Genomic DNA, 72,089 nt, shown 5'->3' with positions numbered 1-72,089 from the left:
CCAAGTCATTCGAGATTAGTTAGCCTCGACCACTCTAACAGATCTTCATATATTTTTGGTCCTTGCAAATTTTTATTGAAGGTTGTTGTTGGGATTCTCCCATATCACTTGGTCTTTGATTCAGATTACTAAGGGCAGGGAAAAGAATGTTTTCCTGTTCCGAGACTCAACAGAAGGTGTTCGTTGAGTTGAATTTTCGCCTTTACTCTGCACTAGTACTCACACTACCAGACCAACAACAACCATTTGAAATCGAGATAGACACCTCAAACTATGTTATTGGTGTAGTACTCACCCAACACGAGTATCTAGTGGTCTATCATAGTGAGACACTTTCCGATAAAATTTGGAAGTACCCCACCTATGATAAAGAAATGTATTCCATCATGCAAGCTTACTGATAGTGGAAGCACTACATTATGGGGAAGGAGATAGTCATCCACACTGATCACTGACCTCTTCATTTTATAAAGACATAGGGGAAGTTGCAAAATGATCACCATCAGAAGTGGTATACATATCTACAAAAATTCCACTTGAACATTAAATACAAAAAGGGTAGCACCAATCATGTTGCAGACTACCTTAGCTAGCCCCCAATTGCAATATTTACTATTGTTCTCAACTCTTGTGGTCACAAGACCTCTGGATGGATGCAACTATACAAAAATGATCCATATTTCACCTCCACATACTAGATTCTAGTAGATGGGAAGAAAGTTCTTGATTTCCACCTCCAAGGCGCATTATTATGCTACGTGGGAAAATTTTTTGTTCCTTCAAGCGAGCATGCCAAAATGATTTGGGAGGCACAATATAGTTAGATCACATGACACTTTGGTATGGATAAAAATATGGATGTACAAAAAAAGTACTTCTATTGGCCCAAACTCTGAATGGATGTTGGGAAATATATCAGATCTTCCACTGCCTATGCCATCAACAAACCATCCATCAAGAAGTAAGGCCTATACACTCCTCTACCTACTCCCATCCAACTATGGAATCCATCTACATGGACTATATGTCTGGCCTCCCTTCTATCAAACATGGTAATGACTGTGTATTTGTGGTTGGGGATAAATTTTCTAAGATGGCTATATTGGTAGCCTGTAAGAAGAGTATCACAATAGAGGAAACTACCAAACTCTTCTCTGAATGAGTATGGGTACATTTTTGGATCCCACGAATCATTATATCAGTTTGAGAGAGAAGGTTTCTAAGCACATGCTCATCAAGCCTTTGGACACTATTGGACACCAAGCTCACCAAATTGACTACCTTCCATCTCTAGACTGATGGCGAGACAAAGGTCATCAATAGGATGATAGTGCACATACTCCGCATGTACAACTCCAAGCATCCTCGAACGTGGGATGAGAGTCTTCCATATGTGAAACACAGTAACAACAGAGATATCCATAGCTCTTCTGGTCACAGTTTGTTTCAAGTGGGTCTAGTATTTCAACCATTGTGTCTGATTGATTTTTCCACACCTCAGACGACTACACAAACATAATAAAAACATGTATCTTCCGAGGTGGATAAAGAAACCAGATTTACTAAACGCATCCAACACATCTGCCAGCAGGTTCATAACATAATGGAGAAGTCAAATGGAAAGTACAAGCAACGACATGATCAACATCGGGTGCCACATAAGTTTTAGGTGGGTGACAAAGTCTGGTTGCATTTTAAGAAAGAATGCCTTACCAGAGCCCATTGGAAGCTCAAACCACTCTAATATGGTTCTTACACCATTACCAAGGTTTTGGGAGACAATTCTTTTGAGCTCAACATTCCACCTTTCCTTGGCCTGCACCAATCTTCAATGTGGACTGCCTTCAACCATACTTCCCACCATTATTGGATGCATCAGCCATTGTAGAACAACTCAAACCAATATAGTTAAATCCAGATTGCATCAAAAAGGCCACAACTAATTGGATTATGGAGACACAGGTCAAGAACACTCACCAGGAGAAGATCCAACTATATCGGGTTGTTAAAGTTGGGCAACCCCTGCACCAAGGCAAGTGGCTCACCAAGGCCCAGGTTTAAAAAAAATTTCCTCACCTCATGGAGGCTCTACATGCAATGGGGACCATTGATTTCTAATGGGGGAGGAATGACCCAGGTGGATATTGGTGGCCACCCACCTATTCCACCTAGACCTCTAGTCAGTTTCAATTGTTTCCTTGTTTATTTTAGCATTTACTGTTTTTAGCAGTTTTTTGGGTCCTGAACTTCTGGATCAGTTTTGACCCCCTAAACAGTGTTTTTTTGAGTTTCGTGTAGTACTTAGAGAGACCTTCCCAACAAGGTATCATGCGCACCAAATGGAGATAATATGAACAAACTACGGCCCTGGGAAATTGGTTGCCCAACTAACCCCAACGAGGCCCATAAACACTTGGTGTTTCATCTCCTGGGGTTAGGGTTTTGGTTTTTTTATGTTTTCATCATGTTTTTCAATAATAAATAGGCCCTTGAGCCTCATTGTAACATAGTTCAGAGGCATGTAGCCGCAACAGCTCTTCTTAGAGATAAGCTACCATCGCCCGAGCTAGCCTTATTTCCATTCTATTTGTAAGCATATTTCAGTATTTGATATTAATGAAATGAAGTGTTATTTCTACTGCATCTTTGCATTTATGTTATATCATAATTTTTTGCATTCCTATTTAAATTCATATCACTTAAGTAATGAACTTATATATGAAAGAAATTGCACTTACTAAGCTTGGCATACAACTAGCGCTCTCTTAACAATTTTTACATTGTTACTAGATGTTCAACATGCTCTTCCTCATTCTTAGAATATATCAATATGTCATCAGTGAATAATATTACAAACTTGTCTAGATAAGGACACAAAGACTATTCATCAAAGGCATGAAATCGGATGGAGAATTAGTGAGACCAAAAGGAACTACTTCAAACTCATAATGCCCATACCTAGTACAAAATGTGGTTCTGTATATGTCGTCTTATTTGATGTGTACCTAATGATATCTTGATCTCAAAGCAATCTTCGAGAACATTGTTGTTCCCTTCAACTAATCAAACAAATCTTCATTCTGCAAAAAAGGAAGTTGTTCTTGATAGTCACCTTGTTCAAATGCTTATAAGCAATACACAACCTTAGAGTACCATCTTTCTTCTTTACAAACAACACTGGTGCACCCTAAGGTGACAAACTTGGACTAATGTATCCCTTATCGAGCATTTTCTTAAGCTGCAACTTCAATTCCACTAACTATGGAGTGCTCATCCTGTACGGTTCCTTTGATGCTGGTGCTACTCCCGACATAAACTTAATTAAAAGCCCACTTCCCTATGAGGCGACAACTTTGAAATATCTACTAGAAATACATCCTAAAACTGCTACAATACTATATACCTCTTCAAGACTTCAACAACCTCAACATCCTTCCCTTTGTCACTGGAAAATATGGACTACAAACAACATACACCCTTGAATCCTACAATTGTGCTTTTTTTGCATAGCTATAACCATACATCCTAAAACTATTGCAATACTATATACCTCTTCAAGACTTCAAAAACCTCAACATCCTTCCCTTTGTCATTGGAAATATGGACTGTAAACAAGACACGTCCTTTGAATCCTACAACTACGCTTTTTTTGCATAGATATATTGTATACCTCTTCAAGACTTCAACGACCTCAACGTCATCAAGCACATCGTGGATCCTGATATGACTAATTTATTTGGTATTTTCCTTACTTTTACTTTCTTTTCATTCGATGGGGAATTCTATGAGAAAACTTACGGTGTCGCCATGAGTTCCCCCCTATCCTGTGTGGTAGCTAATCTATTCATGAAGGATTTTCAATCAAAGGCCTTAGCTTCTTCTCGTCTTCTATCTAAGATGTGGAAGAGGTTTGCGGATGACACTTGTGTCATCTGGTCCCATGGTAAAGAAGAGTTGGAATTCTTTTTCCTCCATCTTAAGAATCAATCTAGTTCCATAAAGTTCAACATGGAATTTGAATGTAATGGTAGTCTGCCCTTCCTTGACGTCCTCCTCTAAAGGAATGATGATGGCTCTTTTTCTCATCAGGTGTTTCATAAGTAAACTCATACGGAACAATATCTTCATGCTAATTCTCATCATTTTCTAGCTCAAAAGCTTGTTGTTCTCAACACCTTAGCAACTAGAGCTTTAAGAGTTTCTGATGAAAATCATCTCAATGAAGAGAAAGCACATCTCCTAACTATTTTCTTTAATAATGAGTATAGTAGACACCAATGCACTAAGGCTTTCCTCAGAGCTTAAAAAGGTCCTAGTGCTAATAAAGATACCAAGGATCGATTTTCTGGTGTTAATATTCCTTTTATCCAAGGGACCATTGACAAGATTGCGAGGATCCTAAGGAAGCATAAGGTGGTTTCAACCTTCAGGCCTTTAAATACCATATGGAGCTCCCTTAGATCTATAAAAGACCTAGTGGACCCCAATAATATGAAGGGTGTTTATGTTATCGCATGTTCTTGTGGGACTCCCTATATTGATGAGATTGGTTGCTCAATTAATCAAAGGATTCGTGAGTATGTCGTTGACATCAAGCATGGAAGGACCTGCTCCTCTGCTTTGGCAAAGCATGAAGATAAATCTAAGCATCACACCTGCATTGAGGAGGCCTAAGTCATTGCTAGGGTTAGTCATCTCCATCATCGTAAATTGCGGGATACCCTAGAAATTGAAAAAAGACCCAATAATTTGAATAGAGACGATGGTTGGAATCTTAGTAGAAGTTGGTTCCTTGTCCTGTCCTCCTAGTTTTTTAGGATTTTTTGGGGGATTTATTTTATATATTTGTTTATCTATGTAGGTATTGGCATCCTTTTTATAGTATTTGTTATTTATTCTTCACTAGAGTTTATTTTCTTGGTCCTTCGTGTTTTCTTTAGTATTTTATCATCCTATTTGTTCTTTACTCCTTTTATTATCTTTGTTATTTGTTTAATGGGCCTCCGCCCCATATTTTATTATTGACCCTATTTTATTTATTGATTACTTTTCTTTGACTATATATATATATATATATATATATATATATATATATATATATATATATATATATATATATATATATATATATATATATATATAGATATATATATATATATATATATTTCTTTTGACTTGTGTATATTTTTGTTTTAATTTATTTTATTTTATTTCCATTACTTATTTTTATTTATTAAATGATCTTCTCTTGATTAGGGTCTTGACTCATTTTTATAATTTTTGACTTCCCTCCTTGTTTAGAGTTTGATTTTGATATTTTTATTCTTGTTAGTTTTTTTTTTTTAATATTTGATTTTAATAAATTAAGTTTACTATTATTTTTCAAAAACTAGCCGAATATAGTCATTACTTATTAATATTGTTTTTGATAAATTAATAAACTAATATCATAATTTAAATATTATTTTTCAAAAAATAGCCATTTAATATAGTTGTTACTTATTAATATTTGTTTTTAATAAATTAATAAACTAATATCATTATTTAAATGTTATTTTTCAAAAACTAGTCATTCAATATAGCCGTTACTTAATAATATTTGTTTTAATATATTAATAAATTAATATCATAATTTAAATATTATTGTAAAATATAGTTGTTACTTGAAATTATGTCCCTACATTGCTCTCTATTTAAGCCTTTGCCATGGTCTGCCTCTTCATCTGGTCCTGATGATGAACCACACTTGTTAGTTCGAAACGTGGCAGGCAAAAATTTCTTTTGTGTGATTTCTAACGAAAGACTTTGCCTAATTCATTATTGATCACAGAAGCCTAAATACAAAAAAAAAATCCTTCCCTTTGTCATTGGAAATATGGACTAAAAACAATACACACCCTTTGAATCCTACAACTGTGCTTCTGGGTCCACTGCTATACCTTCTTTGGAAAAAATATGCCTTAAGTAATGAACTTCTATCTGAAATAAAATGCACTTACTAAGCTTGGCATACAATTGACGCTCTCTTAACAATTTTAACACTGCTTTTAGATGTTCAACATGCTCTTCCTCATTCTTAGAATATATCAATATGTCATCAATGAATACTATTACAAACTTGTCCATATAAGGACGCAAAACTCTATTCATCAAACACATGAAAGAAAATAGAGCATTAGTAAGACCAAAAGGAACTACTACGAACTCATAATACCCATACCTAGTATGAAATGCAGTTTTGTAAATGTCCTCTTATTTGATGTGTGCCTGATGATATCGCGATCTCAAAACAATCTTCGAGAACATTGTTTCTCCCTTTAACTGATCATACGAATCTTCAATCCATGAAAAAGGAAGTTGTTCTTGATAGTCACCTTGTTCAATTTACTGTAAGCAATACACAACTTGAGAGTACCATATTTCTTCTTTACAAATAGCACTCATGCACCCGAAGGCAACACACTTGGCCTAATGTATCACTTATCGAGCATTTCCTTAAGTTGCAACTTCAATTCCACCAAATATGGAGTGTTCATCCTGTATGGTGCCTTTGATGTTGGTGCTACTCCTGACATCAACTGAATAGAAAGTGCCCTTCCCTATGAGGTGACAAATCTCAAAATATTTGCTGGAAATACATCCTAAAACTGCTACAATATTGTATACCTCTTCAAGACTTCAACAACCTTAACATCCTTCCCTTTTTCATTGGAAATACTGACTACAAACAACACACACCCTTTGAATCCTACAAATTTTCTTTTGTTGCATAGCTATAACCATTCTCACTAATGTGGGCTTCTTATTACCCTGCAAGATTCTCCTATCTCCATTGTCATCTAGGCTTTCAATAGCCTTATCATAGAAATTTACCTTATTCCTATGAATTTAAAACCAATCCATTCCCAACAACATACTATATGATCCCAATGGAAGCAAATTTAGATGCACTAATGTAGACATACCATTCAGTTCAAATGCACAAGATCTCACCCAATGATGAACTCTTTTCTTGGTACCTGTAACTAACTACACCAACCAAGACTCTACATGTTCTTATTTATTCAAGCAAAACTTATCCACCAAGTCAGGACTGATATAACTATAGTTAGATCCAAGGTCAATCAAAATAGAAACAACTTCATCATAAATCTTACCTTTCATCTTGATAATAGATGCCTTATGGGGAAAACAAAGACAAAGTGAAATACACAGAGAAGCAATAGTGAAAGTGAATATATTGAGATAAATTTTTATAATTGAGCCATTTTTGTTGGAGTTATGGGAACGGGGGCCAGAAGACCTCAAATATGAACTCTTCTAGATCTGGGAACCAAATAGGTTGATCCCAGATAGGCTGTGAGGAAAAGGGTTGGTTTGGTAGCAAGAGCAGGAGCAACAAAAAACCATAAGAACCTTAAAAAAGATAACCAGGTATTCTTCTGCATCCAAATTATTAAATTCATGTTTAATTGAATGTATGAGTAAATTTAAAGTTTGGGTATACTTTCTGGAATGGTTTGATTTACTTTCTAAATTTAGGGCACAAATTGTACATTTCTGGTTAATTTGTAAAATTGGGTGTCACACATTGGTTGATTTGTAAAATTGGGTATCACGCTAACACTGCAAAGGCTTCCTTCCATTACCCCTGTTTTATTCCTCAAACTGAAATCCCTATCCCTTGTCCAGTACATTGAATTCCTTGCATGACACTACATTCTCTTTGTTACCTACATCATGAGGTCTTACTCGCTTCTTATCCCACTTTCTCTTAGTCTTGTCATCACCTTTCCAACATTACTTAGGTTCATACATACACTTATATTGCTCATAACAATGTTTCAACTTCCCAATTACTTCCTCCAATGTCCGAGACTCATCATACTCAATCCAATACTTAAATTCTAATAGAAATCCACTAACAAATATTTGAACCTTCATTTTCTCATCCTTAAGATATGGTACATACTTTGGCAACTTCAAGAACTTAGTTGTATACTCTTCATCTATTGTATATCCCATCTTCAACTCATATAACTCCTTAGCATTACCATCATAGTATCTATCTGATAAGTACTTCTTTTTGAAGAGTCTTTTGAATTCATGCCAACTCAACTCGTATGTCTTGATGCCTTTGACACGCTTCACATCTTCCCACAAAATTTCCACTTTCACTTTGAGACTAAAAATGGCTATTCTCTAAATAATCACACATCTCGAAGAACTTCTTCATCTCAAGAAACCATGCTTCTACATATTCTGATTTCTTCAGCTCTCCATCAAACGAAGGAAGTTTGGCTATCCTGATCTCATTCAACAAGTACTGCTTCTCACTCTTCTTGTAAGGATGATAGTGATGATGACCATTTTTTCTCTCTGATCCTGACCTAGAATAAACCCCATAACCACTACCTCTCCTGTCAGGTGTTTCCATCCATCTACCATGTCTGAGTATGTCATCCCTATCCGAATTGTGTCCTCCATGAGACTTGCTACCATATGCCCCATTAGTCCTTTCCTCTTGTACATAATTGATCCATGGTTTTCCCTATCTCTGCGAATTTTATAAGCTATGAAGGATCACTGCATTGACCTTTTCTTTCTTTTACCGTGCCTTGAAAATCATTTCTTGTGACTAAATTATCCTATCATTATATTCTTTGCAACTCCTTATTTATGCCTTCAAACTTCTCAAGGTATTTGCTATGCCAGGGGAGTACTAATCTATATGTTTCTCATATGATTTATAAGGATAGTCACATGAACTGTAATAAACTATGTTTCTTGTCATCTATGATTTTCTACTTCCTACATACATACCATTTGAAATAAACCAAATATAAACATGATCAAACATAACCTCAGTGAAGTTCATGGGAGACTATCTCATCTGCACAAATCAATCTAAATTAGTGTGATATATATAACATCAACATATCAATCACCTCAACATAAAAATATCATTAAAGTCAACATGATGACATGATCACGACAATGACCATCACGAGAAATCACCAACATGCATGCGTAACAAGCACAACCCACCCATAAAGTATAAGTGGTTGAACCTAAAAACTCTGATACCACCCTGTAGTATCAGATATCACCCAAAGAGAATGGAACCCGCTTTGATACAAACTTGTGATTCATCTTCCCACATTTACCACATTTCACGAGCCTGCCAGGGTAAACATGAGATGAGTGTCACTATGGCTTGACTTGACCTCCTAGTTCAAGTTAAGGAAGTGGGTCCTATAAACTGACTACATACTGACTTCCTATAGGGCCTATAGGTCACTCAGAGGCTAAACAACCACCCCAAGTGACCCAGCCCTAAGTTGGAACCCTTTTTCTCCATCATAGGTCCACAACCACATGCATGACAAGGCCTAGGTGTGGTTATAGGCCTCCAACCACATTCACAACACTGCCTCCATGCAGTTATAGCCCAAAATCTTGAGTTTAGAGGGTGTGGTCTCGTGATATGAGCTACCTTTCTAGGCCAACCTCTAGACCATTGCCAAGAACTGCTTGTAGCTTCTCAGAATGACAAATCATAATGAAAAATATTTTCATACAAAACTTGAACAAGAACTGACTCAGGGCATGCTTAGTCTATAGCAAACATTTTGTCAAACACATCGAAACATGTAAGCTATAGGTCATGAATTCATATTTGATCATAACAGTTTGAGATTCATCTGAGAATCACCAAGAAGGATTTATGCCCTCTCCACATAGCTGCAACAATGCTTATCATTTCATACATTCATCAACCAATCAATAGCTAAATAATTCATGACAAGAGCCATATATGGTACATATCATATAACTAACATATAAACAACATAGAAATGAAAGAAACTCAACCATAATATCACCAACATAATCACTACAAATATACATGAATCGCAATAGAAGAATATCTCTTATTAATACATGAAAATACAAACCAAGTTAGGGACTTCTATGTACCACCTAACCATATATTGGGTTGAACCAAATCTCTCTTCCAGCCAATCACCCCCACTCCATATTCCAAGCATGAATGTGGGATATCATGGAATAAACCAAGACTAAACCAAACTAGGCCTTCTAGAGGCCAAACCACCTCAATCCTCAACCACAGTGATTCCACATCTACGGTCAAACATCACTAACATAAACCAACAGTCTCTACCCAAGTTGTCTAGGGCTCCAAGAAATAGTACCTACACTTACAATCTTCCAATGATCTAGAATGTTTGTCTAACCGAACTCCAGGGACTAGTAACTCAACCCACCAAGGGCTCCAGAGCATTTATCCCAACCTAGGCTCCAATTCTAGTAACTCAAGCCAAGTTATTTTGTGGCTCCAAAGTATTTGTTCCAACCCACATAAAAAAGGAACATGAGCACTAATAAGAAAACAATCAAGTAGGAAAACCCACAACAACATGGCTATCTAGGAAATGGAAAGGCAAGGCTAAAACCACTATCAATCAAGGCAAATATCTATGTTGATGACAACAAATAACCAAAAAATCACATGCATATACCATGCATGCATAAATCAACTATGAAATCACACATGTAACTTGTTACCTACAAAGAAATCCAGTTGTAGTTGCTGATCCAATTGTTCCCTTGTGCTTTCTTTCTTTTCCTTTTCCTTCTTTCTCCAAATCCAATGTAATATTCTAAAGTGATCTAAGAATGTGGAAAGAATACTATAAGTGTGAAAGAGTATGAGAGAGTGAATGAGATCCCTATAGCTAAACTGACAAAAGATCATGAACTCATCTCTAAAGCCTTTTCATCATTGAGGCATCTATTTTCTTCATTTTCCCTTCAATTTCCCTCTCATACAAATCTGTGTTTCTTTATGTTCCGTTTCTCCTATTTTCCTTTATTTTCATAAATAAATGGAAATTGTTGCCACTTTTTTCCTTTACCAATTCCTTTTTCAATTTCCATAGACATTAATTAATCACTAGTGATACCCGTCACTATGTTTTTCCCAACATTCAACTTGGAATACACGTCCCATAACCTTGGTCATATTTTATTTAGATAGAAAATCAACCAGGGGTTGTTACAGTTTATCCATTAACTGATATCTAGTTCTATGATAGAAACAAAGTTGATTTTTTTATTTTAGTTGAGTAGTCTTAGTCTTGTTAAATCAATTGACTCTCCATTAACTGGTTGCAGCTATAAATTTAGGCCCAATAGGTTATGAAATTTGAATTTCCTATTGAGGCTAGATGAAGGCACATATCTATTTAGTCATTGTACACAAGTTTTTGTGTGAGGATATTGAGAAGCAAGCAGAGCAAGAGAGGCTTGATGATTAATCATAGCAATTTCTGTTAGGAATTGTGCAAGGAAATAAGAGGAAATTCCTCTTTTTTAGGGGCAAAATTGTGCTAGGAAATAGGAGGTCCTAGTAAGCCTTATTTGCCTAAGTGTTTCAAAAGTTTTGTAGAGAGTTGATCAATATTGTAGGAAGCTTTAGGCTTGAAGCAAATTCTTTGTAATAGATCAAATTGCTCCGTTGATAATACAAGCAAGCATGGGATTTTCCTAGTATGATTCCCCAGATATATTGTTTGATCTATGTGTGATTTTGTTTCTATTCATTGTTTTATTTTCCTAGAATTTTTGTAGAGAAATATTATATATTTTCTTTTATCAATTTGAGCTCATTAGCAGTTGCAAGGTTTCAAGGAGTTTCTACACAAACAACTCATTATTTTTTGTAATCAAAGTAAGCAGTGATGAGATTCTACCTTGTAATATTGACTAAAATGAATATATAACATCTAATCGATGTGTTAATATATCATAAAAGGGTTGTTATTGTCATTTGGTGTAGAATCAACTATATTTTTTCCAGTGCATTTTTCAATGGACTCCAAAGATGCTCAATACTGGGGAATGTGACAAAAAATGTTGGTGGACGAAGTTGACGTATCATTGCAAAAATGTCTTTTCGTATGGTTTCAAAGTAGTTAGGATATGTGCAAATGTTTTTAAAATAATGATATGCAATTGGCGATTTCTATATTTTTTGAAGAGTATTTTTATTTTTGACATCTTTAGCAAGTAGTTTTTTTCCTTTTAGCTCTCCTTTGTGAATAGAAATCACGACTGAATTGGAAACCTGATTTATCAAGATACAGATTGCTTTAAAAAAATAATATGTATTGAGAAGTCCTCAAACATATGAAATAGTTACCCAATGTGCAATTTGTTGATAGGAGAAGCGATTATTGACATTGACAAGTCGAATTAAGCCATAAAACAATTTTGGGAAGTTAAGCTCTTCATTAAACTTGTCTTGGAAAATGGCCAATGGACGGAATCCTTTAGAAGGCACAACTTGAACTACTCTTGTAGGAAGGTCATGGATTAAATGGGCCTCTAAGTAGCCATTTACAAGTGTTTCATATTATGGTGAATCTAGTTGGTCTATTGTTCGAATATTGTTGTCATGGTTTTGTTTATTTTGATCAAAGTGTTTTTTCCATTCATTATTGATTACTATTTGTTCATTTTTGTACAGAGTGGTATTGCACAAGTCATGAAAGTAAATCATCACCTTTTTTGGCCAAATGTTTGTAGACAAATAAGCATTCTTGTACTCCATTTTTCTCTTCAGCATAATTGCAACTATCATGCACTCATTGATATTTCTAGATAAGGTTGTTTGGACTTTGTCCAAATTGGCACAGAGATTTATAATTGTCTTTTAATTCAATTTGTGATCTTTTGTAGCCAAGTTTCCTCAGTTTTGAAAAGATCATTCTTGGTGCCACCAATTTTTCCTTTAAGGGTGTTAATTGTGCAACATAAAGTAGTCTATGGTTTCGACGAATATGCAGATGCGACACAAATGCATGAAATTTTTCATTGAGTATTGCTGTATTACAAGATTTACAAATTTGTTTATTCATTTTTATGGGTTTGAATTATATTTTAGGAGTGATATTGACAAAAGGGTGAAACCATGAAGATGGGTTACACTTTTGGGCCAAATATGGCTATGAAATTTCAAGTTTTTCCTCTTTTATCGAATTGAAGTCGTCAAAATTCATATAAGCACTGTGAATTTTTATTTAGAGTGAAAAGACAAATTGTGGAGAATTAAGTTGTTTTCCTAATGAACACGGAGACCCTAGCTTCTGAGCCCTGAGCTCTGCACCCTACTGCCAATGTGCAGTCCTGCGCCCCTGCGCCATCAGACCTTCTCAGAACGTCATCATACTCAGAATAGCTTGCAGTAACGGTTCTGGAATATATAGGACATCGCGTCATGTCCTCTCGGAAGGGAGGGGCGGGATCTCAAGCCCCCCCTCCTTCAAATGAACAACAACGGAATGGCGGCGCACCCGTGTTCTCCTCGCCTCCACCTGGTTCATTTCCAGAACAAGGCCAAAGTTCCGAACAGCCTGACATTTCAGTACAACACCCAGACACGGAAGGGGAAGAGACAAATACTCCAAGAGCATCACAGCGAAAGGCAACATCGGCCACTTGCATACCCAAGGCAACAGAACGAATCAAAGTTGAGCTTCCCAGCCATAGAATCAATGGCGAAATCCAATACATGCAAGATCATGCACTCATTGGAAAATTTCTCGGGTTCTGGCCAACAGAAAAAGCTTTATATGGATGGATCGCCTCCAAATGGAAACCCAAAAGGCATGTATCGCTGCTACTAGGCCCTAAAGGCTTCTTCACTGCAATATTCACCTGCTTGGAGGACAAAATAAGAGTATTTGAAGGAGGCCCTTACTTCTTCAACTCCGCAGGTCTCTTCCTGCGAGATTGGAAACCGAGGTTCAATCCAGACACAGAAGATCTAAGTCACGCTCCAGTGTTGATTCGCATGTATGGTCTCCCCACGGAGTACTGGAGAGAAGGAACGCTGAAGGACATCGGCAATCGCATTGGCACCTTTATAAAAGTTGCTGAGGAAACCAAGAACAGAAGATTCACCTCATATGCCAGGCTCTGCGTCCAAATGCATCTCAAGAAGACCCTTGTAGACTCGGTAAGTCTTTTTCACGATGACTATGAATGGACTCAACCTCTTGATTATGAACATATTCCATTCCGCTGTCGTAAATGTCATGAACATGGTCATCTGTTCCGAGACTGCCCTCTGACCTCCCAGCTCAAATCTTCTGTTAATGAACCCAGCAAAGACTCTGAGGGTTTCATTAAAGTGCCTTCTCAACGCAAACATACTAAAAAACAGGCTGCTACTCCCTCAAGCCCCAAAAAGCTAGCCTCCCAAAACAGATTTCAAGCCCTCGCTCCTCAAGATCCCTCAGTCTCTCAGCCAAATGTATCCCCTGCCTCGCCTCTGCAGCCATCATCATCCAAGGATCTAAAAAACCCCTCGGATCCTTCCTCCTCTATAATGGCCAATGCTCCTCTTGAATCGAATGCCAAAATGCCAACCATAGAAGCTGATATACACCCCTCATCCATGGATCTTGATGCCGCACTAGCCCTCAGTTTGCATGAGGAGGCTACAGAAGACCCTCAGAACATCCCCATTATTATGGAGGAAGATCAAGAAACGGTAAGTATAGATGGTCTGGATATACTTAAACTTGAAGAGGCCTGCAAGCAAAAAGAATATAATTCAATCCCCCCATGGGAAATAGACAGACTTGCAGGAGTCCTTGCCAAAGCTCAGCACAGCAAATGTCTTGGAGTACAAGCAGGCAGTCCATGGGACGGCAAGAAAATCCAAAAAGAAACCAAGAAAAGGGGACGCAAAACCGATTTGCAAAGAACCATCATTCTAGGAGAAATACTTATGGAATCTGGGAGATTTCCGAAGTTGACCACGTTTTACAAGCCCCACCCCCAAAGTTCCCCATGAAGCTTATCTCCTGGAACATGCGTGGGCTCAACAGTCCTTCGAAACATAGAATGTTGAAGAATATGATACAGTTGGAAAAACCAGCAGTGGTATTCCTTCAAGAAACAAAAAGTATTAGTACAGCGCTTGAAAAGATCCTTCGCAAAGCCTGGAGCGGAAGTAGATCAGTTTCCGTGGACGCAGTAGGGGCGTCGGGCGGGCTCTCCATTGCATGGAATCCGCAGATCCTGAAGCTACAAGACTTTCATGCAACCCACCATTTCATTCAAGCTAATTTTCATCTTATTGGAACGGACATTCATGGACTCCTCACCAATACACACTTCCCGCAAGATATGCACCACAAGCTAGATGTGCTAGAAGCATTAACAGATCTAAACTCAACCAGACAATTCCCATTGTGGATAAGTGGAGGCGACTTCAATCTTATCACTCATCTGGGAGAAAAAAAAGGCGGGCGCATGAAGCTAGAAGATGACAGCGCCAGTTTCAAAGACTTCATTCGAAGTAATCAGCTTATAGACATACAAACTTCCAATGGCACCTTCACATGGACGAACAAGTGCAGGGGAGTACACAATATTGCCTCGCGACTTGACCGCTTTCTCATCTCAGACAACGCTATCCACCTGGGTGGAGACTTTAACGCTTCCATCCTACCTCAGGGGGGATCGGACCATTGGCCAATCATGCTGCAATGGACGAGACCTGGTAAACACAGCAATCGACCATTTAAATATGAAGCCTTTTGGGCCAGTCATCCCAAATTCAAAGAGGTGGTCCAAGAGGCGTGGAAATCATTCTCTCCTCCAAAAGGCGCAAAGATGTTCATATTTCAACAGAAACTCCGACATCTCAAGCAAGTATTGAAGGTGTGGAATAAAACTCAATTCGGGAACGTCACAGAATCCTGGCAAAAACTGGAACAGGAAATGAGCACAATACAACAAACAATCATCCTAGAAGGCAGAACAGAGGAATTGGCAGACAAGGAGCAAGCCACATGGACAGCGTTAGAAGCTCGGAGATCTCAAGAGGAAATCCTCTGGCGCCAAAAATCCAGAATAAAATGGTTAAAAGAAGGTGAGAAAAATACAAAATTCTTTCATCGATCTACCATTCAACGGCGAATGCACAATAACATTACCTTCATCAACAATAACCAAGGGGAGAAATTAGAAACACATGAAGATATGGAAAAAGAGCTAAGGGATTACTTTCAGGAAGCACTCAAGGAACAAACCAGAAGCAGAACAACAGCAATACAAGAGGTCACTAGGCACATCCCCAAGCTCATCACAGAAGAACACAACAAAAATTTGCTGCAACCAGTCACAAAGCAAGAGGTAGAGGAAGCAATGGTGCAGTTAAAAGATGGTAAGGCTCCTGGACCTGATGGCTTTACTGCAAATTTTTTTCATGATTTCTGGGAACTAATACACGCAGAGGTCTGGGAACTAGTGGAAGAATCTCGCTCCATGCACTGGCTCCTCCCCTCTCTCAACTCCACGTTCATTGCTCTGGTTCCCAAGGGGGAAGAAGCCAATACGCCTGACAAATTCAGGCCCATAGCCCTTTGTAATGTTATTTATAAACTCATCTCCAAGGTAGTGGCCAATCGTCTCAAACCCCTCCTGCCGCTTCTTGTCCTTTCGGAACAAACGGGTTATGTCGAAGGTCGCCAAATCATGGATTGCATCATCCTTTCTAATGAGGTGCTCCACTCCCTAAAAATCCTAAAGAAACCTGGTATGATTATGAAGCTTGATCTATCTAAAGCCTTTGACAAGCTTAGTTGGGAATATATTCAGAAGATGCTGCTAGCCTTTCGCTTTAATGCAACATGGACTAGATGGATCATGAGCCTTATCTCATCTCCTTGTTTCTCGGTTCTTCTCAATGGCTCCCCATCTTTTCCTTTCCGCTCCTCACGAGGCATCCGGCAAGGGGACCCCCTCTCGCCTTTCATTTTCGTTCTGATGGCGGAAGGGCTCAGCCGCCTTATACACCATGCTATCTCCTCTCAAGCAATCAGAGGCATAACGCTTCATGGCCTCTCCCCCTTATCTCATCAACAGTTTTTCGACGATACCATGCTCTTTGGCCATCCTTCTTCTTCTCAAGCTAAATCCTTCAAAGCCTTGCTCGAGCTGTTCTCTAAAGCCTCAGGGACCTCCATCAATGCTTCTAAATCTCAGCTCTTCTTTTTCAATACCCCTGTCTCCATTCAAAGGAATATAGCGCGCATCCTTGGCTTCACCATTGCAGTGCTCCCGTCCAAATACTTGGGTGCTCCTCTTATGGTCTCTGCTCTCAAGCATGCATCCTGGTGCACGCTCCTGGACAAGCTGGAAGCCAGACTCTCATCCTGGACATACCGATCACTAAACACAGCCAGTCGACTTGTAATGATCAAGTTCGTGCTCCAGGCTATGCCTCTTTACCTCTTTTCCATATTAGCTGCTCCCAAGTGGGTACTCAAAGCCATTCGAAATCTTCAGCGGAACTTTCTATGGGGATCCACAGGTCTCAACAGGAAACGGGCCCTTGTTAAATGGTCAGAAGTATGCCAACTTAAATCAAAAGGAGGATTAGGCCTGCGGGATCCAATGCAAAGTAATCATACCATGGGTGCGAAAGTTTGGTGGAACTGGCTGGTCAAACCTCTAATTCCATGGGCAAAACTCTGGCAAGCCAAGTATGCACCTGGCAGTCAATGGGAGGATCTCATCAGAATAAGTCCAAGCATCTCTGGCTCCATGATCTGGAATGCGGCTAAGCTACACAGTGCATTCATACAGGAGTACAGTTTCTGGGAAGTTCATTCCGGTAACTCAGCACGTTTCTGGGAAGATTCGTGGCAACAACTTCCAAAGCTTGCCACGATTTTCCACAAACCACTTTGGCAGACTTACATGCAAAGCCACAGTTTGGTTCGCATCTCCCAATTCTGGCAACAACAGGCAAACAGCGATTACCAACAATGGAAGCCAGCTTGCTCATGGCAACCGGGATGGCAAGAAGAGACCCACGCAGATATTGAGGAAGAATTAAACCATAGGAAAATCAAGCAGTCAAATAAGCAGGATAAGCTGAGATGGGGGAACACAACAAAGGGAACCTTCACCACGAAAGAGGCTTATATACTGCGATATGCTCCAAGTCAAAACAGCAGAGATCCGCTATGGAACAATATATGGCAGCCCAAACTTTGGCCCAAAGTTTCAACCTTCCTATGGTTGTTGAGCAAAAAACGCATCCTTACTTGGGACAACTTGCAGAGAAGAGGATTCATTGGGCCATCAATATGCCCAAATTGCGCTCTCCAGTTGGAAACCATACTGCACCTCATGGAGACATGCCCCCTCGCAGCCCATCTCTGGAATCAAATAGAACGATGCAATCAACGAAGAGTACACCGTCAGGGAGATATCGCAAACCTGCTGAGAACCTGGCACAAATCGCCGTATCAAAGTCCGCTGTTAAACTCTTTGTGGGCTCTCATCCCAGGATTCCTCTATTAGTCCCTATGGAAGGAACAGAATAACAGAGTATTCAACAATAAAAAGCGCCCTCCTGACATCCTTTGGCTACTATTCAAACAAAGTATCCAAGAAACTCTGGCGATAAGAACATGGCAAGAAACAGACTGGCCCTCTTCTCCACAAGAGCTACAGGTCTGGAAATTATGGGATCTCCACATTGCTTGCCCACCTTCTACCCCCTCTTCATCCCCTCCCAAGATTGGCTCCCCTGTTCATTGGACACCCCCAGTATCATCAGTCTTCAAACTTAATTTCGACGGTGCAGCAAAAGGAAATCCAGGACCAGCTGGATACGGAAGTGTCATTCGAAACGATCAAGGTATCATTCAGCACATTATCTTTGGCTCCATAGGCAATGACACCAACAATGTTGCAGAACTGGAAGGCCTATGGAAAGGCATATGTATAGCTGATCAACAAGGATACTATCCGCTGGTAGCTGAAGGCGACTCATTGATCCTCATCAACGCAGCCATTCGAATTCAGGCATGATCACCTGCTGCCAAAGTAGCTTCCAGTTGGAGATTGCTCAGCAGACTTGAAGCACTGGAGGACAGGCTCAGGAGCCCCAATAGCATTATCTTCCAACATGTTAAGAGATCCGCCAACAAGGTAGCAGATCGCCTGGCCAACCAAGGAGTTAATCTGAATAGCTCACCCTTCTCAGGTCATCTCAATGAATCAAAGGACACTCAACTTCAACAGGATTGCCTTTCTCTGGCAAATCAGGACCTTCTACCCCCGGCTGCGGAGGCCTCGGGTGCGGCTGCGGGAGCAACGGCTGGAACAAGCGAGCCTGCACGCAATGAACCTCCCCACACGGATTTGAGCGCCTCTAATCCCTACGCCTGCCGAGTGGTGGAGGAACAACCGTCCACCTCCATGGATGAGTAAGTCCTCTGCTTGGCTGCGCTTTCAGTTCCAGAATGGCGGCTTCATGGTTTTTGCACGATACTTATCATCGTATGTAATGTCGGTCAAGTGTCTTGGGACAGGTATGAATGGTAGCTCTGAGTCTGTAATGGGAGCGGGTAGCATAGCTCAATGTCTGTTACGTGTCTTGTCTTTGGATCGTTGGGAAGTTCTGTGTCGTTTTGGCAGGGACAGAAAGCAATCTGTGTGTAACTAGTTTGTTATCTGCGTGTAACTAGTTTGTCATGTGTCCGGGTCTAGAGTCAGTGGACAGCTCCTTAGCTCCACAGTTTTCAGGTTTATGTTCAGTCATAGCGCGCTCAAATGTTCAGTGGCGGCCATCTTAGCATGGCGGATGTACTCTTTTGTAACAATTTTTGTATAATATAATAACAGTAGTCAAATTTACACAAAAAAAAAAGTTGTTTTCCTAATGATATTTTTTGCAAAAATATTTGGTCTCGTATAATATGTCAGTTAATAAAACTAAAGCTTCTATGATCCATATTTTGATTATTTGAAGACACTTTCGGAAGAAATCACATTGGTATAATGAGGCCGACGTGTTTCGAACCAACCCGTGTGGTTCATCATTAGGACAAGATGAAAAATCATATCATAGATTTAATTTAAATAAGGAGTCAGGACCATGTAACAGCTATAGGGGAAACAACTAAAAACTGGCTATTTTTTTAACGACTATAGGGGAAACAGTTAAAAAATGGCTATTTTTGACTCAATAGGAAAAATGGGACAAATTATTATTATTTGTTAATAATTAATAATAAAATAATAACAAATATAGTGTATAATTATAAACCTATAAACACGAACTTGATGCTTATAAGTCAGTTTTTTCTTCTTTTTTTTTGGTTTATGGTTTCCTTATATACTAATATTCCCATCAAAGAAGCCTTAGATGTCATATTTCGTCTTACCAATCCCAACACTGCTAAACTAGTCGAGATCTACCTCACTTCCACTTTCTTCTATTTCAAAGGTGAGTTATATGAACAAACTTGTGGTGTAGCCATGGGCTCACCCCTATCCCCTATTGTTGCTAACCTATTTATGGAGGATTTTGAATCTAGAGCTTTGGCCTTAGCTATTTTTAAACCGAAGATTTATAAAAGATTTGTAGACGACACCTGCTCTATTTGGCAGTATGGTCCGGATAAGTTAGATCTCTTCTTTCAACATCTTAATAATCAATATAGCTCCATTAAGTTTACCATGGAGAAAGAAATCAATGGTTGCCTCCCCTTCCTTGATTTCCTCATTTCTTAGAAAGAGGATGGCTCATTTTCCCATGAGGTATTTCGGAAGAAGACTCATACAGAGCAATATCTTCATGTGAGGTCCCATCATTTCCCTGCTCAGAAATTGGGTGTTCTCTGCACTCTAGCTACCTATGCCATGAGGGTTTCTGATGTCGACCATTTTTCCAAAGAGAAATACCATCTCTTGAATGTCTTTTCTAATAATGGTTACGATAAGAAATAAGGCCTTAAAGCCTTCCTCAAAGCCAGTAAAAGTCCTGAGGTTAAGACAAACCCTAAGGATTGTAGTTCTAGGGTTAACCTCCATTTCATCCAAGGGACGACTGACATGATTGCGAGAATCTTGAGAAAGCACAACATTCCCTCTACCTTTCGACCCCTTAACACCATCAAAAGTTCCTTGAAATCAGCAAAAGACCCTATGGACCCCAAGGATATGAAGGGTGTTTATGTCATCCCATGCTCCTATGGAACTTCATACATTGGTGAAACTGGTCGTTCTATTAATCAAAGGATTAAGGAACACACTGCCGATATTAAGCATGGAAGGACCCGCTCTTCGGCCTTAGCAGAGCATGCTGAGAAAACCAAGCATCAGATATGCATTGAAGAGGCTAAGGTCATTGCTAAGATTTCTCAATTTCATCACCGTAAATTTAGGGAAGCCATTGAAATTGAGAGGAGGCCCAGTAATCTTAATAGAGACGATGGTTGGAAAATCAGCAGTTGCTGGATTCCAACCCTTTCCTCTTAGTTCCTTCCCTTTCTTGTCTCTTTTTTTGGTTTCTCTTCCCCTGGGTATTTTTTTTTCCAAGAGCAAAGGAAATGAAAATTAATTAAGAATAAATATCATTAAGTTATTTATTTATTTATCATTTCATTTTTATATTTTTAATTACTTTATAAAAGTACATTTATATCTACTATCTATGAAACAATAAATAGACAACTACAATCTAGGAACAAAAAATAATTAGAATAGATTCAAATTTAATTCATAATTATTCAAAAAAAGTATATATATATATATATATATATATATATATATATATATATATATATATATATATATATTATTTATTTATATTTTAATACAAATTTCATTTATAACTAAATAATTAGACCAAGATAATTAATTTTCAATAGAATATCTATTTGACTTAAATAATTTAATATTATTCATTTAGCTTAATTAGTGTTTCATTTAAAAAAAATTGACTTATAAGGGTCATATTGGTTATTCTTATAATTATAAACATATAATCGAAAATAAGCTTAGGACATAAACATGTTTCATTTATACCAATATAATTAATTTATAACTAAATAATATATCTATTTAATATTATCTGACTTGATTATCTCAATATTATTATTTTTTACATTTAATTCATTAATTCATTTGACTTTAAAAAAAAATGACTTATAAGCGTCAAGTTGGTGTTTATAGGTTTATAATTATACACTATATTTGATTTATTATTTTATTATTAATTATTAACAAATAATAATAATTTGTCCCATTTTTCCTATCCAGTCAAAAATAGTCGTTTTTTAGTTGTTTCCCCTATAGCCGTTAAAAAAATAGCTGTTTTTTAGTTGTTTCCCCTATAGTTGTTACAAGGTCCTAACTCCTTATTTAACTTGAAGCTATGATCTGATTGTTCATCTTGTCCTGATGATGAACCACACTGGTTGGTTCGAAACGCGTCGGCCTCATTTCTACCAATGTGATTTCTTTCGAAAATGTCTTCAAATAATCAAAATATGTTAGTTTTCCATCAAATGGAATGCTTGTCCTTGCAATTTTTCACACATCTTTAGAGGTATGCATGTGTTAATGTAACATAACATGGTATAAAATGTGTAATTTAATATATGTGTGTGTGTGTGTGTGTGTGTGTGTGTGTGTGTGTGTGTGTGTGCATGATATACAAGGAGAGAGATAAGTTTATCATATTAAAAAAAAAAATTATGCAAAAGTATACTTTTTATTATTTTTCAAAGTTGGTGAAGTAATATTTCAATTGAATTTTGTAGACACATGTATTCACAAAAGTTATGTATTCATGTAAGTATTTTTTCAATTGTTTAAATAAATTGGAAAACCAAAAGTACCCTTTTGAAGAGGACTTGTAAACAAAGATAGTGGTATTTTTTTAATTTTTTGTTGTTGTTGATATTTTATGATATTAATTTTTTATTCAACCTCTTTAAAAGAGTTCAAACAAATTTCAATCATTGTGTTTAAAATAAATTAGATGAAAAATATCATATGAATTCAAAAATGTCAAACTCATATGCTGTTGGATAGAGGATTCATTCATGAATCCAACGTGATCAAATCTTCCACCTAAGGATAAATTTAGCCCTAAGTCTGCTAGGGTACAAAATGGTGTTGCAACAAATTTTGCAGAAGGGGTGCTAAAATTGTGGATTTTAGGCCTTAAAAGTCTCCACTGAGTGCTTAAAACAATCAATCAAGTGCTTGATTTAGAAATTCAAATAACTTAATCAAGGGTTTAAGAAACCATTGATCGAGCGCTTAACATGGTTAAATAAAGGCTCGATCTAGCTTCAAATCTCAATCTAGCCTATAGCTCGATTTAGCTTTAAGGCTATATCTAAGTTTAAGGCTCAATCAAGCCACTTTTTTTAATTCCATGCCTAGGTTTTATTGGCAGAAAATTTAAAAACCATGGTTTGATCAAGCTCCTAGATAACCTTGGGATAAGTTTTTTAAGCCCTCAAACAACTCGATCGAGCACTTAAATGGCTCTATAAAGCCATATGTTTTTCCACCCAAATGAACCCTCTCTCGCCAAAAAGTGTAACCTAGCTCCACGCTTTCACCCAAAAGTTGATAATGCGATTATGTCAAAGGGTCACATGTCTTTTGCAAAATGCAATATGTCACAAATACAAAATTCATAAGTAGGTATGTCTCCACTGCTTTAATTGATTGTACATGCTTTCGACGTTCTTCATTTAGCACAATACCTTGTGTTCATATTGTATATTTTAATTGATGCAAGCGATTATATTCCTCATTGGATATGTTGGAAAAAGCACCAAAGACTAGTTTGCTATTATGTTTGCTCAATGACAAAGAATGTGAATATTGTTCTAATAGTGTGCAATGTTTAGGTACTTTGACCAATTTTCTTTTTTCTTCATGTTTTGTTGTCAATTGAATGATATTTTAGTGGAGAACAAGATGTTGTGGCATTGGATTCTCTATCAACAAGATGTGAACAATTGACACAACATTGTAACTTTTTCCCTTTGACATTGATTTGAGCATTCTACGTAGTTTGTCAATGTGGCTAACATTTTGGACACTATTAACTTGCAAAAGTTCATGAAAATTCACATGTGATATGGATAGTGAAATACACATGAGGTATGACACTTTTCATGAAGTGTTTGATGAATAGAAACTCAAAGTAATATCTTTTATTTCTGCACTCCAAATGTATATGTTAGCATCAAGTATTTCACATCTCCATTGGATCATAAAAGCCTTTCCCTCTATATATCCATTTGCATATGGCATTAACAAGTTAATAATATAACCTTACCAATCTTTGATACATTTCTTGCTAAATGATTTTGGCATGGAGGTGTTCTTCTAAGAATTCAATAGCTCTAATGTCATTGTAAATGAAGCAATTGTAAAAATTTTGTGCAATTGATTTTATCATAACAATGTCAAACCATGTTGAAAGTACACAAAAATATTCAAACAATGAGTCATGACAGTCATTGACAATACGACCATAGATCAAAAACCCTTGCTCCAATAGGATTTGTTTAACTGAAAACATGTCAATTTTTTTGGAGGGATATTGGCATGGACAAATGAATGGAGCAATTGATCTAGGATTCAAAGTTAGGATGTGTATTTTCCATACAACAAGAGTGGTTCAAAATGGAAACACGTAGGGTTCTTGTTATGTAATATAATATTATATTGATAACCATCAATGTCTTGATTGAAGCGAAGATATGGTTGCCCATTTGTGAATAGCCAAACATTGACTAGAACTAACAACCAATTAGAGAACCATTTGATGCAAAAAACATCTCCCCATAAGATAATTGTAGAAGAACCACAAAGAGAAGAAGATGTAGACATTTTTTCCAAGTATATTTGAACATCATTAACATGATGAAGGTCTTCAAGATACTTAGGAGCGAGTTCATAATGTAGTGATTGCAAAGCGACATCATGTTGACAACTCAAGCAATGGCAGAAGTGATTAAGAATCCCTTCTCGTATTTCAACTAAGGTATAGAGAAAGTGAATAAGGACAAAAAAAGAGTCAAATAGACAATCCCCTAGATAATATAAGAAATGTTGTAGCCTATATAAATTGAATCTAGATAACTTGTGATTGATTTCTTGCATGTTTGACTCATTTAGTGCAAAAGCATTTTTCATTTCCATATGATCCGATGAGTGAATATGGAAAATTGTCAAATGCAAGATTGGTTTACAATGGAAAACACCTGAAATATGTTGAATAGTAACTACCAAGTATCATTGAAGAAGATTATGCAATTTTCTATATAGGGTGTAGTCTCCTTTCTATTCTATACTTGCTCACCATTTAGCCAAACACAAGCATCTGACATTGGGACAAAGAAAATGAAGAAGTTGTAAGGAAATTTGAAAATGACATTGTTTACATGTGATCAAAGAGAGACAAAATATAACAACATAGTTAAATAGAAAAAATTGATTATAAGCAAACATTGCATATCAAGAGAGCAATAGTAAATCTACAAAGTAGTAGAAAACAAAATTCAAATACATCGTAACCAAATGACAAGTTTGCATGTGTTCCTAAATCAGATTCAAAATCTTTTCAATTATTGAGGAAAACATATATATTTTGTCATATTTTGAGCACTACGCTAATTGGACAAGAGTCCAAGAGGCCTAGACTATTGGTCAAAGACCCTAGCTAAAGTGTTCTATATTGTTTCATCAAGCATAAAAAAAAAATTGACTCAAGGCATTACAATATATGTAACACCATAATAAATTACACGATATATGAAATACCTTTCAAGAAAATGCTGAAGTACTCTATATACATTTCCATATATTTTAATAGTCAAATTCATTGATTCCCTTATCTTACATACAAGAAAATCTCGTCCCTTATCTTACATACAAGAAAATATCATACATCAATTTGATACGTAATTTAGCCATAACCTTAAAATTTATTATTAAAGATAATGAAGATTTCTAATTGCCATATGACAATTAGATTGATAAAAGTGTTTAATATAATATTATTTCCTAAAATTCTGCAATTCAATCAAATTATTTATTAAAATAAAATGATCTCTCTATATAAAAATAATGTGAAATTTTATTTGGGTTTATTGTGCATGGTTGAGAGAGATGATTGGGATACTTTCTACTGAAATTAAATTAGCTCGAGTAAGATGTTAAGGTTTGATGTAACGAGTTTAAGAAAATAAATAATTTTAGTAAAATGTAAATCTAAAAGATAAGAATATTTTCTATATAAAAAATAAAAAATAATCATATATAATATTAGGCAAAAATTTAAAATTTAGATAAATATCACATAAAAATATATAAATGAAAAATTTCAAACGTTTCTCGCATCGTAAACAAACAAACAACAAAAACACCCTGTAACGACTTGCAGTTCCTGGGCGCGCGGGTGGATAGTCCGTGCGTGCGGGTAGGCCTGAACGGACAAGCGAGTAGGTTGAACGACTGTGGTTATGTGATGGGCGAGCTCTCTCTTGAACATGCGATGGATTATGCGCACGATAGAAGGGGAGGGAGAGCATATATATATGCGTGTGGCATGTGTTAACTTGTATGGAGGCCAACCTACGTTGATGGAGGAACTGACTTGATAGTTGATGGCGTGTGGAGCTTGGAGGACGAGCCGGCTGGGTGAGCCAACTCGCCCTGCCAAGGGTATATATTGGTGGACGCGTTGAATAATTTGGACATCGTAGAGCATTCGATCATCACATCTTTGCTCATGTAAAGGAGTAAGGCGTAGGTCTAAAAGTGCGCAAGGCTAAGGAGAAGAAGGCACGGGTTGAGATGCGCCCATTCTTGGGTAGGGCTGCATGAGGAAGATGCGTTTGACTCGGTTGTGGGTGAAGGTACAGGCAGGAGCGCTCAGTGGTTGGGTGAGGGCGTGGACGGTTGTGTGGCGCCCGACAGACGGTTGAGGCATGCACGGGTGTGTGGTGCCCGGTTTATGGGACGGAGTGCCCGACGATGAAACGTTGGTGGGCGCCAGGTTTGTGCGACGACTTGGCACGGGTTCTTGGGCGACTCGGGTGAGCGCCTGCCCATCGTGCAAGTGTGCACGGATACTTGGCAGAGTGTTGAGATTGTGAACGGAGGTGTGTCTCGGGCAAAGGCACCCGTGTGTGGTGACTTGGAGGCGCGCCCGAATTGGGAAAACAACACGATCGTGCGATGAGGTGAATGAAGGGTTGGAGAGTTGTGCGGCGACCGTGCAGAGGTGCCAACGAGCTGGGTAACCGAGTTTGCCGAAGTTGTGAAAATTGGCTAAGTGTAAATTTGGGGTTTCCCAAGATTTAACTTGTACTTTGTAAAAGTGAAGATTGTATAATATATTGATTCAGGCAGACTCATATCACAGGGAGTTGCCCCTCCCTTTATACTGTTGTGCATTTCTCTTGTATAATGTTGTTTATGTGAATGTTATGGGATTTCACTTGTATAAAAGAAAACATAATAATACTTGGTAACGAAAAATAAAATAAGTATGGAATGTTAGGCGTAGTCTACAATCGTAAGTATTGGTGAAAAGAAAACGATTGGTAGTGCCGCACCTTGCTATAAGCAGTTGAAAGACTACCGTAGGTGTAGGGGCGTGACAGGTGGTATCAGAGCCTAGTGCTGGGGAGCTGGTGCTGGTGTTGAAGCGTTGAAGCTGATACACACTTGCATTTTGTGACAGGTGGTATCAGAGCTGGTGAACTGAATCAAGGAGCTGATTCTACGAAGACCGAAGACTTGGCAGGGAGTTCAAGTTTTGCAGGTGACAGGTGGAATATCAGGGTGATTCAGGTGAATGGTGAAATAGGTTTAGCAGAGGTGAAGCATCATGCTTGGACCAAGCTGAACGACAAGGCATGGCAGGTTTGGAAGAATGTGAAGGGAAGCTCTTGATTACCTTATACAAGTTGAAGCGGATGAAAGAAGAGAATTCCCGGATTCGAAAGGAACTTGGAGTCTTGGAAAAGAATGTTGAAGACGAACTTCTTCAACTTGGTTGGACAATGGAGCAAGATGAAGTTACAGATTTTGCTAACAAGGAAGAGGAAGCCGTGAAGATTGAAGATGTTGCAAACATGACAATGATGGAGGATGAACTTGAGATCGATCAAGTTGGACCAGGATCGTGCAGTTTGCAGACATGGATGGATGAGGATACTCACATGGAGAAGCCTCATGATGATGATGTAAGTACTATTGATACTTGTGTTTCAGTTGAGCATTTGGTAGATGAACCATATGCAGGGAAGCATAAAATAAATTTGCCGATGCTAGGGAGGATCTTACCATGGATGTCTACGATGAGACCTTGTATGGAGAAACAAGGATTGTTGATTGTTGTAGGACTTGTTGGGGTTGTTTGTGACCTTATGGTAGAAGGTACAAAGGCCCATGACAAGGGAGGAACATGATGATCATTGCGAAGGATTGGGTCATGCTTTAGCCACATGGAGAATTGGCTAAGTGCCCGGCATGACTCATGGACAGATTGAAGGGCACACTCTTGAGTATGATGATACTTGGGTGGACTTCTCATGGCCGAGACCAAGAGCAAGTCTTGGTGGAACCTTCAGTGGGGGGAGCTATGATGGAAGGGACTCGTGATGATGATGATATGGTTGGGTGACTGAGTTCACTAGACCGAAGATTGCAAACTTGGATGAGGATGACCGATTGTTGTGATGGGTCTACTTGGTTGGACTACATGGGCAACTTAGTCATGGACATCAGGTTGGAAACATGGAGCATGGCAGTCTTATGCAGGGACATTGTGCAGGAGCACTTGTAGAGGTGTCACTTATGGACATCCAATGGGGATTGCCAAGGCAGGGATGTTGTGCAGGTGGATTTTGTTGGTGTGACATGGGGATGACTTACTTATGAGCCGATGGACAGGTTGTGTACTTATGTACAACAAGGCCATGGACTTGGATGGAGTTGTGAGCAGAGTATGGAGAATTCCTACTACATGGAGAGATGAGGCATCTTGCAGAGACCTTTGGGCCGAGACTTGTATGCTTGCTGAGATGCTGGTTGGAGATGACTCATGGAGCTCATGATGACATGAGATTGTTGTGACCTTTAGGGACTTCATATATGGTGGACTTGGAGTATCTGATGCATGGGGGAGCTGAGGTCAGAGACTTTGATGCAGGATGGGGTGCATACTTTCAATTACATGTATGGGAATGGCTTGAAAGAGTGACTTGATGTGGAGGATCGATATGAGACACTTTGGAGTGATGGAGTTACAACGATGATGATGCCTTGGTGGCAACACTTGGGCATGGGTTGAGCCAAGACTCAACTACCTTTGACACATGGGAGATGATTGATCTATGATCATGGGCAGCACATGGATAGATGTGACAGGTGTATACTTGTTTCTATGACAGACTTGAGGGATGGCACATTGTAGATATGATGAAGGTTGCTTCATGGACCTGGATGTGGCACATCGAGAGTTGGAGATTGATGAGATGATCTCCTCACCTTGAAAAGATGGATGGATGATGATGTTGGGGTAGATGTGGCTGATTTCATGCAGCACATTAGTACCAGACATCATGGACAACATGTTGCAGATGAGATGAGGGCTACTTCATGGACTTGAGCTTGGCTTACACTTGTATGGAGATGGATTCTTGATCGAGTTGAGAATGTGATAGAATGTTTTGAGAGACAACTAATGGTGGCATGAGGATGTGCATTCTCATGGTTTGAGCGAGACAGTTTGATTAGCTACCCAACTAGTTCAAACATGGGGGTCGACAGTGTGCAGAGATGTGTTAGCATTGTGTTGGAGTATCATGGAAGTAGTTCACATGAGGACGACACATGATGAGATCAACACGAGAGGTTGCAGAAAGCATGTAGCTTGGATGGAAGGGTCAGCCTTCCACAGTGGGAGTAGCATGTGGAGATTGTGACAGGGTGATCGATGGTCATGGATTCAGATGATTTCCGATGTACGACATACCGATGAGGTGTATACCTTGGTATGGTGATCTTGGTGACAGATGGTTGCCAAGACGAGACATGATGGAGACAGTGGTTCTACATATGTTGCAGAGACGGTTGCAGTATGTGGAGGAGTTGACATCATGGATGAGACAGTTGTTATTAATCTTGGTGGATGGCTACCAAGATGGTATGTTGTCGAGGACGACAACGATTTCAGGTGGAGGAGGATGTAATGACCTACAGTTCCTGGGTGCATGGGTAGGCCTGAACAGACAAGCGAGTAGGCTGAACGACTGCGGTTATGTGATGGGCGAGCTCTCTTTTGAACGTGCGATGGATTATGCGCACGATAGAAGGGGAGGGCAAGCATATATATATATATATGTGTGTGGCATGTGTTAACTTGTATGGAGGCCGACCTATGTTGATGGAGGAACCGACTTGATAGTTGATGGTGTGTGGAGCTTGGAGGATGAGTCGGCTGAGTGAGCCAACTTGCCCTGCCAAGGGTATATATTGGTGGATGCATTGAATCATTTGGACATCGCAAAGCATTCGATCATCACATCTTTGCTCATGTAAAGGAGTAAGGCGCAGGTCTAAAAGTGTGCAAGACTAAGGAGAAGAAGGCGCAAGTTGAGATGCGCCCATTCTTGGGCAGGGCTACATGAGGAAGATGCGTTTGATTCGGTTGTGGGTGAAGGTGCGGGTAGGAGAGCCCGGTGGTTGGGTGAGGGCGTGGATGGGTGTGTGGCACCTGACGGACGGTTGAGGTGTGCACGAGTGTGTGGCGCCCGGTTTATGACACGGAGTGCCCGACGGTGAAACGTTGGTGGGTGCCCGGTTTGTGCAACGACTTGGCACAGGTTCTTGGGCGACTCGGGTGAGCGCCTGCCCGTCGTGCAAGTGTGCATGGAGACTTGGCGGAGTGTTGAGATTGTGAACAGAGGTGTGTCTCGGGCAGAGACGCCCGTGTGGCGACTTGGAGGCGTGCCCGAGTTGGGCAAAAAACATGATCGTGCAATGAGGTGAACGAAGGGTTGGAGAGTCATGCGGTGACCGTGCAGAGGTGCCGACGAGCTGGGAAACCGAGTTTTCCGAAGTTGTGAAAATTGCCTAAGTGTAAATTTGGGGTTTCCCAAGATTTAACTTGCACTTTGTAAAAGTGAAGATTGTATAATATATTGATTCGGGCAGACTCATATTGCAGGGAGTTGCCCCTCCCTTTATACTATTGTACATTTCTCTTGTATAATACTGTTTATGTGAATGTTATGGGCTTTCACTTGTATAAAGGAAAACAAAATAATACTTGGTAACGAAAAATAAATTATGGAATGTTAGGCGTAGTCTACAATCGTAAGTATTGGTGAAAAGAAAACGATTGGTAGTGCTGCACCTCGCTATAAGCGATTGAAAGACTACCGCAGGTGTAGGGGCGTGACACTCCCCCTCCTAAGAAATTTTAAATATTTCTTTCATCATATATTATAAATGGATAAAATAAAATTTAATAAATAAAATTTTACGTGAAAATTTTAAATATTCCATCCAACATACATTATGAACATAAAAACTTTCACTCTCTTTAAAAAAGAAATTTCTGTTAAGAAAGGAGAAAATTTACATAATAAACAATTTTCATTCTCTATTAGAAAAAGAAATTTTGAACATTACAAATAAAAAAGATCATGGACAAATTCTTAAAGTGTACATAACTAGGAATTGCACTAGATGTTACAAAGGAAACCTTATAAGGAAGTAGCTTAGGAAGCGTAAGAAAGAGTATCATTAAATTGTTACTCTTCCATGATGAGGGTGAAAATCATTTACTATATGTAGTGATTGTTGTACATTTTTCTGAATTTCATTATAAATGCTAATCAATATGAAAATTATGATTCTATCATATAATTTTACATTTATACCCTTCTTCCATAATTCTTTTTCCTTAGCATAGAAATTCACTTTAAATAATATGATTTCATCATATGGCAGTCTTCAAATCCACATCCACAAATATAATTGACATCTACTACAAGGATGAAACCACACTTTAAAGTTTTAAGAAGCATTTTTTATTTTAATTTTTAAGAAGAAAATTTTACAAAAGAAATTCTAATGTTGCTCATTAAAGTTAAAATTACCCGGAAAAATAAAACAGAAGGATACAATAATTATATTTTTGACAAACCATAAGCATTGAAGACGGAGAGTAATATACCTAACACATAATTATGTCAAACAATATCAGACTTCAAGTACTTGCTATATATGAACAATGAAACCTTAAATGAAAACGATTTCCATCAAAGACGAGATATCATCTCTTCAAATCTCAACCTAACCTCATACCAACGAGCACAATCAGACCAAGTTTCTTGTTGGGATCTTAAAAATGTTAGTATTGGCGAGAGAGAGGATGAAATCAAGTGCGAGGGAACAAAATTACAATAGCATAGCTCTCTGTGCAGGATAGAGTATTATAACATTCAAACAAAAGCACTTCAATTATACCAAAAGCAAGGAAAGTAGATTGGATAAATTATTGTTTAAATGCAAAAAGAATCCATCAAAGATGGTATTTTATACTTTCTGACTTCTAACTACATATGTGGGTGGCTAAATTAAAATCAATTTTGGGTTATAATGACAATATTATGAAGCTTCAAACTTAACAATTTACAATGAGAGACCTGATCACTTACAACATAATCCTCATCACCGAAGAATGAATCTAGCTGTGCATGCCAAATTTCAGATTGTCTTTAAAGGATCATGTGCAAAGTTTAATAGACCAGCCGAAAACCAAAAATACAAGAAGAAATTTTCCTTATATGAAAAACATAATCTCATAGTATTGTCCCCAGAACACAAGCTTGGACTTTCTTGTGTCGAAGATCTATTATCTATGCATCAATGAAATTGAGGTCTGGTCATACTCGGTATAAAAAGCTCCAAAAAGCCTAATCGTTAAAGGTTGTAATATGATAAGGAATTCAATTGCATGCCTAGCATGCAGATCAATTTTTCAAAAGAAATTTGTGCTCAAGAAACAAACTTACGTGTGAGCAGCCTAGTCAACCGTATGTTCTGTATCAGCTAGAAAGAATTCATTTCCAAAAGGTAAGTCCTCTTCTTCACCATTTCCTTCGTAGCTGCACAAATGGCTCATCAAATTCCCCTACTAGAAAAGCTTATGTATCCTTCTTAATTGGTTGATCACTAGGCCTAATGGAAATAAGGGTTGCTCTCTCCATCCCACCACCTTCTATAAGCTCAAGATATGGGGCATACGGGAGCTTCATATTCAAGGCTGGAATCTATGTCTGATTCCTAGAAGCTGAGGCCATTAGCGGCTTGTCCCTGAACTCTCACAATTGTTCTTTCCCCATCCAGAGCATCCCTCGTCCACCTGCGTTGGTGAGAATGAGATTCTGAAGTGTTGGATGATCATAAATTATCTGTTTTAACAAAAAAATGCCTTGCAGAAGCTACAATTCACGAGCTTATGGTCCAAACTACTCTCAATTTCAACCCACCATCCGTGTAGAATGATTTTGGTATACTATCATTATCATCCAAAATCTTGTTAGATTCCCTCGTTCTTCGAATAGCACAACGTAGATTTTCCCTTGAATTCTTCTCACAGAAATACGATGTGGATCCTAATATTACGTAACTCTCCATTGGGAAGCTCAATGTGAAGATTTTGGATCTCCTTGAAGTTTTTCAGCACCTCATTGGGGAATGAAGTGAAACCTCGACATAACTACCTTCTTCATTGTTGGGTATTTTTTTTTTAAATGGAGAAATACCAAAACCAGCAAAATAAAATTCACCACAGAGACAATGCTCTGTTTTCTCTGTCCAAGATCTTTTGACAGGGAACCTCTTAAAAATCAAAATGACTCAGAAGACACCATTACACAGTCACAAAGAATTTCTATTAATTAAAACAAGCATTCTGTTACATATTTCTTCCTCTGTGCAAAGAGGGAATTACAAAAAAAAACTCTGTTGCAGACACAAATTTTCCACTGTTGTGGATATTACATAAACAGCTTCAAAAAACATTCCTGTGTTTTTCATTGGCAGACCAACATTACAGCACTGTTGTGCATATACAAAAAATGGCACTCTCGTGCGTAGCCACCACTCACCTGAAAACTACACACGGGCACGACACAATGTTTTATATAAAACATACATACAAAAAAAATTACTCTAAACTACCACACATAGTCTATTTACTACATCATAAAAAAATATAATATGCCCATGACTATATTAAAGGCATTTGACGTATGCCCATAACATATTAAAAGCCTTACCAAAAAAAACTACGAACAAACATTAAAATTCATTAACTCCACTACGGCGGTCAACGGAAAAGTCATTCACTCCACGTAAAAATTGATTTGACGCGGGCAGTGCACCTTCGGGAAGTCAACGGCTGTGATTGAGCGCCCAGATGATCCGACGTGGTTCGCACACCCTCCTCCGGCAAACCAAACGACTTTTACCGTCCGGGGAAAGTGGTTTTTGGGCGTTCGTACATGGGACGCGTGGCGGCAAGTGAATGTGTTCGGAGCCTTCCTTACGGAAACAACCTTTTCGGAAAAGCGGTGCGATATCCCTTCAGCCGGTTTGTGGTTTTGTTTGGTGGTTTTCGGCTGCGTTGAAATTACACATTTAACACTCCCCTTTAATTTCAACAGCTGGGCATTCGGTCATACCCAGACACTTCCTCAAAAATTCAAAGCTTTTCTGATCCAGCGGCTTTGTCAAGATGTCCGCAACCTGTTCTTGGGTCCTGCAATGTTCTAGGACGATTTCTCCATTGTTCACTAATTCTCTGATGTAGTGAAACCTTGTATCAATGTGTTTCGTTCTCTTATGAAACACTGAATTCTTTGACAAAGCAATAGCAGAGCTATTGTCACAAAAGACCACTGTCACTTTTGCCTGCTCTTGGCCTAAGCTTCTCAATATCCTTCTCATCCAAACTGCCTGACAAGCTGCTGCTGTCGCTGCCACATATTCAGCCTCTGCTGTAGACAATGCTACAATGGACTGCTTCTTAGAAGCCCATGAAATGGCTCCTGAACCCATATTAAAAACATAACCGGAAGTGCTCTTCCGATCATCTACACTTCCAGCCCAATCACTATCAGTGTATCCAACCAAATCTGAATGTTCTGAGGCATGATATAGAATTCCAAACATTTTGGTACCTTTGACATACCTCAAAATTCTCTTTGCTGCCTGCCAATGTGCCTCCTTTGGCCTCTCCATAAATCTGGAAATCAAACTAACAGCGTACATTAAATCAAGCCTAGTTGCTGTTAAATACATAAGGCTGCCCACAATGCTTTTGTACAAACTAGGATCAAAATCCTTGCTGCTGTCCTCTCTGCTGAGCTTTAATCCCATCACTGTGGGAGTGATTGCTGCCTTGCACTCTTGCATGTTAAATCTGCCCAAAACTTGATTTACATATCTTGCTTGAGATATAAAAATTCCTTTTTCATTTTGATCTACTTCTATGCCTAAGAAGTATCTCAACAAACCCATGTCAGTCATTTCAAATTCATTCTTCATGACTGATTTAAAATTCTCAATAAGATAAATATCATTTCCAGTGAAAATAACATCATCTACATACAAGACAACAATTAAAATTTTACCATCCTTTTCCTTGATGTAGACTGTGGGTTCTCCTTCACATTTGTCAAATTCATTATCCAATAGATATGAATCTATCCTTCTGTACCATGCTCTTGGCGCTTGCTTCAGCCCATAAAGAGCTTTCTTCAATTTGCACACTTTGTGCTCTTCACCTTTCTTCTCATATCCGAGAGGCTGTTCCACATAGACCTCTTCCATTAACACTCCATTTAGGAATGCTGATTTCACATCCATTTGGTAGACTTTCCATTTGTTTTGAGCTGCTATGGACAGCACTGCTCTCACGGTTTCCATTCTTGCAACCGGGGCGAAAGTCTCCTCATAATCTCTCCCATACTGCTACTTGTACCCTTTGACAACCAGCCTTGCTTTATGCCTTTCAATCTTGCCTTCAGCATTGCTCTTGGTCTTGTAGACCCATTTCACACCAATGAATTCTTTGCCTTTTGGTAGCTCAACCAAATCCCATGTTTTGTTCCTCTCTATGGCATTGATCTCCTCATCCATAGCTTCTATCAATTTCTTATCTTTAATTGCATCCTCAAAATGAATAGGATCATCAACATGACAATACAATGCAAACAAGGAATTCATTCCTTCATCATAAATATCACTTAGATTTCTAAACTTCTTACCTCTTTCATTTGGTGTGCAAGTGCTTGAAGATGCACTTGAATTTCCTCCTTGTGGTGTGCTTGGAGAAGCACTCTCATTTATCCTCAATGGTGTACCTTGCTGTTCTTGTGTTGGTGCTGCTGTTTGGGGATTCATTTCAGCCACCTCCTCTTCATCCTCATCATGAGACAAACAGTTTTTAACATTCATTGTTTTCTCTATGCTTCCATCCCAAGCTTCCTCTTCAATGAATTGAACATCCCTGTTGACAAAGAACTTCTTGGTAGATGGAATGTACAGCCTGTAGGCTTTGGATTCCTCACTGTATCTAATGAAGATGCATTTCTCCCCTTTGTTGTCCAACTTCCTCCTTAGTTTATCTGGAATGTGTGCATAGGCCACACACCCAAAAACTCTCATGTGGGTGACTACTTGCTTTCTCCCACTCCATGCCTCTTCTGGCACCTTGTTCATGACTGCTTTTGTAAGACACCTGTTCAAAATATAAACTGCACAATGTACAGCTTCAGCCCAATACTCATTTGGCAAATGCTTTGCCTTCAACATGCTCCTTGCCATATCCATGATGGTTCTGTTCTTCCTTTCAGCAACTCCATTTTGCTGTGGGGTGTACCGAGTTGTGAACTGTTTATGTATTCCATTTTCTCTACAAAACTTTAGGAATTCATTTGAGATATACTCACCTCCTCTATCAGTTCTCAAAACTTTTATATGCAGCCCGCTTTGGTTCTCCACAAGTGCTTTGAAGTTTTGGAATTTCTCAAAGACTTCGCTTTTGTTCTTGAGGAAATATATCCAAGTCTTTCTTGTAAAATCATCAATGAATGTCAAGAAATATATTCTGCCAGCTAATGATGGAGCTTGCATTGGTCCACACAAATCTGAGTGGATAATCTCTAAAGGTGTCTTTGCCCTTATACTTTTCCCTGATGGAAAGCTCTCTCTATGTTGTTTTCCCAAAATACAACCTTCACAAAGGCTGTCCGGCTTCTCTATCAATGGTAATCCTCTTACCATTCCTTTTCTGCTCAATAAGTTTAGACCTCCAAAATTTAGATGCCCGAATCTCAAGTGCCATAACCAGTTCTCATCCTTTGGCACGCTTTGGAAGGCCTCTTGGGTGACTGCTGCCATTTCCCTTTTGTTTTTCATGTCTGCCCTGATCCGGAGAGGGAACATCCTGTTCCTTGTCATCTTCACTTCAGCAATGCATCTTTTGCTGGGTGGTATGTCCATGATGGTGCACACATCATTTACAAAGTAAACATTGTAACCCTTTTGGATAAGCTGTCCAACACTCAATAGGTTACATCTCATTCCGGGGACATAGTAGACATTTGCTATGGTTTTCTTTTCTCCTTGTTTTGTGAATATTTTTACGTCCCCTTTTCCCATAACAGACACTTTACTATCAGTTCCTAGTGTGACCTCTGATTTCAAATTCTGATTTAAGGCTGAAAAGAGGGCTATATTCCCTGTCATATGGTTGCTGCAACCTGAGTCTAAAAACCATATGTCCTCACTATGAGTTTCAGCCATGTTACAAGCTAACAGGACATTATTTTGACTGTTGTTTTCTCTTGTAACATTTGCATTTTGTCTGCTGTTCATATCATGCTGTTTCTTTCTACAATCACTAGCATAATGTCCATACTTTTTGCAATAATAGCATTGAACATTAGATTTATCATACCTTTGTCCTTGAGCTTGATACTGATCTCTTTGTTGGCTGCTGCCTTGACCTTGGTTCTGATTTGTATTGCTGCCTCTTCCTTGTGCATTTGATGGGCTGTTCCTTCCACCTCTGTTCTGGCTTCTGCCTCTTCCTCTTCGGTTTCCTCTTCCTTGACCTCTTCCTCTTCCAAAAGACATCTGGGTCTTGAAGGCTTGCTCAAGGGATGAGTTTTCATTCCTACTCAACCTCTGCTCATGAGTCATCAGAGATGCATGCAGCTCATCAACTGAATATTTTGAGAGATCCTTTGTCTCTTCAATGGTGGTGACTATGGCATCGAACCTTGAGGGTAAGACCCTCAATATTTTCTCCACTATTCTTCTATCTTCAATTCTTTCTCCATGAGTTCTCATTTGTGTGATTACACCAATCACATGAGTGAAGAATGATTCAATGTTGTCTGACTCCTTCATCTTCAAGTTTTCAAAATCCTTTCTCAGCATTTGCAATTTTGCTGTCTTCACTCTCTCCATGCCTTGATAGGCTGTCTTGAGAGTTTTCCATGCTTCATGTGATGTTGTAGCTGCTGCTATCCTTGGGAATATACTCTGGTCCACTGCTTGATACAACAAGACAATGGCCTTTGCATCCTTCTTCCTATTGAGTTTCAGCTGATCCTTCTCTCCCTGAGTTAATGCATTGAACTCAGTTTCATCTGCTAGTTCCTCAAACCCATATTCTACTAGTTCCCATATATCTTGAGCGATGAACAAAGCTCTCATGGTTATAGACCAGTAGTCATAGTTCTTCCCATTAAAGTGTGGGAGCTGGGTGTTGAACATACCCATGCTTGTGCTTGCCATTCCTTGCATCTTGAACTATGGTTTTAAATCCTTGACTGTGATTTTTTTTAAAACTGACTGTCTTCAGCAATAACAAGAGAAATGCTTTTGGGGAATACCTGAATCCTTCGCTGTCTGAGTCTTCTGTCTACCTGAGAGGTTTTGCTGCAGCAACAACCTTCTCCCTTCAGCTTCTTTGTCTCCTACAAAGAGCCTAAGCCTTGCTCTGATACCACTGTTGGGTATTTTTTTTTTTAAATGGAGAAATACCAAAACCAGCAAAATAAAATTCACCACAGAGACAATGCTCTGTTTTCTCTGTCCAAGATCTTTATCTTTTGACAGGGAACCTCTTAAAAATCAAAATGACTCAGAAGACACCATTACACAGTCACAAAGCATTTCTATTAATTAAAACAAGCATTCTGTTACATATTTCTTCCTCTGTGCAAAGAGGGAATTACAAAAAAAAACTCTGTTGCAGACACAAATTTTCCACTGCTGTGGATATTACATAAACAGCTTCAAAAAACATTCCTGTGTTTTTCATTGGCAGACGAACATTACAGCACTGCTGTGCATATACAAAAAATGGCACTCTCGTGCGTAGCCACCACTCACCTGAAAACTACACACGGGCATGACACAATGTTTTATATAAAACATACATACAAAAAAAATTACTCTAAACTACCACACGTAGTCTATTTACTACATCATAAAAAAATATAATATGCCCATGACTATATTAAAGGCATTTGACGTATGCCCATAACATATTAAAAGCCTTACCAAAAAAAACTACGAACAAACATTAAAATTCATTAACTCCACTACGGCGGTCAACGGAAAAGTCATTCACTCCACGTAAAAATTGATTTGACGTGGGCAGTGCACCTTCGGGAAGTCAACGGCTGTGATTGAGCGCCCAGATGATCCGACGTGGTTCGCACACCCTCCTCCGGCAAACAAAACGATTTTTACCGTCCGGGGAAAGTGGTTTTTGGGCGTTCGTACATGGGACGCGTGGCGGCAAGTGAATGTGTTCGGAGCCTTCCTTACGGAAACAACCTTTTCGGAAAAGCGGTGCGATATCCCTTCAACCGGTTTGTGGTTTTGTTTGGTGGTTTTCGGCTGCGTTGAAATTACACATTTAACATTCGTCGCGAGGATCTGTTGCAATGTCTGTAAGGGCTTAACTATACTACCAATCACAAGTTTAACAAAAGGACCTATAAAGTCCCCGCTCCTACCGCTCAAACTCCCGCTCTCCTCACCAGAGATCACGCAATCCACCTTCACCACGACATCCTCCACCTGCGACACCAAATCGTTAAAACATTTCGAAACAACCGTGCACCGCCCTAGGGCTTTGGTGTCACCTAGCTTGTTAAAGATCACCAAAACTAATGAATTGGCAAGATGATCAAATTGATCCATTACACACCATAATCATTGAAGACGGAAAGTAATATACTTGGAACATAATTATGTTAAAAAATACCAGACTTCAAGCACTTGCTATATTTGAACAATGAAACCTTAAATGCAGACAATTTCCATCAAATACCAGATATCATATCTTCAAATCTCAACCTATCCTCATACCAACGAGCACAATCAGACCAAGTTTCTTGGTGGGATCTTAAAAACGATATTATTGGCGAGAGTAAGGATGAAATCAAGTGCTAGGGAACAAATTTACAATACGATATCTCTCTGCGTAGGATAGAGTATTATAAAATTAAAACGAAAGCACTTATATTACACCCAAGGAAAGGAAAGTAAATTGGATAAATGATTAACCATTTCAATATTTCCAAAGCTTGAAGTGTGTAAGAACATTTGAAGGAGTTTAAATGCAAAAAGAATCCATCAAATATGGTAGGTTAACTACATCGTTCTTAATCGTCGATCGTTAGGCCTAATGGAAACACGGGTTGCTCCCTGCATTTCACCACCTTTTGGAAGCTTAAGATATGGGGCATACCAGAGATTCATATTCAAGGCTGGAACTTGTGTCCGATTCGCAGAAGCCGAGGCTGCTAGTGGCTTGTCCCTGAACTCCCGCAATTGTTCTTTCCCCATACAGAGCATCCCCTATACATATGCATCGATGAGAATGAGGTTCTGAAGCATTGGATGATCAGAAATTATCTGTTGTAACAAATAATGCCTTGGATAAGCTGCAATTCACGAGCTTATGGTCCAAAATACTCTCAGCTTCAAACCGCCATCTGTGTACAATGATTCTGGTATACTGCCATTATCATCCAAACTCTCATTAGATTCATCCATTGTTCGAATAGCAGAACGAGGATTTTTCCTCAAATTATTCTCATAGAAATACGATGTGGATCCCAATATCACACATCTCTCAAGCGTACTACCAAATTTGGCTCTCCACCTCAACAACACGCCATCCTCAATGCCAAGCTCTCCACCGGGAAGCTCAATGCAAAGATTTTGAATCTCCTTGAAGTTTTTCAGCGCCTCGCCAGGGGAATGATGTGAAACCTCGGCAAGAACAACCTTCTTCATCTCGAGGATCTGTTGCAATGCCTGTAAGGGCTTAACTATACTACTGATCACAAGTTTACCAAAAAGACCTATAATGCCCCTGCACCTATCGCTCAAACTCCCGCTCTCCTCACCAGAGATCACTCAATCCACCTTCACCACGACATCCTCCACCTGCGACACCAAACCGTTAAAGTGTTTCGAAACATCCAAGCACCGCCCTAGGGCTTTGATGTCAATTAACTTGTAAAAGATCACCATAACTAACGAATTGGGAAAATGATCAAATTGATCCGTTATAGGCATTTGAACCTCCGAGCTCGCGTTATTATTTTGCTTGCACCCGAACTCCAAATACATGCTTCCTCACACCCTTCAATGGAAAAAAGAAACCTAGCTTTGATTTTGAAGGTTAAAACCCTGCGGAAACATAAATATTCTTTGCTTTTCACCTTTACATCTTGAAGATTATTTGAAAGATTCACCTCTAAGATAGAATCCACAGCCTCAAAAATTAAAAGAAGATAAATGCAATGATTTTTATTTCTTCTTTTTTCCTTTTTCGTCGGTTGGGAAAAAGTTTAGACCTCGAATATTACTGAAAAGATAGATCTGCCTCTTGGCACCTTTCTTCCTCCCATACCGGGGCCCAGCGTGAAGAAGGCTTGCAGAGACTGTTGCAGTAATTATTCTTCAGACTTTACAAACTTTTTGCCGCATACTTTTCCAGATACTCGATTTCGGAGGACACAGGCCGAGATACACACTTTATACATGCCAAAAGATCTGATTCTGCCAACGCATTCAAGTTTTCGAACTTGAGAACTTGGATCTGCGTGGCCTAGAAGCCTGTGAAAACCCGTGAAGTCCTGTGCGAGCAGGGGCGGGCACGACCCCTCGTAGATATTGTTTGGAAGCCATTAACCCTTGATTTCTCTCAGCGCTATCCTAGCATTCCCAACGAAATGAATCATGATACTCTAATTCTATCGTGCTATCACATCTAATCTAGTTAGAACGAATTGTAACTAACTAGTACCAGTTTTTAATCTGATGGTAAAGAAGACTATTTCCATCGTCTAACACTTAAATCACCTAAATCAAAGGCACATAAAGGGATAGGTGGGAGGGGAGTTATTTTTAGAAGGAACTGCTTTATGATGTAAATATGAAAAGTAATGAAACCTATGTAGAAAATTTTAAACTTTTTATACATTATATAAATAAAGAGAAGAAAATTTGACTCTCTTAAACTGGATAGCCAAAAATTATTTATTTTAGATATCTTTATTTAAAAAATTCAATTTCTTGAATTCTTGACATACTTGAGGAAGAAATTATAAAAGCTATAGGTAAATAAAACAAAAATTCAACAAAGTTAAGAAATAAATGCTCACGAGATCCTAAAAATTAGTAACTATATAACAGTCAAACTTTCTCAATAGAATTTTGGAAGAAATGCTCACAAGATTCTAAAAACTAATTGTTTGGACTAATTTAATTATGTTAATTGAAATGGAAGTTTTCTTGTATAGTTGTTGCTTGGACCGAAAGAAAACTATAGAAAGGTGAAGGGAAAAGAACAAGGTCAAATTGAAAATTAACAAGAAAAAAATTATGATTGATGGAATTGGGATTGAAAATAGAGGGAAAAAAAGGGTTATAGAAAAAGTCAAAAAAATTATAAGTCAGATTAAGAATAATAAAACTAAAACTAAAAATAAAAAAAATATTGAAAAAGGTTTTTTTTACGCTATTTTCCTCAAAATTTATCATCTTATAGAAAAAAAAAACTATAATTCATGAAAATGGAAAAAAAATCAAATGGTTAAATAAAAAATAAATAAATAAAACAAAAAATTAATAAGTAATAGAAAAATGGAAATTACTAAGCAACACCCATAATAACACCTATAGTAAGACTTCAACCAATAACCTTACAAATAAATAAATTTAAACAATAATAAAAAATAGAAAAAACGAATTCTTAATTATAAATTATAGATAAATATAACTTAATTAAACTAAAAAAACAATAAAGACATGAAAAATAAAACAACTAATAAAATATTGTATTGTTGAATGCCATCACAAAAAATTAAGAAATATGATTAACTAATATTGTTTATATTAACATATATATTTAATATCTATGTTTGATTTTATATTAATATATATAATTTTGGAATTGTAGTGCGACTTCTAGAGTTTCAGGTGCCCGATAGAAAAAAATGTTGTGAAACCTTGATTTGTTTTATTTAAACTAGTTTTTTTATTGTATATATGGATTCAACACTATGAAAAACCCTTAGGGCACTTCTATTGTGCAAGGGTTACCCATCAAACTTGTGGCCAGATTTTAGAAAAATTAAACACGAAAAATCCACCTAAAAAGATTCCAAAAAGTAGCACTAAAGACAACTCCTACAATTTTTTATAATTAAATTATTAAAATATGTTTTTAATATAATAAACTATAATTGAAACAATAGAAAAAAAATAAAAAATGAGTAACTAATAGAAATGAAAGTTACTAAACAATTCATAATAAGACTTCAACCAATCACCTTACGAATAAACAAATTTAAATAATAATAAAAAATAACAAAAATTGAATTCCCAATGTTAAACTACGGATAAACCACATAAATTTTTGGTCAAAAACAAAGTAATAGCCAATCAAAAACAAAAATGAATACCTATAGCAATAAAAAAGACCATATATAAACACAAAAATCACTATCATAAAATTAATTTAAATAATTTTTATCACAATTTTTACAAATTTAATTTATTTCAAATTTATTTTTATTCATAACCAAATAACTCATTTTTATTAAAAAATAATAAATATCTTTTTTTTGTAAATTTGATAAGACTCTTCTTTTCGTGTTTTTACATATTCATTATTCATCCAGCTACGAGGAAGGTAGCACAAGATTTGAACTCAAAACTTCATTTCCATAGCCATTACCACTTGAGCTACACCAAACAAAAAAATAAAAATAAAATAAATAAATATTATTCTGCAAAATATTTACATCGTTATAATTTAATATTCTAAAATTAGAAGATTAAATTTAAAGTTATTTTTATAAGTGTTTCAACTTCTTAATGAATTAATCAATAACATCAAATTTTATACTTAAAATTTTCTAGTTTTCTATGAACTAACCAAATTTATTTACGCGCTAACAGTACGGTTTGAATGGTTTAAAGCTGTATTTTGTAATTTTGCTTTTCAATGGTTTAAAGCTGTCTTTTGTAATGTCTGTGGAGATTTCCTCACGTTCATTGTCGAATAGAGAAAAATGTGTCAAGGAGAGTGAAGCACTGGAAATCGGGTTTGAAGCAAGTCAAAGCCTACAGACCGAAATAAAAGAGAGACTTGTTAAAGGCCAGAAGGCTACGATACGTGCCAGTCAGCCGAGACCCTTGACCTCTGACACCGAAAAACTACGGCAAGGGCTAACGAGCCTGCGATAGGGCATTAAATGCCCGCTCAGCTGCAAGCTCGTTAGCCATATCTAACGGAGTAGTCTAACGAGGCGGAGGAATTGTCCGGTTTCTGGTGCCGCCCGGAAAAACCTCCGGCTCCGGCCACTGACAATTCCTCCGCCCTCCGCCACCCAACGCGATCTCCGCCCAGCTCCGCCACCGCGAGCTCCGCACCTTCCGCATTAACTGTGTCTGACAGGAGGACCGATTTCCATCGTTGTCTGCCGCCCGTGAGTTAATTCCCATTTCAATTCGAATTTTCCGTGCGCTGCTCCTGACCAATTCGCCCTGGCACTCCGCAGCTCCCTCCCCTGCAGTTCACCAGGTCACCAGAACACTCCAAAACCTCTGTTCATTATCACTGTGCGATTATAACAGACCTTAACTCTTGAAAAAACAAAGTAAGTGGGCGTGAGCAGCCCTTGTTAAAGGCAGTTGGAGTCAATCCCTTAGACGGTATACTAACGGTCCTGGCTTTTCCCCATCCTGCAAGAGAATTTTGCTTTAACACAATGTTACAGTTGTTTAACAAAAGTTCCTGACATCTAGTCGGAATCGATTCACGTTTTCCCGTTTTTTTCTTATCAATGTGCCGCAGCTTTCCTATCATTCACTGTGTTTGTATTTGCAGAAGTGGTCTTGAGAAAGTATGGGATGTATAATATCTACATCAACAGATGAAGGGGGCACAAAGAAGAAACCGGGGCAAGGTGGAGAAATGTTTGTTTCTGTACCAGGTCTGTGCATTCCTAAAAGTACTGACTTTGGCAAATCACTTCAAGGTTACCTCTCAACAAAAATGGTTGAGCACCTTTCAGCACTTCGGACACGAATAGTTGCCATGGCAGCAGCGGAGGGTCCTGCTACAAGAAATAAAAGAAATTCAGCAACGCAACATGGTAACATTTCTTCATGATTTTATTACTGAGAAACTTATTTTATATTGTCAAAGCATCTCAGTGCAAAGATGTACAAACTTTTGCAAAACACAATTATTGTTCATGTAACATTAGGTTATTTTGAATGATAGAATGCAGGATATAGTGTTCATCAAAGAAACAATGGAAAGACCAATAAAGTGGCATACATATCAATTACTTCAGTTACAATTTATGGAAACAGTTTATGTAAGGAGTTTTATAAATGATACAACATGCATGGTTCAGAGACATAAAAGGCTGCAATCTGTGTGCATGTATTATTCTAAGAAACTTACTGTGCTTTGAGAGACAATAAATTTTGTAGTACTCTGGTGCAGACAAGTTTGCTCCGATGGGAATCTACAGCTTAGTTATATTATGGTAGATTAATCCTCGAAACTCTTCAATATTTTTTTCAGGTGGTTCGACACTGGCTGACCTGCTGCAGGCCCTTGATGATTATCTACCTGTTTTGCTGGGATTAACAAAAGGTAATTTTAACAGGACCTTATTTTTCTAGATATTGACAATGTAATTGTGAGTGAATGATTTCATGACCAATACTCAGCATGGACGATATTTAGATTGGAGGAGGAATTGATTAAATAAAAAAATGTAGGCCTTTGTGCAAAGGATTAGAGATTATGGAAGACATTGGCATTGTGAGAATGAAGATCTATTTGAAAACTGGGCAGCACTTGATTAGTATTCTATTACTTTATTTTTTATGCAAGAAGTCAACTACAAGATTTAGTGGAATTTGTTTGGATCAATTAGGAGGATGATGAACAGGTGCTTGTTCCATGGAAGAATGTTACTTCCAGTAGCATTGATGTTTCAGGTGTTTGGTCTTGTTTATTGAGGATTGAGATAATTTTCATTGAAAATCACAGTTCATGGATATTTTTCTTTTCAAGAAACAACAATATCAAGTGCTTGGTATGAGGTGTTATCTGTTCTACATATGGTGTCTATGCTGTCTTTATCACAAGCAAATTCTTTGCTGATCCCAAAATCTTCTGTTGATGGATACCAGCCAAAGGTGACAGAAGGTTGGTTTGCCACATCTCAACTGTAACTAAAATGATTTTTTCAGTACCTCATATATTTCTTTTCATGTAGAATGATTTTGCTTTACCAGGCAACTTTGCGCTTGTTTGTATTTATTCATGCATTTTAATTCCCTTTAGCTGTTTAATTTCTTCAATATTTGCTATTTTGTTTAGCATTTCTGATCTGGAATTTGTTTATTCCAACTACAAGAGAACAAGAAAGCAACAATCAACATATTTCTTAAGGCAGCGGGATATTTAGACTGTGCAGTTCGATCTGTCTTGCCTCAAATGTGAGAGGAAGTCAAGTATGCCATTTGCTTGTTCAATGTCTCATATCCTCTGTTTCTTGAATCTGTTAGCAATTTCATAATCATGTTGACTTATTAAGATTGTATTGATTTCTTCTTATAAGTGAACCATGTTAGCTGTTTCCACAAAGAACAAATATGTTTTGATTACAATGTGCTTTTTTGTGTTTTTGTACGTGAAATATGCCTGTTTTACAGGGTTCTGACACATTTTCTCTCAGGTCCGAGTTAATAGAAGACAACTAGACGCAGGCTTTAGGGCTATTTTGAATGATGTTTTGGCGTGACTTCTGGGTATGAATCTCTCCTTCAGTAGGCCGCTTTCTTTTTATGGTGTCACAGGTAGGCCACAGGCTTGTTTTTCTTAGAATCACAAGGCCGAGAGGTATTTCAGTGCAACATAATAGGCCACAGGCCTATATCTCTTGCTCAGGAAGGCAGATATCTAGCCAAAAGGGTAATCACCAACCTATATTGACAGCGAAGAAGAGTAGAGAGGGTTAGAGGCCCAATCACAGTGATTGTGGAAATCTGAAAGAGGAGGAAAGAAGGCGTCGCAGGTTAACAGTAAACCCTAACCAGTGATCAGTATTGTAGCAGCTCCTGAAGCATGTTTTGTTAGAACTGAAGATTGATTGGACCATCTTCCTGTCTAAGGACATTGTTATTAGATCGTCAAATGGAAAGTCAATGTTATTGTACTCTATCACTCTCTCTCTCTCTGCTAAATTTTTTATATTAATAATAAGAAGAATTGATAAAGGGTTTTCCCATCTTGGGTTTTTCCCTGGCTTGAGCCAATTCCTGTGTTCTTGTCTTGGCTTGTCTTCTGCACTTATGTTCAATGTTCTTTCTTCAGATACTGTGATTACTAATGGAATTAGAATTGCTAATGGGCTTATAATCTAATGAAGTATTTGATGTAAGCAAAGAACATGTTATCTTCAAAACTTAACATGGTTTCAGAGCACAGGTGAGGATAAGCCCAAGCTAGAGTAAAAGAGAATGACAATACTGTGGAAGAGAGGATAAAAGACTTGATTCTTTCTGCAAGAATCTTGGACAAAACCAATCTGGTGGAATATGATCGAAAGAGTGGATACTTCCAAGTTACTAATCTAGGACACATATCTAATGGTACAATGGCTTCTTATAATGAACATCTAAAGCTGACAATGGGTGACATTGAGCTATGACTTGGACTATCATTGAAATGGTTTTATCATTAATCATGCTTGTGGTGTTAATATTTATATCGCTTAAATCATGATGGAAGAATTTGTGTTACCCATAATGCTTATGGTTTTTGTTCACCATTAGTTTCACTTTCTCACGAATAGTTTGAGAATGAACAACAAAATTAGTGTTGCCCTTGATTCTTCTTGCTTTGCTCTCTCTTAATTGTTTTCATTCCTTATTATGAGAAGAATGGTTGAAATATAAATAGAAGCTATATATGATGCACTTTCTTAATCCTGTCATGAAACTTTTGGTATCTTGTAAAACATAAGATCTGATAACTGTCACATCATATCAAAATTGTTAACAATATGGACAGCATTAGACAAATTGATTTTCAGGTTTCTAAAGATTGCAGAAAGGATTTGATTACTTTCAACAATACCTGAATTTTTTATTTTGAATGGAAAATCTAATTTGACAATAACAAAGTCAGAATTATATTTTTGAAGTTCTTTAATAAACTTTTTGCCATCTTGGTTAAACATTTACGATCTTCGAAACTACATGGCTTGGACATTTTTCGGAAAGGACCAGTTGTATCATTGAATGTAATCGGGTGCACTCTTTGGTGTTTGTGATGTGAGAGCTTATTTTATCACACAAACAAAGTGATGCTTATGAAGATGCCTCTAAGATCCTTATCGAAATTTTGAAAATTTAAGTTCTTTAAGCTCAGACATAATTTACAACAATGTCAAAACACCAGAACTACCCTATATTTATCCACATTTTATAAAATAATGCAAAGGATCTAAACGAATTTCTATTCTCGACAGGAATAATAGTGTTATTAAGAATAAATTCCTTATAAACATAGTAAAGAAACCTTTCATCACTGATCAACAACCAACGAACAAATCACATAGCATATCAATATCTCTCAAGAATTAAATATCTGAGAAGGTGTTTGGAAGGATTAGACAACACCATAATGTATTAATGATAATCACAAAACCATGAACCAGTTACTTTTCTCAAAATACATTTGTCCATGTACATGGAATATATAACATTTGTCCATAAATTTGTCTCCCATACAAAAAACCGTAATCATTGCATGTTGGGGAAAAATAAAACATTAACAGGTTCTTCTTTAGTGAAAGAACCATGCTATGATAGACCCCAAAAAAATGATAACAACAACCCATTCGCACAATGGGGATCTATATTGATGGTGATCAATGATTTCTGTTGCAGTGGATGGTGATGCTATGTCATATTTGACATCTACATATGTGCTTAAAAATGCTCTGGACATTATATCAGTGGACATCTTTTCAGTATCTGCAGAGCGATTGATGGTAAAACGTTGAAATTGAAAACTCCAATTGATTGCTTCCTTATGAAGAGGTTGTAGATTGTCCTTCCGAACCCGATAGATGCCTTTCATCTGATTACATATCAACTCTGAGTTGGTGAAGACTTCAATATCATTGACATCATGTTATTTTGCCTCTTTTAGCCCTTCAACAAGGGCATTGTAATTTGCCTCATTGTTTGTCGTCATTCTAGGCGCTTCTCTCTTTCCATGAAATAAATGATTTGTTGCCATATTGTAAAGGACGAATTTAATAACTGATCGACCCGGATTTGGAAAGCAAGACACTTCAATGCATAAACACCACTTTTGCACCATTTTTTACACTTTAAAAACCTGAAAAATAAAATAACAATAAATTCATGTTAAACAAGTAGACAATTGTCTATTTCCTAAAACTCAACATGTTTTTCAATCATATATAATTCAAAAAAACAGATAATTTGTGTTCATTTACACTGCAACACTTTCAATACTAGCAACTATTATGCAAAAAGCACATCTAGCAATCACCACTTTATTGGAATTGCTTGCAAACTCTAAAAATATTTATCCTTGCCAACTGTCCATACACCAAAAACCACATAACCCTAGACTAACAAAGCATTGTCTAAGCAAAGCATGATTCATGTATATGCCTTATGTGTGACAGAAAAGCCATTTGTCATATAACATCACAAGAAACTTATTCAACCACTCTACATGAATGGTTCCTTCACACTACACTTGTTAAGGGTTGAACTTCATCAACAACATTTGGAACAACTTTTCTATTACAATTGGGGGATAGGGGATCCTCATAATCTTGTCCATCTTAATATCTAAAGAAGCATGCATTTTCTTTATAAATTCAAAATTTCCTACTCTTCCTTCTTAGGCATGCTGGGAGGGGCAATTTACTTACGTTCTTTAGGCATTGAGCAAAATTGACAAAGCATCATACAAAACGCATATCTTAGATGAACAGAGACCATATAACTATAACTCGCAGATGCCCAATAGAAGTTATGCCAATACAATGAGGCCTTACAGAAGAGCGCTAATTATGATTAGACCATTCCAGTAGAGAGAGTCCATCATGTAGAAGTCCTCGAATGAGAGATTAGGAGCAGTTCTAAAACCATCTCTTCATTAATGATTTCTACAAGACTTCAACATTGCTTTAGGATATCCTCCAGGATATCAAGTTGCTTCAATAATGATGTCAAAACTCCAAGGGTGCTTCATGTCTGTTGCAGTGCAGACTTCTAGTTGGATCTACAAGGGGTGCAAGATAAAAGACATCATTGTGCTTCCAAGGTCTGCAAAACAATGCTACTCCTGTGCTTTCAACTAGGACTGTGCTTCCAAGATTTATTTATTTTTTCAAGAGTTAAGGTCTATTATAATCGCACAATGATAATGAACAGAGGTCTGGAAGATTGAAATGATACAGATAATAATAGAGAGGTCTGCAAGTCTGCTAGGATTGAAGGGAGCTTCTATGATCCACCTACTGAAACTTGTCTCCATGTTTTTAGTTTCAAGCTTTCACGCAAGATCCAAGGGCGAGATAGTGACAGTGATTTCGTCCATAACAGAGGTCACAAGGATGCAATTTGTAGTCACAGGATTGCAGGAATGTTACTACAAATGCAAGAATTCTCCAGGATCGAATGTAGTATTCTTTCATAGGTCTCAAATCGCTACAGGAATATACTTCAGGTAAGAGAAATAATAGATCCAAAACTAATATGCACAGGTCCTATAATAATTCCATAGATCCACATCCTCATAATTTGGAAGTGTTGCAGACAATCCCTCCAATCAAATAATTTCCTGAATATTCTCGATTTGCCTGCTAAATCATCCTTGGACAGGCAGATCTCACCAACAGAAAATAAATTGCTGCATCACGTGATATCTGGATCTATATAAAAAATATATATATTTCACCCTATTCTCATAACAGTGACATAGTAACTACCTCTGGCCAATGAAGGAGGGGGGGTGTGTGTTACAGTATGGTACCATGTCAGATGTGAGAGGAAGTCCTTCAAGCTTAAGCTGTGAAATGTATGCTTGAAGCAAAACATTGATCTTTGCACTGGGCTCTTCCAAACTCTCCTTAAACCAGAATTGGTACTCAATCTAACGGCTTTGCAAGTTCCATCTTTTCGTCTTCTCTTACTGATACATACTTAAACTCTTCACTTAAAGAAAATAATCGGCATAGCTCAATGTCACCCATTGTCAGCTTCAGATGTTCATTATAAGCAGCCATTGTACCATTAGATATGCGTCCTAGATTAGTAACTTGGAAGTATCCACTCTTTCGATCATATTCCACCAGATTGGTTTTGTCCAAGATTGTTGCAGAAAGAATCAAGTCTTCTATCCTCTCTTCCACAGTATTGTCATTCTCTTTTACTCTAGCTTGGGCTTGTCCTCACCTGTGCTCTGAAACCATGTTAAATTTTGGAGATAACATGTTCTTTGCTTACATCAAATACTTCATTAGATTATAAGCCCATTAACAATTCTAATTCCATTAGTAATCACAGTATCTGAAGAAATAACATTGAACATAAGTGCAGAAGACAAGCCAAGACAAGAGAACACAAGAATTGGCTCAAGCCAGGGAAAAACCCAAGATGGGGAAAACCCTTTATCAATTCTTCTTATTATTAATATAAAAAATTTAGCAGAGAGAGAGAGATATAGTACAATAACATTGACTTTCCATTTGACGAACTAATAACAATGTCCTTAGACAGGAAGATGGTCCAATCAATCTTCAGTTCTGACAAAACATGCTTCAGGAGCTGTTGCAATACTGATCACTGGTTAGGGTTTACTGTTAACCTGCTACGCCTTCTTTCCTCCTCTTTCAGATTTCCACAATCACTGTGATTGGGCCTCTAATCCTCTCTGCTCTTCTTCGCTGTCAATATAGGTTGGTGATTACCCTTTTGGCTAGATATCTGCCTTCCTGAGCAAGAGATATAGGCCTGTGGCCTATTATGTAGCACTGAAATACCTCTCGGCCTTGTGATTCTAAGAAAAACAAGCCTGTGGCCTACCTGTGACACCATAGAAAGAAAGCGGCCTAATGAAGGAGAGATTCATACCCAGAAGTCACGCCAAAACATCATTCAAAATAGCCCTAAAGCCTGCATCTAGCTGTCTTCTATTAACTCGGACCTGAGAGAAAATGTGTCAGAGCCCTGTAAAACAGGCATATTTCACGTACAAAAACACAAACAAGCACATTGTAATCAAAACATATTTGTTCTTTTTGGAAACAGGTAACATGGTTCACTTATAAGAAGAAATCAATACAATCTTAATAAGTCAACATGATTATGAAACTGCTAACAGATTCAAGAAACAGAGGATATGAGACATTGAACAAGCAAATGGCATACTTGACTTCCTCTCGCATTTGAGGCAAGACAGATCGAACTGCACAGTCTAAATATCCCGCTGCCTTAAGAAATATGTTGATTGTTGCTTTCTTGTTCTCTTGTAGTTGGAATAAACAAATTCCAGATCAGAAATGCTAATCAAAACAACAAATATTGAAGAAATTAAACAGCTAAAGGGAATTAAAATGCATGAATAAATACAGACAAGCACAAAGTTGCCTGGTAAAGCAAAATCATTCTACATGAAAAGAAATATATGAGGTATTGAAAAATCATTTTAGTTACAGTTGAGATGTGGCAAACCAACCTTCTGTCACCTTTGGCTGGTATCCATCAATAGAAGATTTTGGGATCAGCAAAGAATTTGCTTGTGATAAAGACAACATAGACATCATATGTAGAACAGATAACACCTCATACCAAGCACTTGATATTGCTGTTTCCTGAAAAGAAAAATATCCATGAACTGTGATTTTCAATGAAAACTATCTCAATCCTCAATAAACAAGACCAAACACCTGAAACATCAATGCTACTGGAAGTAACATTCTTCCATGGAACAAGCACCTGTTCATCATCCTCCTGATTGATCTAAACAAATTCCACTAAATCTTGTAGTTGACTTCCTGCATAAAAAATAAAGCAATAGAATACTAATCAAGTTCTGCCCAGTTTTCAAATAGATCTTCATTCTCACAATGCCAATGTCTTCCATAATCTCTAATCCTATGCACAAAGGCCTACATTTTTTTATTTAATCAATTCCTCCTCCAATCTAAATATCGTCCATGCTGAGTATTGGTCATGAAATCATTCACTCACAATTACATTGTCAATATCTAGAAAAATAAGGTCCTGTTAAAATTACCTTTTGTCAATCCCAGCAAAACAGGTAGATAATCATCAAGGGCCTGCAACAGGTCAGCCAGTGTCGAACCACCTGAAAAAAAATATTGAAGAGCTTCGAGGATTAATCTGCCATAATATAACTAAGTTGTAGATTCCCATCGGAGCAAACTTGTCCGCACCAGAGTACTACAAAATTTATTGTCTCTCAAAGCACAATAATTTTCTTAGAATAATACATGCAAACAGATTGCAGCCTTTTATGTCTCTGAACCATGCATGCTGTACCATTTATAAAACTCCTTACATAAACTGTTTCCATAAATTGTATCTGAAGTAATTGATATGTATGCCACTTTATTGGTCTTTTCATTGTTTCTTTGATGAACACTATATCCTGCATTCTATCATTCAAAATAACCTAATGTTACATGAACAATAATTGTGTTTTGCAAAAGTTTGTACATCTTTGCACTGAGATGCTTTGACAATATAAAATAAGTTTCTCAATAATAAAATCATAAAGAAATGTTACCACGTTGCATTGCTGTCTTTCTTTTATTTCTTGTAGCAGGACCCTCCACTTCTGCCATGGAAACTATTCGTGCCTGAAGTGCTGAAAGGTGCTCAACCATTTTTGCTGAGAGGTAACCTTGAAGTGATTTGCCAAAGTCAGTACTTTTAGGAATGCGCAGACCTGGTACAAAAACAAACATTTCTCCACCTTGCCCCGGTTTCTTCTTTGTGCCCCCTTCATCTGTTGATGTAGATATTATACATCCCATACTTTCTCAAGACCACTTCTGCAAATACAAACACAGTGAATGATAAGAAAGCTGCGGCACATTGATAGGAAAAAAACGGGAAAACGTGAATCGGTTCCGACCAGATGTCAGGAACTTTTGTTAAACAACTGTAACATTGTGTTAAAGCAAAATTCTCTTGCAGGATGGGGAAAAGCCAGGACCATTAGTATACCGTCTAAGGGACTCACACCAACTGCCTTTAACAAGGGCTGCTCACGCCCACTTACTTTGTTTTTCCAAGAGTTAAGGTCTGTTATAATCGACTAGTGATAATGAATAGAGGTTTCAGAGTGTTCTGGTGACCTGGTGAACTGCAGGGGAGGGAGCTGCGGAGTGCCAGGGCGAATTGCGAATTGGTCAGGAGCAGCACGCTGAAAATTCGAATTGAAATGGGAATTAACTCACAGCGGCAGACAGCGATGGAAATCGGTCCTCTTGTCAGACGCAGTGAATGCGGAAGGTGCGGAGCTCGCGGTGGCGAAGCTGGGCGGAGATCGCGTTGGGTGGCGGAGGGCGAAGAAATTGTCTGGTGGCCGGAGTCGGAGGTTTTTCCGGGCGGCACCGGAAACCAGACAATTCCTCTACCTCGTTAGACTACTCCATATCTAACACCCGCATGGTGATTTTTTGAACACTCCATTCCCAACTCGTGTTATATGGTTAACGAGCTTGCAACTGAGCCAGCATTTAATACCCTATGGCAGGCTCGTTAGCCCTTGCCAAAACTACCAGTAGACACAGTGAACGAGAGTCTCGCAAATCAGTTGAAGGCGAGCCAAAAATTGCGTGATATTCGAACATATTTCTGCGACCATTTCGGAGACAGATTGCGAGAATGAATAAGAAATTCGAACAAGATTGAAGAAAAATAACTGAACACGGAGAATATCTTTGACAAGAAGGTGCCTCCCTGGTGGGAACATATCACATTTAGAGAAATGTCCATCAACATTCAAACAGCTCATAACAAAAGAATAAAATAAGCGGGCATTCTCTAACCTTCCATGTTCCATCATAATCAAAAATGGAATTTACGAGCTAAAGATTGAAAATCTTCTATGATTTGGCGAATAAAAAACATTTCGATGATGGGGTGAATAAACAATATTTAAAGGAGTACATACGCACACCGTAAACTTACAGTTAATGGAGTTGCCCAGCAAACGTTATGACAAATGTAGACCAAAAATAATATGGATTTGATCGCTGTTGAAGCGTCGAAGCTGCTCATAGCTTGTAGCAGTGCTATGGATGAATTGTAAAACTCAGGCTTCATCTTCTAATTCAAAACATGCAAAAATTGAGGAGATGGCCGAATATATAAGTATTTTTTCAAATAAAAATTTTCAATACTGAAATGAAAAATAGAGTTCAGACACACAATCAAGACTTACCGTTAATGGCATCGTCCAACAGACATTATGACGAATATGAATTTCATGAAGATAACTGGACGAAAAATATAATGGACCAAGCTAACAGGGTGGGGTTCTTTGCAGAGGGGCTTATCAAATACCAATGGATGGATGTAATAATGACTAAATAGTAGATGAGGAGGATAGAGAAAGTAGCAGTGACAATGAAGAAATCTCCCAATCTCGCAAACACAAGAGAATTGTCTATACTATTTTGGGAAATGCAGTGAATAAATGCAATCACCACTAAGACAGAGCTCAATACAGATGTTAATAAATCTTAAATTTACCAGCTATTAAATATGAGGTGTAATTAAATTTATAGATGAAATAACTTTTTTTACCAACTATTAAACATGAGGTGTAGTTAAATTTATAGATGAAATAATTCTTTTCATGGAAATCAGATGATACAATTTCAAGCCAGAATGTAATTTGTTGTTGATTCAAGTACATTTTTAAATGTATAAATTGATTCAACACCTTGAAAATCCCCTATAGTACTCTAATTTTACAAATTAAACAACTTAAATTCAAATTTTTAAAAATCTGTCTGGAATTTTAGTTAAAATTTACAAGAAAAAATGTGGTGAAAAAAGTCATTTCTTATATAAATTAAACAATATCTTAAACATAAATGCTTCCCATCATCACTAACACACAAAAAAAAAATAGACAATCGCAAATCATGCTAACACCATTAAACACCATATTTATTAACAAAAAATAATCACTTGACACTTCAGTAGGAAATGTGAGGCCACATCATCACACATCATACTTTGGATCAGATTCCTAAATAAATAATCACTGGCACCACATCAATAGGAAATGTGAGGCCACATCATACTTTGGATCTGATGCCAAAATGCTTCTGACATCACCCACTCTAAATAATGTCAACCTTTCAAATATGAGAAAACAAAAATAACTAGGAAAACTCCACCAAATATTTACAAAAATTAAAAATAAGACAAAATTAAGAGGGGACATAATATATATGTCATTGCTATAAATGCAGTGACATAATAAATCAAATGTAAATTTGTAAAACATTTCTATATTTTCGCACTTCAACGTCAATATATATCAGAAAATTATAAAAACTATAAAAACATTTATACTTCAATGTTGTAGTTAAAATTGAATTAATAATAATAATAAAACCAATTATTTACTTAATAAATATTAAATTATCATTATTGGTCTATTATAATAATATCACCTAGCAGTTATGAAACTTCATTGAAATTTCGCTTACTTAAGGACTAAGAAAACCTTTACACTGCTCAGCACTACCACTACGCGGAGGAATTATTTTTTACTTTTTTATTGCATTCACCGATTCCCTATGCGCGTGGAAATTTATGTCAAATGCTTATTTTCTGTGGAAATCGAATTCCGATGTCCTTGTCACTGCTTTAACTCATTTTTCCGACACAATCGGAGGAACTTCCCTCAGTGAAATCTGCGTGTGTATATTTATATAGAGAACATGTGGAGGCAATTTGTATAAGCGGTTTTTCCAAGCCGATCATATGGAAGGAATGTACAACGATGGAGCGGTGCAGGGCGAGTCGATGGTCATTCCAGGTTTCAGATTCTATCCCACGGAGGAGGAACTGGTGGGTTTCTATCTCAAGAGACGTGTGGAAGGCGGCCACCAGCAGCATTTCGGTTTAATTATACCAACCTTGGACTTGTATCAATATGATCCATGGGAGTTACAAGGTAAATTTAACTTCTTTCTGCGTATTCCCCGGTTTGAATTTCATATGATATGATCCCTGGGAGTCACCAGGGGGATCACTCAGTGTGGATTCCTTCAGTTTCACTTTGAAATTGTTTTTTCACTTGAAATTGATGTATAAATGTGTTGCAGGTTTGGCTAGTGATGCTCGGGAAAGGCAATGGTTCTTCTTCGTTCCAAGAGATACCCAGAGATTCCCTCGGCCAAGCAGATTGACGAAGTCGGGTTACTGGAAAGCCACCGGTTCAGACAGAGCGATTCGCAACGAGCTGCTCCAGTGCATCGGCGTTAAGAAAACTCTTGTATTTTATAAAGGAAGGGCCCCGCTTGGACAAAGGACGGAGTGGATCATGAACGAGTATAGGATGCCAGATTTGGGCTCGTCTCCACCCAAGGTGATCTAATACTTTTTTTAATAATGTGTTATTTATAGATGGGCACAATACACACAAAAATCTCAGCACCCAAAGAAATGAAGCACATTGCTTTTCTTGTACAAAGTTTCTGAATGATTGTAAGTTGGCATGTGCAGAAGAATGTGGATATGGTGTTATGCCGAATCTACAGAAAGTCTGCTTCTCAGAAGTCGATGGAAGAACGAACAAAGCCAGATCGCGTTGAGAAAGAAAAACTGGTTGTTTCAGCTGGTCATGAATATGAAGGCAACTGTCTTTCAGTCACCCTTAATGGCAGCTCGTACCAATGAAATTAAATGATGGAGACCGAGTTTCTTCATGTGGAGAATGGAGAGGGAGTACCTATGTTGTTCTGTTGTAAGTAAAATAGATAATGTAGATAGTACGTTTCAGTGGGTAGAATTAATGATGTTTTGTGAAGAATCTATGGTATTGAAGATGCCTAAATCCTGCAAATAACTGCAGTTGAAGTTGCCCGTTGTGGGTTATGGATGGACTGACTTTTTGGTATGCTCTTCTGTATACCTTATCCGCATTTTATAATTCTAAAGTGATGAGTACTGTACTTTCATTATGGATTTGATTAAGGTTTGTAGCTTCTCCAGGCTCAAGAATGAAGAAGAAACCAACGGTCATCAAATCCATTATTAAAAAAAATAAAAAATCAAAACATGGATATGGATATCAAGTCCTATAATATAAGGATTGAATATTAAACCTAGGAGTGCATTTTATTTCATTATTCTCTTTTCATTTCAGATAAAATTAAGTTTTGAATGGAGTTGTCCAGATTACGCATTTTGATTGCCCCATTGCTTTTCGTACCTTTTCATTAATCTGTGGCATTGCCATAGCCATTGACCATCCTGACCGAATCTCGCTGATATTCAAGTATTTTGGCAATTTTTCTTTACCGGCTTTCGAAGAGGCCTAGTAGGCAAAGTGCTTGCCTTCATTGCTTTGATATCACTGTGAAAGGGATTTGGGATTTCCAAGGCATTTGGGTTTTCCCAACAGTAAAAACCATCATTGTCAATCCATTTTTATTTTATGACAGTCAGGAGATGGTAACTCAGAACGAAAAGGAGAAATTATTTTATTGATCACTAAAGAAACGTAAAGGTTTACATGAAAGGGAGAAAAATCCATATTAAAATATTTTCCCGGTAAAAAATGATGAGTTTTTCAATTTTTATATTTATTTAATATTAATTTTTTATTTAAAAAATTAATCTAGTTAATGTTTTTTATTTACAAAATATATATTTTTAAAAATATATAAATTATATGAAAATGTTAATGGTTAACTATGAAATATATTAAAGAAATGAATTTGTCTCGGAATAGAAGAGATAAGGTAATTCCATATGAAATAATTAATAATCATTTTTTTGAGTTTAAAATTTTCTATTTCGGGATTTTACATGCATGGTGATTTGGTTGCTTTGGATATAGTTTCATGATTACAAATCTAGTGGTTTGTGTTGCAAATATATGAAAACATAAATTTTTGAAAAAACACATGTCATACATATATCTTTAACATTATTTTTCTATAAGCTAGACAAATCTGTTGTCCGTAAAACTACATACTCATATATTGTTGACTCTGCATATTATATATATACACTAAATTTAATACAATTTTTTCTTTCAACATATATCAAAATAAAATACACCCCTAGTCTAGTTTTGCTATAATTGTTTAGGGCCTTAACTATTTGGAAAAAAATTATATGATGCAATAAATTATATTAAGACCTACAATATAAAATATTAATGTCACATAATCCTAAGACTCTTTTAGGTTGCATTTTTTGACCTACAATATAAAATATTAATGTCACATAATCCTAAGACTCTTTTAGGTTGCATTTTTGTAATTATAAGGATATAATGAATTTCATAATTTGAAAATAATATAAAATTAAAATTGTAATTTTTGGAAAAATAGTTGTGCACGAGAAGAATATGTTCTCTACAATTTTGCTATTGTTTGTAGCAAGATTCCATTATTTAGATACTCAAGGGTTGCACTAACAATAACATATGCATTATATTTTGCATAAAACATAGCATAACAATGTTAGGAAAACTCTAAATTCACATAGTTACACACACACACACACTATATATATATATATATATATATATATATATATATATATATATATATATATATATATAACTCATTTTCCTATATTTCATATTTTTACACCATTTTCAAATTCATTGAGTAAGCAGATCTAATTATCCTTCCAAGTTAACATATTGTTATTTTCCAAGTATGCATAGCCATTAATGCTTCATGAGATACCATATACCATCATTAGATTGCACCCTCAATGTGGATGCATAGGAGTGACAATGGCTCATTTGTATTCAAAGGTTGTGTCAACTCCATGTTGAGTAAAAAAATAATTACACATTTCTTTTATTGTAAATTATAGAAATTATTTTTTAACTTAACAAATATGAATATTAATACAAATATCTATATATAAAAATAAAATGGATTTTACACACACGGCTAATAAAAAAGATATATACTTTTATTTGTAATAATAATATTATAAATGAGATGTTTATATATTAGTATTAGCTTAAATAGGGATCAAATTTCTTAATATGTAAAACTTTTTTGGAGTGTAAAACTTAAGAAATGTTTAAACCTATAGAAATTTGATTCATCTTCATGTCTAATAGATCCCAAATTAAGATGGATTTATGCTATTTAGATAAACATTTATAAATCTTAGATTTTTTTTTATTGTAAACAATAATTTTTTATATACTTATTAATTAAGTTTAAATATGAAGTTTTCAAATACGAATAATTATTTTAATTTATATAGTTCATAATTTATAGCTACTATTTATATTATATATATTTCATATTTCTATATTTATAAATATTTTTATTGTTAATTATATACTTATTAATTAAATTTATTAAGTTTCTATAGGTTTACTAATTATATGTTTTAAAATATCATGGTTAGGAATATGAAACATATTATTTGAATTTATTTTAATGTGATATGTATATTATAATTTTTGAAGGAAAACTTGTTTATAATTTTATTAATAAAAATAAAACATTATTATGTTTTATGTTTTATTAAATTTTTTAATTACAAACATTGTAACATTTCTCTTATATTAAATCCATATTTAAATGTTTACACTTATTTATGGATATTACAACATCTTTTCTTAGTACAATAAAATATGATTATAATATAAATATAAATATTTCAATAATCATAATCATAATAATAATAATAATATATTTTTTATAAATTAAAATCAATTATAATGAATATGAATTTATTTTATATAGTTAAAATATATTTAACTTTATAAGTTTGATATCTTTTATACTAGCACAACTACATTAATAAATGTGGTTGATAAACATCAATAGACATTTTTTTTTTGTTGAAGCTCACATCAATCTATTTCTTTGCGGGCTACATGAATATTTCCTTCGAGGATCACATGAATTATAACTTTTGATCCTCACAATATGTTTGACCTCTGCAACTCATAATATTTAATCGTGGGTATATTTATGCGACTCATTTTCTCTCGACAACACGATTATGAACAATAGGATTTCTCTACTACTCATGGCATAAAGACATTTGTGTGACATTTGTGGGAGCAATATACATAACATTTTCTTTACGACTTGCATGAATGAGACTCAGAGAATATATATATATATATATATATATATATATATATATATATATATATATATATATATATATATATATATATATATATATATATGTTCTCTGAGGCTCACATCAATCTATTTCTCTATTGCTTGAATGAACATTTTCTTCGAGGCTCACATGAATGATAGCTTTTGATCCCTGCGACATGTTTGATCTTTGCATCTCATAATTTTTAATCATGGGTATATTTATGTGGCTCATTTGCTCTCAGCTTCACAATTATGAAAAATAGGTTTTCTCTGCAGCTAAGGACATAAAACATCTCTGCGGTGATCTCGCCTACACTGGCTTATATATATATGTATATATATATATATATATATATATGTATATATATATATATATATATATGTATATATATATATATATATATATATATGTATGTATGTATATATATATATATATATATATATATATATATATATATATATATATATATATATATATATATATATATATATAATCTTTGTGTTGCAACTTTTGTCATTCATACATATGTGACATCTGTGGTGAAGTCTCACATATGCAATGTAAATACCCTCACGGTCTTGCATATAAATTCTACAACATTTTTTTGAATTTGGATTTGCGGATCTGTGACTGTTTTCTCTTGGATCTGCAATAACACTTCTTTGGTCTTAGCAATGTATGCAATCTCGGTGACGCTCAATACAACTTTGACAGGTGCATACGTTCCTTCTTTCCCTCTTCTTATTAAATTTTGTTTTGTTTATTTAAACTATGAGTACTCCTCCTCATATTTCTAGACCCCCCAACAAAAGGAGACAAAGTAAAATTACCCTAGAGAGTTTTTATGAGTACATTGAATCTTTAGAAAAATGAAGAGAAGATAGAGAAAACTAATTTAAACTAGAATTATCTACAATGCTTGACAACAACCACAAATTATTAGAAAATAAAATAATAATGCTTAATACTGAACTCTAAGGAATGAAAGATAGGATTCAAGTAATAGAACATAAAAATCAACCAATAGTCAAAGAAAATGACACCCTAAGAAACGAGATTAAAAATATAAAAGAGCAACTAAATAGTAACTCAACCCTAAATGGCACAGAGAATAAATTAGATATCGAACCCTTAAAATAGGAAATTAACAAACTAATTGAACTCGGCCATGAGTGCCATAAAAGATACTTAAACCTTATAATTACTGGTATAGAAGAGGAAAACAACAAGGACACATTAAAATAGTAAAAGAACAATTAAAAATAAAATCCCAAATTCAAACAACTTATCTCACAGAAGCAATAAGGGTGGGAAAGATACTTGAGCATAAACACAGACTAACTAATGTGTTAAGGTAAGCTGTAATGACCATAAATTAGATATACTTAGGAAATCCCCAAGCCTAGAAAGAATAAGCATATTTATAAATGAAGATCTTATTCTGGAAGACCAAGATGAACTTAGGAAAGAAGTCCAAAAGGTCATTAGGAATAAGAAAGATATTACTAGAGATAGAGTCCAAAATAAGAGTGATAAATACGGACTACAATCACTTGAGATCCTCTTCTATAATTTTCTTTGTTTTCCATGGTGTGAAGGTCCTATGTTAATTTGGATCTTGAATGTTATTGATCTTATTTTTTTTAGTTGAAACTTGGGAGCAAGATGAATCTAGGGTCCCTCACCTTGACAAATTCATTCTTTGGTCGACTTGGAATCAGAAATCCTCTCGTAGGGTTTTTGGTGGTATAGCCTATTATATAAAAGACATTGTTTCTTCTCACATGTGACTTTACAAAATCAACCCCTTCAATCAATACATTTGGATTGAGATCTCTAATTTTACCACCAATAGGATTTTTCCCACAATATGTTATTTCGCTCCTGTCAACTCTACTTCCTATAATACAAACAACTTGGATAAGAATTTTCCTTTTAATACCTTAGAGAAATACATCCACAACCTAAGGAATGAAGGTAATATCATTTAGCTTGGGGACATCAATGATAAAAATAGTACTAACCAAGCTATTATGTTAAGTAACAACTCTAACCTTGACCCTTTATGGTTTGATGAAGATGGTGACTTAGCTAATAAATTCAAAAGAAGCTTTGAAGAAATAACTGAGAACTTATTCGACACTAAGCTTCTCAATCTTTGTAGCTCCAAAGACCTAATTATTTGTATGGGATTAACAAGTGGCTTACCTTCGGTTAGATGACTTGTGTCCATAGGCTAGGTAGTAGTGTTGTGGATTATGTGATTTCTGACACCCATGTTCTCAATTGTATTGGTAACTTTGAGATTCTTAACTATTATGAGCCCAAATATGACCATAGGCTTTTGTCCTTAACCCTCAATCTTGTTATGCATATGAGCCACATGTATAAGACCAATGATAGTCAAAGACACACTCATTTTGATAGAAGTAATGTAGACCTATTCTTAAAGGATTTGATAGAAGTAATGTAGACCTATTCTTAAAGGATTTAAAAAGGGATTTAGGATTTTAGACTTGTGATAATAACATTGATCAAATTTGTTACTATTTCACTACCACACTTTCTGCTACCATTGAAAAACTTCTCTACCAAGGTATTGTATAAAAATAATAACAGAACTTCCAACCTTTATATGATAAGGGCAGTAAAATAGCCAGGAAAGAAATTAGATATGCTCCTAACAAAACTATAAGGCTATAAAATATAAGTATATACAAAGTTATTACCAAAAGGAAGAATATATCCTATAAGACAATAACACCTTCTTCACGTTTCTAAAGTTGTGCCCAAAACGTTTTGGTGGAATGTACTTGTTCGTACAGATAATAATTTGATCCCCTTAGAGAATTGGGACATCTACCTTAAGAAGCTATATGACTCCCTTGACCCTATGGGCATCATCTTTAACACTCAAGTTAAGGAGGGTATATTTTCTCTAGAAGACATAGAGTTTGAGATTAAAAAGCTTGCTAATGGGAATGATAAAGATATTGAAGGATACCAAGTTGAAATCTTTAAAATGGGAAGGTATATCGACATCCCTCAACTCCACAAGTTTCTCAATTTAGCGGTAAAGCATGGCTTCGCTAAGCCTTGGATGCAAAGCATTATTGTGCCTATTTTTAAAAGTGGGGACAAAATCGTTCCCTCTAACTACATAACCATTATGATTAGCCACATCTTATCCAAAATATGTGGGCTCATTTTGTAAAAGAAGATCAGCCTTTGGCTTGAAAGCCATGGCAAAAGAGCTAAAGGGTAAGCTATTTTTAGGAGACATCACTCGACTGTCGACCATCTTGTCACTCTTAGGATCATTGTCGAGGAATGTCGCAATAGTAAAACTGATCCTTTTTTTGCTTTGTTGACTTTAGGAAATATTTTGACACTATTCCCCATGATAATATCTGGAAAAGACTTGAAGAGATAATGGATCCTCTTAACCTGAGGATTGTTATGATTCGTCATTATGAGAATGTTGTTGCCAAGCCTAAGACCAATGAAGGATGTTCTAAAGATATTAAATGCAATATCAAGGTTAAGTAATGATGTCCCCTATCCCCTACCCTTTTTGGAATTTACTTTGATAATATAGAGGAGTGTTTGGATTCTGTGGGGTACAATTGCATCGAGCTTGCTGGTATAATCATTACTCTTATCGTTTATGCCAATGATATCGTTCTTCTTGCTAGAAGGAATGATGAACTAGACAAGCAGCTTAAGACTCTTCATGATTACTACTCGAAGATGGGCATGACAGTTAATACCGATAAGACTAAAGTCATTATCATTAAGTCTAAAAAGTTAAACCATGGTATTTTCACCTCTGATAACAATTACTTAGAGCAGGTTTCTTCTTATAAATATTTAGGTGTTGACATTCATCATTAGCTCAAATGGAACTATAGCTTTAGGAAAAGGATTATTGGAGGTTGGAAATATTATTATGAGCTTGAAAATAATTGAGAGTTGGTTGATATTTCTATTTGGAGTAAAAAAAGGTTGACTGTGAAGATGTGGAATTTATTCTCTTCTACGTCACCCTTGAAGGTCAAGTTAGCCGATGGTGTCACACTCTACCACCTACGTCCATTCATTCTATTGAACACCTCATCAAGAAGATTCATTTAGTATTTGATAGGCATGATTACTAGGATGTTTATAATAGGATTAATCAACTAAGAATAAATCCTAATGAATCAATTAAAGATTTCTCTAATTGATTCCTTCACCTCTGTTATGAATTTCTTGAAGAAGACATAAATTGGTATTTCTTTAAACAAAAGTTTGAGTGTATGGTTCATATCTCTTTGCATGGTGAACCCAAAACACTTGGTGTTTCTGCTTCCCCAACTCTTGTAAGCCATGAGACACCCGTAATTTTAGAGGAGGAACCTGCTATTTCCTTTCTTCCTTGTCCTCCTCCTTTTTTATTTCCGATGTGGGTGCCTACTTGGGATGATAATAAATATGGGAAATATGCAAATGAAATTCCTAATGCATCTTCTCATCCTCCTTCTACTTTTCATAAGTCAGATCCCATGGAGGAAACCTTGGAATGGTTCATGAATCCTATGGTGAAGACTAATTTCTCCATTCCTCAAGATGATATTATTACTCATAATTTAAATCTTGAATATGATTTGGATACCTATCATCCTCTACCATCTCTTTCTCATGACCCCTTATCCCTCAATATTCCTAATCAATATCTTCCAAACTCAAGCAGTGAATAGGTTCAAGGTGGTTAAATTTCACAAGTACATGAGCAAGAAGGTGAATATTCTTTCAATCCTTATTCTATTTTTCAAAATCCTCCGCATGAAGATGGCGTTTCCTCACTCTTGGCTGATAATAAATATGGTAATGTTGGACATCAATTAGATTTAATCAGTTCTCCTAATCAATCTGAAGTCTTGGGAAAAAATCATTCTGATGAGGATGATTCTGTTGATATATATCATTATGATTGCCCAAGTGAACCATCTAATATTTCTACTTCTGAAGAAGATTATGTTTTGAAAGATTTATATCTCAAATATGTTTCAGGCAAACAAGATTCTCTTATGAACACTTCTTCCTCTTCATCCCCTACCCTTTGTGATTTACTATTTGTAATGCATCAAATTGCGATGGAAATTCTTCATGTTCTTCAATTTTGTTATCTAATGAGTTGAATATTTAAATGAAACATGATAGTGAGATTATCGAGGATGAAGAAGAAAGCAATGAAATTATAGAGGATCCATTCTATCCCTTATAATATCTTGTTTTGTATGGGGGAAACTCTTTGAATTAGTGTGGTCACAAGAATTTTCCGATTCATACATCCTCAGACTTGTGATCAGAGGAATATTATTATTTTAGTAATATGTTTATTGAAGTTGAAAAATATGATCAAACCAGTGATGTAGATAGTTACCTTCCAGATAAAAATGATCCTGTTAACTTAATTGATAGCAGCTGTCCACATGTAATTTGCGATATGATTAAGTTTATAAAATGTTCTTTTTTGTCTTTTCAAAGATTGGAAACTTGTCAGGAAGTCAAGGCACTTCAACTCTCTCTGATGGTTATGTCAGGTTCTCGTGATCCTAGTAAAATTCCAAAACCATGTCGAAACTAGATTTTCTCACAAAATTCTTTCATTTATATTGTTTCACTGGATGAAAACTCATTCTTGATAGATTTTGGTATTTCTCGAGATCGGGTTTTTCATCATACTGCTGTAGTGAATTCTTCCTCATGAAAATATCTTGTATCGAATTTTGGTTTGGAGTGTATACCTTTTTTGAATGCACAAAATTACAAAGTTGATCAATTTAAAGATTAATTTTGGCCGAAGAATCCATATTTGTTGAGTGTTATGGCGGATAATCAACTCCTAGTCTCTTTTGTGAATGTCTTTATGACACTAAAAATCCTCTTGAGTGTTAGCAAGTGCTTGAGTTATTTTTGAATCAAGTTCATCCTTTTCATCCATTACATCCTATCTGGTTTTATATATTTTCGGCATTGGAATTTCTTTTCAATTGCTTCGATGACTATGATGCTTGTACAAATTGTCACCGGTTACAAGAAAATAGTTTGTCTCATTCTACATGCAAGGAAGTTGGTTCTATTCTTCAAAGCATTCACAGAGTTGTTCAAATTGATTTATCTTTGTTAACTACTAATTTGGAATATGATGCTTTAATCAAGCCATCTAATCATGATTTTGGCTCTGATAACTGTCATTCAACTTACCATTTTCTCATCGACACATCAGATGACAATTGTTTCACATCGATTAATGTTTATGGTTTATTTCACTATTTAGATACTTGTCAAGGAACTGAGACACTTCAGCCTCTGCTGATGGTTATGTCAGGACCTCATGATCTTAACAAGCCCTTTGAATATTATCAGATTCATTTTCCCTTACAAGATTCTCATCCAGATCCTGCTATTTTAATTGAAAATTAATCTTTTCAAAGATTCTAGGTTTCTCAAGAGGACTATTTCGAATTTTATGATCCAATTGTTGAATGGATGGAGAAATTGTACTTGGAAAGCTCCATTGCAAATAATAGTTTTCAATCTTTCCTCAAGCTTTCTAGGAAGTATAGTACAAATGAAGACACGTTCGCAAGAAGATTCTGAGGTTTGTTTAACTATAGCCTTCATAAAAAAGTTAAGAATGTGAACTGGTTAGAAGTAGTGTTTATGACACATATTTCTATCAAAAGGAAAGACCTTCTATTTGTTGTGCAACTTCCTCAAGTTACTATATTTTATGTTGCACATTGGTTTATATAAGTTTTAATTGGTCACATCTTTGTGTATGCAAGTTGGGAGCAATTACGATGGTTACATTGTAAATTTCAATATAAGTCACCCTAACCTTGTAACTAGTTAGGTTAGGAGTAGGTCTAGCTACATATTAGTTTCCCTTGCACATGCATCATACAATCACTTTCCTTAGTATTTCGTTTGTTTCCTAGCTTTTGTCTCACATTCTGTTTTCAGTTTAGCTTCTAGTTATTTTGTCCTTTTGTTTTCGGTTTCCTTGTTGTGCCTTGTCTCTTATTTTGTGATTTTTTCAATTAGACACCATGTGAAGGATGCTCCCTTTGGCTCGAGGAAACTGTGTCTAAATAGGAAAAAGGATTTGTGACACTGCAACATTTGGCTAACCATCAATCCTTCTTCCTCGCCTTGGTTATCCTTTGGTCGATGATGTTATGATGGAAAATATGATCCTTGCATGAGGAAATATCTATGTCAAACCATGATATTTGTGTCTACTTTGGAAAACTCATGCCTACACTCAATTCTTTATGTTTTAGTTTTATACATGATTATCCAATCAAATATAGGAGGAAAAGGGGAAAATCAAAATGAGAAAAACAATATTAGAGGTCTTACATATGCTTCTCTAAAGAGACAACTTCTTCTGCTCTCAATAAGTGGGGATCCCTCTTCTTCCCATCAAATGAAAAAGTGCTAATGTAGAGTCCTATATAAAATAAATAAATAAAGGGTTAAACAAGATAAAGGATTCCTATGCAAGGAGGTGAAGCAAGCAACTTTTACAGGGTACTATCCAAGCTTACTAGTGGTAGAGTGATGTTTGTGTTCCTAAAGTGACTCCACCATGGTACTGTCTAGGCCTGCTAGAAGTGGAGCAATAGTAGACGTAAAAAACTATACTCTGAATATCTCTAGCATGATAACTTCATTACCCTTCTCTTGATTCGAAACATTGCGATATGGCCAGCTCTACGTTTTCTTTCAACCGAGAAACAACAAATGGGACTATGTTTATGCACGGGGTAAGTGGGAAAACCAAGGTGATTTGCATGATGAATCAATACTACCTGAAGAACTAGACCCTGCAGTAAATATGTTACCAAGGTAGAGAAGCTGTAGTTCTACTAGTGTGTCACTAAGTGTTTTCACTGTGAAAAACACCCTCAAAAGTTTTGCCTATACTTGAATTTTGGAAAATACTATGGATCTTATGATTTGTCATTCCATAGTCAATTCCTGGTTGGTTGATATTTTTTGAACTCATTGAGCTCCCTTCTTGGATTATAAGTGTCAAAGTCACCTACTCACACATGCTCAATTTGTAATGAATTCATCACCGTACTCCTTCATGTAAGCATAAACAAGCCTAGCACAATCTATTAAGACAGTTCCTTTGTAATATTCAACCCATGTAAATATCAGTGCATGCAATCATTGACAATATCTCACTTTTGGCTACGTTCATACTTCTATTTTGGTGAGTTTTTCAAACTTTCACTTTTGTGCACATTTGCTTCCGTGAGTGTCATTTTCATGTTTTCGACTATCTCCTTTTATTTCTTTCACTTTAATTAGTGTCATTTTCATGTTGTCTTCACTCTGGAATGTGTCTCTTTCAACATCATTCACATATCATAAGTGTCATTCATACATTTTATGTCATATAGAAAATTTCATCTTTTGGCATGGGAAGTGTCACCTATTGTGCAAAGTGGAATTTTGGCTTGTTTCAAAGGGTAATTCTGGTGTTTATGAGTCCTTAAAGTCATGTAGACATGTTTTAAACTCATTTCCAAAGTTTCAAGCACTATCACACAAGTGTCGTCACTATCGTCGAAAAGTGTATCTTTAGTGTCACACTTGGAGTGAGTTGTCGCAATGTTGTCGCATTGAGGAAAGTATGTTGTTCATGTGTTATGGGTGTCTTGTGTTGTGCCTTTAAGTGATATAAGTGTGTTATCATGCTCAATTATTTTTTTTTTTTCAACTTCATCTCACTGATCCCACACTTAGTCAAAACTGCGAAAAATATTCTACTCGACCACTTAACCTCATCCAACCCTCCTGAACTGCAAATTATGCATTCTCAGTCCTCAAGCAACAACCTTGCCTCCTGGAACTATGTAATGCACATTCTATTCCTCCCAGAACTACACATTGCGCAATCTTAATGCTTAAGCCCAACCCCTATGCTCCAGAATCATGTAGTTTGCCTCTCCAACCAGTCCTCCACTGCACATTATGCAATCCCAGTCCACAAGCCTCATCCTTGAGCTCTTGAACTACACAACTTCATAATCATTGGCCTCTTGTTCCCAGAACTACCTTGTGGGAAATATTAGTGCTTAAGCCTTCAGTCTGACCTCTTGAGTTCCCCAAATATGCAATCTCCAAACTTGTTCTCCTCCCAGAACCACGCATTGGGAAACTAAAATCCTCAAGCCCCAACCTTAAGCTCTTGAGCCCCTCAATTGCACAATAATTTGACCTTAATCATCCTGAACTATGAATTACACAATCTCAAGCCTCAGTCCTGGACCATGGCCTCTGGAAATGTGCAATCCTTGAGTGTCACTCAACTAGTCACCAGTTCTAGCCCTAATAAGTGATTTCTTGAAACATGTTATATTAGGGGTTTCCAGACTAATTTCATGTTGTCATGAATGATTTTCAGCTACAATTAATCTATATTATCATAACAGGATGATGATGGAAGAAAGGGAGAAGGATACCATGCTAGAAGACACCTATGGAGCTGAAGAGATCGAATGATCATCAAGCAAGAAGATGAAGGAGCATAAGGATATAATAGAGGATCAAAGATCAGAACCACATGGAGACTCCATACTGATTCACAACCCACTGAAGGGTGGATATAAAGATAAAAATATATTTTTTACGAAGATGAATTATTGGATACATATTTTATCAAAGAAAGCAACAACAAAGAGTGGTTTTACATTGCCATGTCATCATGTAGTCCATGTCAGTAGTTTCATGTCATGTCATGTCACGAGTCATCATGTGCCACATCATTTTGTGGATTCTATAAACTAAATATTGGAAAATGTATTGTAAAGTGGAAGTCCAAGAATCATGTCTAGAATATGAAGAGTCATGTAAAAGTTGAAAAGTCATAGAGAAGTCAATGAACCATGAGGGTAGTCCAAGAGTCACAAGGGAGGTGAATGATCACTCCAGTTGTTATATATACACCCTCATTGTACAAGCAAAATAATTTTCACCTTGGCTCGTCCTACCAAGCATTGGAAAGGAACATAGTTATTTTAGAGGAGCAAGTGACTGCTCTAATGCTCCACTATTAGGGCTAG

The 72,089-nt window shown here is 36.7% G+C and overlaps 4 pseudogenes across 1 annotated transcript; 1 reads left to right on the top strand and 3 right to left on the bottom strand.

Moving 5' to 3' along the window:
• Positions 1 to 33,003: 33,003 nt before the first annotated feature.
• LOC149217919 (F-box protein At5g46170 pseudogene) lies at positions 33,004 to 40,185 on the bottom strand (annotated as a pseudogene).
• A 453-nt stretch (positions 40,186 to 40,638) lies between these two features.
• LOC149217918 (F-box protein At5g46170 pseudogene) lies at positions 40,639 to 41,625 on the bottom strand (annotated as a pseudogene).
• A 3,180-nt stretch (positions 41,626 to 44,805) lies between these two features.
• On the bottom strand, positions 44,806 to 54,848 carry LOC149217917 (uncharacterized; annotated as a pseudogene). Its single transcript, XR_016250161.1, has 8 exons — positions 54,395 to 54,848; positions 53,882 to 53,953; positions 53,581 to 53,639; positions 53,321 to 53,456; positions 52,965 to 53,110; positions 45,551 to 45,623; positions 45,184 to 45,249; positions 44,806 to 45,074 (listed from the first exon to the last, which is right to left on the bottom strand). The product of XR_016250161.1 is annotated as an uncharacterized LOC149217917 (transcript).
• A 2,770-nt stretch (positions 54,849 to 57,618) lies between these two features.
• On the top strand, positions 57,619 to 58,536 carry LOC149217916 (NAC domain-containing protein 22 pseudogene; annotated as a pseudogene).
• The last annotated feature ends 13,553 nt before the right edge of the window (positions 58,537 to 72,089 follow it).

The sequence above is a fragment of the Pinus tabuliformis genome, chromosome 1_1 (assembly GCF_031772625.1).
Source record: "Pinus tabuliformis cultivar Carrire ecotype Pingquan chromosome 1_1, CPIR1, whole genome shotgun sequence".
Lineage (NCBI taxonomy): Eukaryota > Viridiplantae > Streptophyta > Pinopsida > Pinales > Pinaceae > Pinus > Pinus tabuliformis.
Note: the sequence above shows the minus strand (reverse complement) of the source record. Positions and strands in the feature narration are given on the sequence as shown.